Below are 72,089 nucleotides of genomic sequence, written 5' to 3' on the forward strand. Positions count from 1 at the left end.
AATTAGGTAAGCAATATAAAGTGTAGCAGCTAATTAGCTAAGCAGTATAAAGTGTGGTGGCTAATTAGCTACAACTTACTTAAATATAGTAGCTAACTAGCTAAGATGTAGCTAATTAGCTACTGCCAATCTATAATGTAGATTGCCAATGGTTAGTTGTTTATAAGCGGTTTGTAGAAATTGCCAATGGTGTATTATAAATATATAATTTGATGACAAATTAATCAATGAATAATTAAATCCCTTGTTTTGAGTAAAATTTCCACTATGTAATTCTAAAATAGGTCGTTGATTTCTGATTTCATGCTACTGGTTGTTCTCATAATGGCAAATGGTTCACTTGAGAGTAAAAAAACCATTGCCAAAATGTATTCCAGAAAGTATAATCGTCATTATGCACATTGAATAGACACTAAAACTAAAAGTTGCAATAAGTAAAATTGTCAATCAATACACATTTAACAGACACTAAAAATGAAAGTTGCATTTAACAGACTGACCACGATTTTATTAAGAAACAAGAACAAAAAGAAGACTGTATATAAAAAAGAAGACTCGCAAATGATTTTATTAAGAAACAAGAATAGAAAGAAGACATTCAAACGATTTTATTAAACTGTTTTTTTTTTGCAATACAATTACTTTGTCCACTTTACAAGAAAACTGGTATGATCCACTTTACATTAGAACTAACTATGTATAAATCTGAGCAGTTATTGTATTGCGACATCGGGACGTTAATGCACCTGACCAAATGAGAGTACATGTATGCAACTTGCTTTTCTTCTAAAAGCCCATACACATAATCATAATCATCTAGTCTTGCATAAAAAATACCTTCGATGTAGAATGTCCCGACAGATACAAATTTCCCCAAGCATCTACAATATTCTGCGTTGCACATTGTTTACAAACTGTGCACTTCAATATATAGAAATTAGCACCCTCTTAATTTCCTTCTTCTGCATTTACAACGAAATTATCCCCAACTTTTATGATGTCACTGAGAGTATCTCCACGTCCCTGATATGTGAAGTCCGCATTGTTTTCTATTTCTCCATCAGCCGCTTCCTTATCATTCAATGCATGGTACTCCCAAATTTGAATATATGCTTTGTTTAAACAATACCTCCAATTTCCCTACACACAATGGAAACAAAAACAAGTTAATTCTCTAACTGCAATACAATGACCATCCAACCTAGAATAACCTCGAACAACATGGAGAGATCACAATTCGGGAATTCCTTGACACTCCCATGTCTTCTCCATATTTACTTCATCTATCCTCACTTCCCAAAATACACATTTGATATCTCGAACCTGTGAGGAATAAACACTAGTTGCACTCGTTGACATATTAGTTCTTAAAATTTTGACTACATGTGCTGCACAATTCATATGCACACCATCTGCCTTTAGCTGTTCATGGGTAAGTGCCCGCTTTACAACTGCACCTGCTCCATCATGTTCACCTTTACCATGGACAGTCGCAAAAAAAATCCATCTCATCTCCAAACCTGTTATAGAAAGATACCTCCCAACAAAATAAAATGGACATCTAACCTTGAATTGTGATGCAACTCCGTCAAACCAGACCCAATGTTGAGTAAGCTCCAAATGTTGACGTAATAATCATTGTCAATGTACCTTAAAACAAAGTTGGACAAATAAGGTATCATGCTTCTTATCATCAGAAATAAAAAAATGAACTACTTTCTTAACATCACTTGAAACTCGAAAATATGTTATGTGCACAAAAATGGTTACTTGCACTGAACACCAATGCATGGATTGAATTTCATTCTAATGCTTGAAAGTATATACTACTGAGACTACTACATCATTTGGAAAATAAGATATGCAAGTCTTAAAGTTATGGGCCTGCCATGAATAAATGAAGTTGTGTTTAATGAACTTTCTAGAGATACTACAAATAGAGATGCCAAATCCCTTGGTTTAAGCGACTTCCTAACTAGATCCTTTCCTTTACATACCTTTCCTTCGAAAGTGGTGTCCACATACTCAAATAACTTGACAAAGATTAATATTTCACTATTCAACTCTTTGGACAGCACGTAAATCTACTAGGTCCACAATCTTGACATAAACCCATGACACATTTATAACTGTGGAATATAGCCTCTAATTCTCGCGGACACAATACTAAATCTAAAAGACTACTCATGGAAGAGATAACATGCTTTGATGATTTATAGTACTCTTGCAGGCTAGATCGAAAAATTGGGCACTCACAAGTGCAGACTGCATCTTCTAGGGAGGAGCTATGGTAACGTAGTAAATTAATAGAATCCTTGAGAAAACCCATTTGTACATGGTAAATGCAACAACTTGTGTATCAATCCTTTAAGCGTCTCACAAAGTGTAGCTTAAGAGACTCAAATGTTTGTAGTTGAACTTTGATATTTGGATGCATTCGCTTAAACCTAATAAATAAATCTACCTACGTAATAAAAAGGGAGTCCAATGAGTATTCTAATGCTATCTAATGTAGCTAATTAGATATAGTGGTAGCCAATTAGCTGATAATAGCTAGTTAGTTATTGGTAATAGCTATTTAGCTATTACCAGTAGCTAGTTAGTTATGGTCATATTATGATGCTAATTAGCTAACAATTGTAGCTAATTAGCTGATAATAGCTAGTTAGCTATTGCCAATAGCTAATTAGTTATTACCAGTAGCTAATTAGCTATTACAAGTAGCTAATGAGCTATTGCCAATAGCTAATTAGCTATTACCAATAGCTAATAGCTAACTAGCTATGATGATATTCTGATGTAGCTAATTAGTTGATAATAGGTAGTTAGCTATTACCAATAGCTAATTAGCTATGGTCATATTTTGATGCTAATTAGCAACGGTTGTAGCTAATTAGGTGATAATAGCTAGTTAGCTATAACTAGTAGCTAATTAGTTATTACCAATAGCTAATTAGCCATTACAAGTAGCTAATGAGCTATTACCAGTAGCTAGTTAGCTATTTCTAGTAGCTAATTAGCTATGATCATATTCTGATGTAGTTAATTAGCTATTGTGGTAGCTAATTAGCTGATAATAGGTAGTTAGCTATTGGCAATAGCTAGTTAGCTATGGTCATATTGTAGAAAGTAGCGTGCGGAAGCAAGTATTAAGACCGAACAGAAGGAAGGAAACTCAGGTTTAATGGAGAGCTAGAGCTTACACAGTATACACGGGAGAGAGAGAGAGAGAGAGAGAGAGAGAGAGAGAGAGAGAGAAAGCAGACGAACTATATTCAATAACAACCCAATCTCTATTCACCACACTCTATACATATGTGTGTTCCATGAACACTTTTATACAAGTCCTCGAAGGACTGACAGAAGTATTGACCGTACTTCAATGCTCTTTAAGAGCTCCTACACTAACTCCAAAATATATTCCTCACAGAATATCTTTCCTAACGGCCTCCCGGTTTACACACTCGGCCTAACCGATCGGTCCCAACAGATCCGGTCCTCGGCTTCTTCAGTCGATCCGGCCTATGTTGAGCTTGTCTCTCAACACTTCCCCTCAAGCTCAACTCGAGGATCTTCGGGATCCTCGGGCTCACAGCTCCGGTTCCTCCTGGCTTCACGCCTCGCTTGCGCTCCTCGACCTGTTCGACTTCGCGCACTTCGACCCTTCCGGTCGGCTTGTCTGCTCATGTGGCCCTCATCAGCTCTCCTGCTGTTGCGGTGTTGACGCTTCTTCTACTGCCTTTTCTTCCGCTTGGGCCTCGGTTGATTCAGCGTGTCTGAATCAAACATCCAAACCGACTCGGCTACCTCCGATAGGTTTTCGCTCTCGTCTGAGTTGGCTGTCTCCAACTCGTCTTCGGTCTTCTCGCCCTCGATGGCGTCATCTTCCCAATTCGTGGTTGGCTTCGTCTCTCTCCTTCGGCTGCTCCCCTTATGTCCGATTTCGGATTTTTCCGCGGGTCTGCCCTCGGCTTCTTCAGCCAATCCGAAGTCGAACTCGAGAACCGACTCATTGTCCCAGTCTCCGCTCCTTTCCTGCTGCCTTGCTTGGTCGTTCGGGACTGTTCTCCCCCTCAAGTTCGGCACGTCGAGGTGACGCAATCCGAGCGCACCCAAGAATTGCCGCAACTTGTCCAGACCAAGAGGCTTGGTGAAGATGTCGGCAATCTGCCGATCCGTCGGAACGTACTAAAGTTCGACTTCACCGGAAAGGACACACTCATGGACGAAATGGTAGTCCACCTCAATGTGCTTGGTCCGTGCATGGAAAACGGGGTTTTTCGCGAGCTGCATGCTGCTGAGGTTGTCGCAGTAGATCGTCGTCGGATCTGACACCTCCTCTTGCAGGTCCTTAAGTAGCCGCTTCAACCATATGGCTTCGCATGTTGCGACAGCCGCTCCTCGGTACTCAGCTTCGGTGCTCGACAATGCAACTGTCGGCTGCTTCTTACTGCTCCACGCGATTGCGGCACTCCCGAGGGAGAACGCGTATCCGGACGTGGATCGGCGATCAGCGGCATTGCCAGCCCAGTTAGCATCGGTGTAGCCGACTAACCGCGCGGCTTCACCGGTCCGATATAGCAGTCCACGGTCCTTAGTACCGCTTATGTACTGCAGTACGCGTTGCGCACACTGAAGGTGCTCCTCGGTAGGTCACGCCATGAACTGACTGATCACCCCGACCGGATAACTGAGGTCGGGTCGGGTGATGGTCAAGTATATGAGGCTTCCGACAATTTGTCGGAACCTCGTCGGGTCGCATACCTTTCCCGTGTTGGGACGAAGCTTGACGGTTCTGTCCAGAGGAGTCAAGACGGACTTACAGTCGGCCATCCCGAATATGAAGAGCATACCCAGCACGTAATGACATTGGCTGATCAATATGCCTTCGGGCGTACAGATCACTTCGATCCCGAGGAAGTAATGAAGGTCCCCCAGATCCTTCATGTCGAACGATGCCGCAAGCTGGAGCTTCACACGGTCGATTTCACCTAGGTCGACGCCGGTGATGACCAAGTCATCAACATATAGTAAAATACTAACCGGTCCGAGTCGACCTTTCCGAATGAACAGGGAAGAGTCTGATTTTGACGTGACGAAGCCCATCCGACGCAGTTGTTGCGTGATCTTCGCGTTCCAGGCATGCGGGGCTTGCTTCAATCCGTAAAGGGACTTCTTCAGTCGGCATACTGCCGAGGAGTTTGTTCCGGAGTGAAATCTGGGGGGCTATACCATGTACACTTGTTCCTCAAGGTCACCTTGCAGGAACGCATTTTTTACATCCATTTGATATAGGTGCCACCCCTTGGCCGCGGCTATTGCGAGCAAAACACGGACAGTCGTCATTTTCACGACCGGCGCAAATGTCTCATCGTAGTCGATGTCGTGTTTCTGCACGTAGCCCTTTGCCACTAGCCGAGCCTTGTACCAGTTGACCGAGCCATCGGTGTTGTACTTGACCTTGTACACCCACCTACACCCGATCGGTTTTACCCCTTTTGGTGTGTCAACCAGGTCCCATGTCTCGTTCTCCGCCAATGCGTGCATCTCTTCCTCCATCGCGGCACGCCAATTCGCGTCTTTAGCCGCTTCTGCGTAGCTCTCTGGCTCACGCACTTCCGCTACACGGGTCATGTACGCATAATGATGTGCCATGTACTCGTTGTATCTGAACCGCAAGACATCGTTCTTCTGGAGGGTAGATCGGCGTAATCTCACATTAGCCGATGTCGAGGCCTTCTCGGTCGACGCAGACTTTACCTTTAAAGACCCGTCACCGGTTCCCTCGGAGTCGGACTCGCGTCGGTCTGACTCGTTCCTATCCGTGCCAAAATCCGATACCTTCTTCTTCCCTTTCTCTTTGCGCGTAAGCCGTCTCCTTGGCTTCCTGCGCGGGGAATGCACGGCCGAGTCTCCACTACTCGCCGGCTCTTCATCAGACTGGTCGTACCGACTCAGTCGTCCAATCGGTCCACTTAAACGGAGCGAAATCGGACTCTCTTCGCGGGTCTCGATTTCGGGCTCACCCGGAGGCAGCTCGGCCTCGTTGACCTCATCGTCAGAACTCGGCTTGGAGTCAGGGTTCGGAGTCGGGGGCTGGTACCAGGACGCGGACTCGTCAAACACAACGTCGCGGCTAACACGCGCTTGTTTGGTGCGAGGGTTATAGCACTTATAACCCTTCTGCTTGTCCGAGTAACCGACCAAGATGCATTTCTCGGCCTTTGCGTCCAGCTTCCTCCTTTTCTCCTTCGGTACATGCACATACGCAATGCTACCGAACACCCTCAAGTGTCGCAAGTTCGGCTTCGTTCCGAAATACAGCTCGTGCGCTGACACTTTGTCTCCGATCCGGTTCTGGATGTATACCGCGGTCCTCACCGCCTCGGCCCAGTAGAACTTGGGCAATCTCTTCTCCTCCAACATTGCCCGTGCCGCTTCCACAACTAACCGATTCTTCCTCTCGGCCACGCCGTTCTGCTCCGGCGTGTATCTACAACTGAATTCGCGGCGAATTCCCATTTGTTGTAGGTAACCGTTGAATTGACCAGAAAAGTACTCTTTCCCGCCATCCGACCGCAGGCACCTGATCTTTCGTCCCGTGTCCGTTTCCACGAACCCTTTGAGGTCCCGGAAACAGTCGAAGACTTCGCTCTTCCTCTCAATGAGGTAGATCCACGTGTGCCGCGTGTGGTCGTCGATGAAGGAGACGAAATATCGGCTCCCGCCAAGACTAACGTTTTGTGCCGGCCCCCACACATCGGAGTGTATAAGGTCGAGCTTGTTCCGGCTTCGGTTTCGCTCGTTGGGGAAAGGAAGTCGGTGTTGCTTCTCGAGCTGGCAGGCTTCACAAATTTGTGCCTTTCGGCCACTAAATTTGGGCAATCCGAACACTACCTGTTTCGATTGCAGATCTTGAAGCCGTTGGTAGTTGATGTGGCCTATCCGCTTGTGCCACAAGTCAATGTCCAACTGGGTTTTTGTCCCTTCGCGAACATTGCGGTGCCACCGTCAGTGGAGTCGAGGATGAACATCCTCCCGTCTCTGCGCCCTTGCGCAATCACACGGCCTTCTTCCTCAATGAAGCACCCGAGGTGTGTAAACCGAACCTCCATCCCTTGGTCGACGATCTGTCCGACCGAGACCAAGTTCTTCGTGATTGTCGGAACGTGCAGCACGTTCATGAGTTTCCCTTTCTGCCCGACATGGCTAAGGGGAACTTCTCCGACATTCGCGATCGGATGCGAAGTGTCGTCTCCAGTTGCGACTACTCCAGGTTGTATCGGTTTTTCAAGGTACGAGAACCACTCCTTATGGCTCGTCATGTGGTTTGACGTGCTGGAGTTGCTGTCGGCATCACTTCGGTGCCTTCTTCCTTGATCTCGTCGGCCGCCTCCATTGCGCGCCGACTTGCCTCGTCCTCCACGTCCACGGGGCCTATCTCCCTCCGTGTACAACATTCTACTGTCGGCGTGCGTGCTTGTAGACGCACCCGCGTGGTTCTCCTCTACCAGGAGCATTGACTGTAAGTCGAAAAAGGACAGCGTATTCTCCCGGGTACACACAGCCGTTCGGAACACTCCGAACTTCGACGCCAAACCTCCAAGATAGATCTGGACCATCTCGCTCTCCTCGATGTTCACCTCTATGGAGGTGAGGGAGTCGCAGATATCCTTGATCTTCGAGGTATAGTCCGCCACCGACAAGTCGCGTTGTCGTAGGTTGCTCAACTCCTGTCGGAGCTAAAGCTTCCTGGCTGTGGTGCTCGCAGCGAAAATCTTCTTCAGATTTTCCCACGCACCCTTCGGCGTCTTTGCATCCCGAACATAGCTCAATAGCTGTTCGCCCACACACGACACGAAGCAGTACAATACCCTGCTCGCCGATTGCTCCCACGACGGGAAGTCTCTGTGTGTCGATTCGGTTGCCGCGTCATTAGCTCCTTCGACATAACTCCAGTAGCCGTGCCCGAGCAGGTACTAGTGCATCTTGTAAGACCAAGACGCATAGTTGGTTCTGTCGAGCTTCTCTGTTGGAAGCGAGTTCGCCATGCCTCTATCCATCGTTCTTCTTGTTCTTCTTCGTCAAGCTGTGTCGGCTGCAGAGAGGTTCTCAACCCTCGCGCTCTGATACCATGTAGAAAGTAGCGTGCGGAAGCAAGTATTAAGACCGAACAGAAGGAAGGAAACTCAGGTTTAATGGAGAGCTAGAGCTTACACAGTATACGCGGAAGAGAGAGAGAGAGAGAGAGAGAGAGAGAGAGAGAGAAAGCAAACGAACTATATTCAATAACAACCCAATCTCTATTCACCACACTCTATACATATGTGTGTTCCATGAACACTTTTATACAAGTCCTCGAAGGACTGACAGAAGTACTGACCGTACTTCAATGCTCTTTAAGAGCTCCTACACTAACTCCCAAATATATTCCTCACGGAATATCTTTCCTAACGGCCTCCCGGTTTACGCACTCGGCCTAACCGATCAGTCCCAACCGATCCGGTCCTCGGCTTCTTTAGCCGATCTGGCCGATGTTGAGCTTGTCTCTCAACACATATGTTGAGAATAAAACTCAACTTCCCTAGTGTCGGAACACACCCTAGTGTGTGAACACCCCACCACCTACTATAGTAACTAGTGTGTCATAGAATCTTATAGTTCTATGACACATATGTAGTGTAGTTAAGTTTCCACCTCCCTTTAGTTAAGAGGTGGTTGTAGAAAGAGATTATAGAGAGAAGGTGACTATATAAGCACCTTCCCACCTTATTTGTAACTGTTGGTTGTTCTTGTTTCCCTCGTAATATAGTTTTATATAATCTTGAGCTCTCACTCTCTCTCCCTCTCTCTCTCTCTCTCACACACACACACATAGTTCTTCCGCTGCACAGAATCACTATCAATTCTTTACATGGTATCAGAGCACGTGGTAGCTTGATCGAAGCCCATTGCCCATGTGTGTGTTGTGCCCAATCCCACGTTCGGAAAGAATCGGGTGATCACTGTAGCAACAACCTCCACATTTTGTATCAAAGAGAAGAAGAAGAAGAAGTTCGACAATGAACACTCAAATGGGAAGCGCTCTTCCTACCAGGAAGCTCGATAGAAACAACTTTGCATCTTGGGTGTAAAAGATGCACCAATACCTTGTCAGCCAAGGCTATTGGGGCTATATTGAGGGAGCACAAGAAATGCAACCCAACGCCGACACACACCGACTACCCAACCTAGGAGCAGGCTGCGAGTTATGTGCTATACTGCCTTGCATTATGCGTACATGATCACATGCTTGGCTACATTCAAGAGGCAAAAATGCCGAAGGAGGCGTGGGGAATCTAAAGAAAATCTTCGCGGCCAATATCACTTCTCACAAGCTTTAATTCCATCAGGAGTTGAACGGTATTCAACAGAGGGACATGACAATCGGCAACTACATCTTGAAGATCAACGAGTTGTGTGATGCCCTTGGATCGATCAATATTAGCATTGACAAAGATGAAATGGTGTAGATATGTCTTAGAGGCTTGGCACCTAGGTTCGGTGCAATAAGGTCGGCCGTTATCGTGAGAGAGAATCCTCCCTCCTTCAATCTCCAATCAATGTTACTGGTGGAAGAAAATCACGTCTGAACAAAGAGCAATATGCAAGAAGGACACATGATCTATTCAAACTCGGATGGAGGAAGAGGACAAGGTCATGGCAAAAGAGGCCGATTTGGGCAAGGCCGACACAACAACCAAGGGCAGTCCCATGAGCATAACTTCTACTATCGACAAGATGTCACGAACCCATGAGGAGGAGCCTCGGGTAGAAGGGGGAGCAATCATGCCGGACCCAGCCAACAGAACAACTCCATCGAGTGCGGATATTGTGGCAGAGTGTCGAAAAAAGAAAAGTGATACAGCATTCACAAGCCGACAACTCACTAATTACGCCTCAAATTCCGACTACGACGATCGTGGCCGAATGTTCTTGATGCGACATAGAGCGAACTTGATGACAAAATCATGCTCGACCAACACCTCCAATACCAAAGATGTTTGGTTTGTCGATTTAGGTGCGTCAAATCACATGTCGTCTCATGCAGATTGGTTTTGAGAACTCCAAAAACCCAATTGACCCGGCTATGTTGAAATTGGGGATGACACAATACACCCCATTAAGCATGTTGGCAATGTCCCATTCGACGAAGAGGGCAACCAGACCTACATCAAAAATGTATTGTATGTTCCAACAGTAATGAAGAATCTGGTCTCAGTCGGCCAGATCGTGGAACACGGCATGCAAGTTCGGTTTAACGATGGAGGGTGCTTCATTGAAAAGGAAGGCCGAATTATCACTCGCGGTCAAAGAGAAGGCCGAATGTTCATCCTCGACTCTCACGAGATGAAATCGGCAATGTATGCCAATGTTGTAAAGCTGACACAAACAGAACTCCTGGATTTTACCGAAAAGGAGATGACAAGTGTATGTGAAGCCTGTCAATTCCGAACACAATATCGACAACCGTTCCCGAAAGAGAGGTGTTGAGAGTCGAACTCAACTTCCCATAGAGATAGGTTTCACACTAGCTCATGGACACACCAGGCTAGTTTTGTAAATAGTTGAAAGGGCACTTGCCCTAGCCTAGTTGGTATTTAAACCAACCCTTTGTAACCTAGTTGTTGTTGGAAGTAATATACAGTTTCTCTCTCTCTCTCTCTCTCTCTCTCTCTCTCTCTCTCTCTCTCTCTCTCTCTCTCTCTCTCTCTCTCTCTCTCTCTCTCTCTCTCTCTCTCTCTCTCTCTCCGCGTGTCTTACCTGCACACACAGAGTCATATTCCGCTACACTAAATCTCTCTCCATTCTTTACATGGTATCAGAGCGTTTGGTTATTTGATCAAACTCACTCAACTGTGCTATGATCACAACATCAACGATCATCAGAACCAGTTCAACCAATAGAGAAGAAATCGAAATCATGAACACTCAGACGGGAAGCGCTCTTCCTACAGAGAAGCTAGATTGAACAAACTTTGCATCTTGGGAGTACAAGATGCATCAATATCTTGTCGGACAAGGCTATTGGAGCTATATTGAAAGTGCCCATGAAACGCAACCAACGTTGTTTACGTACACGTATTTAACGTATCAATACGTATAATACCTTCTTATTTGTATAGTACGTACCATACGTCAAAGTTGTTCATTCAAATGTCATATACATTCGTCTAATATGGTATTTAACGTACCTTTAAAAAAAATACGTATAGTACGTATTTATAGAAAATGTGAGTAAAACCCTAAAGAAAGCAAAAGAAAAGAACAACTTTAGTAAAATAGAAGGAAGGAAGAAAGACGGACAGAATAGACGAAGAAGAAGAAGAAGAAGAAGAAGAAGAAGAAGAAGAAACAGAAAAAGCAGAAGAAGAAGCACTAGAAGAAGAAGAAGAAGAAACAGAAAAAGCAGAAGAAGAAGCACTAGAAGAAGAAGAAGAAGCAGAAAAAGCAGAAGAAGAAGAAGAAGAAGAAGAAGAAGAAGAAGAAGAAGAAGAAGCACTAGAAGAAGAAGAACAACAAGAAGAACAACAACAACAACAAGAACAACAAGAACAACAAGAACAACAAGAAGAACAAGAAGAAAATAAAATCAGGTTGGTGAATATGTTTCTTTCTTTTATTTTTTATGATTAAGTATACCTCCCATTTTGTTGTATTCCAATGTCAAGTTGTATGATAATACCAAATGACAAGGGAGATTTAATTTTTAGTTGATCTAGTTTACGTATGCTTGTGTCCAGCAATCTATCTATTCCACAATAATGCATCTATACAAGTAACAAATTGGTAGACAATTGTAATTGACGTCATGCAATAAAACTCTCCTCTTTGCAAGTGTTGAGATCAAATATTATAGGAACCATGTGTTGAAACTCAAACATGTATGTATACATGTAGACAATGTGTTCAAAATCTTTCACAATTTGTAGCATTAGCTAATCCTTTGCTTATTGATTTTAGTGGTTGTATCCCATTTGAATTCATTTCAGAAATTGATCATTCTAATTTACTTTCCATGTTACTATAAATGACATTGGATTCCAAAAACATTGAAGATCTCAATTTCGTGTCATGGGAAAAGTGCTTGGTCCTTTTTTAATGATGTCCCATTTTGTATCATTTGCAATGCATATTTATTTTTGTTAACAACTACTCATTTTTTGGAATATCATGGTTTTGGTTGTTTGCTTTTGAATGTGATGGGTATGAATAAATGTGCACTTGCTAGAACCCTTTCAATACAGCCTCCATATACATGGTGTGTCCTTTATCTGTAGGCCCTAATAAACCGCACACTTTTAGGACATGGGCAATGTATATGCATCCGGAAAGATTCCATCAACTTGCATTTTATCGAAAGAATCTAATGCTTTCTCAGTAGTTCTATACTCAACAAACCCTCCAATGAGAGCATTCCTTTAAGACACAAGAAAAGGTGAAAGTGTTTGGTAGTAATAAGTATCCCCTCATCTTGTATCTTTTCAAAGCTTTTCAGTGCATCCTCAACGGGTCCATGCTCAGCATATCATGCAATCAATGTTGTCCATAATACCACATCTCGGTTGGACATTCGGTTGAAAACATTTTGCACTTCCACTATAGATCCACATTTGACATACATATCTAGCAAAGCACTATGAATAAATTAATCTTCATTGAACCCTTTCTGTACATCTTCAAGATGGATCCGGTTGGACATTCGGTTTAAAACATTTTGCACTTCCACTATAGATCCACATTTGTCCATAATACCACATCTCGGTTGGACATTCGGTTGAAAACATTTTGCACTTCCACTATAGATTCACATTTGACATACATATCTAGCAAAGCACTATGAATAAATAGATCTTCATCGAACCCTTTCTGTACATCTTCAAGATGGATTTCTTGACCAAATTCTACTTCCCTTTTGGCTTCCAAACTTGTTGAATTTTTGCTTTTATGCATGTCGTTATTACGTTAAGCATTAAGGCTCTTTAGTTAAGTTATGGTAATTTTTGCTTCCTTTTTAGCTTCCAAAAGAGTTGAATTTTCTGTTTTTATACATGTCCTTAATTGTAACATTTTCTTGTATTTGCTTTCTATGAATAAAAGATACTCTTGAGTATCCTGTAGTTGCTTATTTAAAGTAGTATAATCCTCATCCTCCCTGAAGGTTGATCTATTCAAAGTTTTCAGTTCTTCGATTTGCTTTAATGCATTCATATAATCTTGCTCCTCTTTTTGTGCATTATTTTCCATTTTCAATATCTCAATTTTATTGATTTGTAGAAAATAAAGAAGGAAAATGCCGCCCATTAAGAACAAATATTGGGATACATGTTGCCTCAATGTCGTAAGAAGTCAAACAGGAAATAGGAGTTGGAATTGTAAATTTTGCAATAAACATATGCATGGGTCAGCAACACGAATGATTGCTCATTTAATTGGAAAACCTAGCCATGGAGTAACGAAATGTACCAATGTCCCCAAGGAAATGTTGATTGACCTTACAACTTTGTATGGTAATTGTGGAAGCCAAGCAATTGGCGAAGAAGAAGATATAGTAGCAGAGATCGACTCATTCAACATGCATGAACAAGGTATAGACACAAGCCTACAATAGGTGTCTTGATTACTAATGTTTAAATAATTGTAAATTATTTATCTTGAATTTATTTTTCTTTTAGGTGTTTCTACCTCATGCTCGTCTACCTTTGTTGATGAAAGTCAAAGCATGTCATGTATGGGTGGTGGTAGTCGCCAACCATATCCACCAGCAATTATAGTGAAACAACAACCGTTGCGTAAAGGACATGTGTTACAAATGCAAAGGAAACAACATGCAAACGTTATGGAGGTGAGATGTATCATTGAAGCAAATTTGTCATTTAATCTATTAAAAACACCATGTTGGCGGAACATGTTAGAAGCTTTCTCTACAATTGGAGAGAAACATAATGGAGTCATATATAATTACATGAGGACGAACGGCTTGAAAAATGAGGTTATATCCTTGCAAGCAAAGTTAGAAAGGGTAAAAGGATTATGGCCCAAGTATGGTTGTTCTATATTAACAGATGGATGGGTTGATGTTTCTCATAGGCAACTTGTAAATGTCCTCGTATCATCTTGTTATGGGACAATGTTCCTCAAGTCCATTGATTGTAGTCATGCTAATACAACACCAACAGTTGATAGCTCTTGGTTAGCTGAAAGAATTTCAGAGGCAATTAGAGAAGTTGGTAAGGAAAATATGGTCCAAGTCATTTCAGACAATGCATCTAGTTGTGTCTGCATGGGGTCTTTGCTAGAATCAGAGTTCCCTAATATTGTTTGGACTCCATGTGCAACCCATTCTTTGGATCTACTTTTGGAGGACATTGGTCAGCTGCCTTGGATGAAAAGTATTATGTTGAAAGCAAATAATATCGTACGTTTTTTTTGCAAGAAGAGGAATGCTAGGAAAAAAAATTCTGCTCACAGTAACCTCGCCATCTTGAGACCTTCTAAGACAAGGTTTGGTGTGATGTACCTTGTCATACAACATTTGCTCAAAGTTTGGTATCCTCTTGAGAAAACAGTGGTGAGTGACATGTGGAGGTCTTGGTCAAATTGCAATAAGCCAGATGCCATGAATGTAAAGAACTACATCCTTGATCCTACAACTGAGTCCTCGTTTCAAGTTGTTTTGACCCTAATGGCACCATTGTATAGTGTTTTACGACTTACTGATAGGGAGGGATCCACTATTGGTTTGTTATATGAGTTTATGCGAAGAAGCAAAGATGTTTTAGCAAAAGGAGTGGAAGAAAACATCCCCCACAAATCCAAGTAAATTTCATATTTATTTTAATTTTTTATGGTTTCCTAGCATTAAACCTCCAAATGTTTTCTCATGTTTTAAGATCAGATCATTTTGTAATTACTAATACCCTTTTAGGTACGAAGATGTTTTGAAGTTATTTGACATACGATGGAAATAGTTCAAGAGGCCGATCCACCTTGTAGCTCATTTGCTGCATCCGATGTGGAGAGAGGAGGCTACATTTATTAACCCCGAGTTAATGGATGCATGGATGAGCTATACAGAAAAATTGTACTCGACACTTGAATGTGATATCTTATTTTGTGAATTGCATGAATATCGAAATGGTACAGGGACATTTAGCTATGCATTAGCACGTGAAGAGATATCTATGATGACGCTAGTCACATGGTGGGAAAATTTTGGTGGAAGAACTCCAAAGCTCCAAGCATTAGTTGTCCGCATATTATCCCAAGTAAGTGTCAAGTTTTGAAAAAATGATCAATTTTATAGTTAAGTTCTAAAATACTGCACTTTTGTGTACTACCTTTTATTTCATATTTTGTTTTCTATTAGGATTGCTCTTCTGGGGCAGCAGAAAGGAATTGGAATGCACATGCTCTCGCACATACAAAAAATAGAAACAGACTAAAGGTAGCACAACTTGAACGATTGGTATATGTGCGAGAGAACTTAAGGCTAGTTCGCAAGTTTGAGACTGTGAATGCATCTCGAATGCAGGTATTGTTTTATTCACTTCTTATAATTTACATTCCTCAAATTTCGTTAAGCTTTTATAAACTTGTTTGCAGGTGAATCCAAATGAGATAGATGTCTCTAATACTCCTAATATTCCATCTATTAGCCACGAGAATGATATGGATAGAGAATTCGATGAAACTTATTTTCAAGAAACAATGAGCATGAGAAGAAGGACAAGGAGCATGACAAGATCACATACGACAACATCAAGCGATAGAGTCCCTATTGATCGAATACGGAGGCAGAGGCCAAGAAGAGAGGATGAGCGGTCTTCTTGTAATAGGAGAATAACAAGATCAAGTACATTTGCTTCTTTACCACCAAATGATCAAGATAATGTCAATGGAATAGAAGAAGCAATTCATACAAATTATGATGATCTTACTGACGAAGAACCTATGTTGATGTCATCAACTAACACTGAATCTGATGATGAAGATGGTGATTGTGATGAGGACGAGATCTAATGACTAATATTTCTGATTTCTATACATTATTACTAAGCTCAATAGCCATATGTTACTTTTCTTTGATCTAAGCCCATTTTGATACATTGGAGTCTTGGACATAGTTCAAGTTATGTGTTCTTAGAAGTCAAATATCTGATGTTATGTGTTGTTAAGGTTTTTTTCTAAATTTTGTTCCTACAATGCATTCTATTTCTTTGACAAAATGCAATGTAAGTGTATCTCAAATATTTGATATTATGTGTTCTGAAGGTTTTTTCCAAATCAAAAGATGTGGTCTTTTCTTCAATAGGTATGTTGCACTTCTTGTCAAAGTGTTGTTTTTGTCAAAAGTACGATTTTTTTTGTAGAATTTTAGCTTGTCATGACTCATCATGTGAATTCCCTCAATCATGTGAGGGATATACAGTTTTTGCTTCGTGGCCTTGGCTGTTGTTGTAAATGCCCAACAAGTTTGGGTTTTTTTTTACCTAACAAATATCTATTTGATTTGTTGATTTGTATCCTTTTGATTCTCATATTTGCTCGATTTGCCGATGCAACTACAGCCATGGAATGCTTCGTTACATTGCATATACACGGTTACAATAATACAATATTACAAATATTTTTTAAGAAAGTAAATAAATTTCAAATTCTAGAAGTATTTAACGTATTTAATGTACTATACGTATTTTATGTATTTTATAGGTATTTAACATACTAAAAAACGTATTTAACGTATTTTAAAATTGGGAGGTACTATACCCGTATTAATACGTTAAATACGTATGGTATCAGTACCGTACCTAACGTACCTAACAACCATGAACGCAACCCAACCCAACTTGGGAACAGGCCGTGAGCCGTGTGTTGTACTGCCTTGTATCATGCGTTCATGATCACATGCTCGGCTACATTCGGGAGTCGAAAACACAGAAAGAGGCATGGGGCAATCTCACGAAGATTTTCGTAGCCAGCACGGCTGCACGTAAGCTCCAACTCCGATAGGAGCTAAATAGTATTCAATAGAGGGACATGTCAATCGGCAGATCAAGGAGTTGTGCGATGCCCTCGGGTTGATTAATGTCATCATTGACAATGAAGAAATGGTGCAAATATGCCGCGAAGGCTTGGCACCTTGATTCAGCGCAATAAGGTCGATCGTTCTCTTGAGAGAGAATCCTCCCTCCTTCTTTGATCTCCAGTCGATATTGTTGGTTGAAGAAAATCATGTTCGACAAAGGAACAACTCACATGATGGTCAGATGCTCTATTCGAACCTCAATGGAGGAAGAGGACAAGGTCGAGGAAATAGAGGCCGATTCGGACAAGGCCAACACAACCAAGAGCAACCCCGTGAAAACAACTTCTACTACCGACAAGACGCGTCAAACGTGCGAGGTGGAGCGTCCAAAAGAAGGGGGAGCCATCCTACTAGACTAAGTAACAGCCCGATCGAATGCGAGTATTGCGGAAAACTCGGCCACTACGAAGAGGAGTGCCCAAAGAAGAAGTGAGACTTCGTTTCGACCAGTCGACAACTCACAAATTACGCATTGAATTCTGACTACAATGATCGTAGCGGAATGTTCATGATGAGGTACAAAGCGCACTCAATGGCAACACAAGGTGAAACAAGCACCATGCCCTCAGATAATGTATGGTTCGTTGACTCGGGAGCGTCCAATCATATGACATCTCATGAAGATTGGTTCTGAGAATTATGAAAGACCGAACGGCCCGAATATGTCGAAACAGGCGAGACACAACTCATTCAATACGGCATATCAGGAACGTCCCATTTGGAAACAACGGCAAACAAACCTACCTCAAAAACGTCCTACATGTCCCAACCATCACGAAAAACCTGGTCTCGGTCGGCCAGATTGTCGAACAAGGCATGCAAGTACGATTCAACATTGACGGATGCTTCATTGAAAAAGACGATCGAGTCGTAACTCATGGCCGTCGAGAAGGTCAAATGTTTATCCTTGAGTCGAGCGAGGGGAAGTCCGCTATGTTTGTTAATGGCATAAAAAGTCGAAATTGACTTGAAACTATGGCACAAGTGAATTGGCCACATCAAACCCCAAAATATGCAATCAAAAGGAGTCGTAATCGGACTCCCAAACTTTACCAAGAAGGACATTGTGGGCGTATGCAAGGCATGCCAGTTCGGAAAGCAACGCCGACATCCATTTCCAAAAGTGCGGAATGTGAGCAAAGGGGACCTAGACGTTGTACATTCAGATGTATGGGGTCCGGCAAAGACAGCCACATTCGGTGCAAGCCTTATGCCAAAACGAGACATGGGATCTCGTTCCTCAGTCTCCGCACAAGAAAGCGATTGGATATAGATGAATTTACAAAGTGAAACACAATGCCAACAACTCCGTAAATCGCTTCAAAGCACGACTCGTAGCGAAAGGATACGCACAAACATAGGGAGTGGACTACGAAGAGACATTTGCCCCAGTGGCAAAGATGACAACGGTGCGAACCGTGATCGCACTCGCAACAGTGAAAGGGTGGCACCTCCACCAAATGGACGTCAAGAACGCCTTTCTTCAAGGCGAATTGGAGGCGGAGGTGTACATGGTACAACCACCTGGCTTTGAATCACGTACTCATCCAAAAGCCATGTGCAGACTCAAGAAGCTGATCTACGGTCTTAAGCAAGCACCACGTGCTTGGCATTCGAAGATCACGTAGTATCTTCACCAAATCGGATTTCGAATGTTGAAATCGGACAACTCCCTGTACATCTAAAATGAGAACCCAGTTTTCATCATCCTATACATGGATGATTTGGTGATCGGAGGACTAAATCTAGCCGAAGTCAATACAATGAAATCACTCCTATTTGGCAGATTTGAAATGAAAGATATGCAAGAGCTCCATTACTTTCTTGGCATTGAAGTAATTTGGACACTAGTCGGGATCCTGATCTCTCAACGGCACTACGTTCTCAACTTACTCTACAAGTTCGGAATGACCGAGTGCAAACCTATGTCTACTCCTCTTGACCGTAATCTCAATCTCGATGTCGATTCTGACACAACCGAGTGCAAGCCAACTCAGTATCGCCAACTAATCGGCAACCTCATCTACCTAACCATCACACGATCGAACCTCAGCTATTCTCTCGGCCTACTTAGCCAATTCATGCAAAACCCACGAAATCTCCATCTTGCGCTAAGAGGATACTTCGGTGTGTCAGTGATACGATGGATTATGACATTATGTACAAGTTGAATACACTTATTCGACTTGAAGGGTACACAGACGCGGATTGGGCCGGATAAGGATGATAGACGATCGACATCCGGATATGTCTTCTCCCTCGGTAGCGGAGCGATCTTGTGGAGCAGCAAGAAGCAACCGATAGTCGCACTGTCAAGCACAGAGGCTGAATACAAAGGCACGGCAGTCGTTGCATGCGAAGCCGTATGACTGAAGCGCGTACTAAAGGATCTGTAATAGTATCGACTGAAGGTTGAAAAAGGAGGGAGGGTTCTCCCTTGCAAGATGGTCAATCTAATCGTGCCAAATCATGGTGCCACGCCGCCAAGGCAAATTTGCACCATCTCGTCATCATTGATGATGACATTGATTGACCCGAGGGCATCACATAGCTCCTTAATCTTCAAGGTATAGCTGGTGATTGACATGTCCCTTTGTTGCATGTTATTGAGCTCCTGACGAAGTTGGAGCTTTCGTGCAACCGTGTTGGACGCAAAAATCTTCTTGAGATTGCCCCAAGCTTCTTTCAGCGTTTTCACCTCTCAAATATAGTCGAGCATGTGATCATGGACACATGATGCAAGGCAATACAACACATGGCTTGCGGCCTACTCCCAGGCTGGGTAGTTGGCGTGTGTTGGGTTCGGTTGTGTTTCATGAACTCCCTTGATATAGCTCTTATAACCTTGTCCAACAAGGTATTGATGCATCTTGTACTCCCAAGATGCGAAGTTTGTCCTATCGAGCTTCTCTGTGGGAAGAGCGCTTCCCATGTGAGTGTTCATGATGTCGATTACTTCTCTGTTGCTTGAACCGGTTCTGTTGATCGTCGGTGTGAAGCGCAAGTCAGTTGAATAAACTCGATCAGAAAACCACACACTCTGATACCATGTAAATAAAGAGAGACGTAGGTAGTGTTGTGCAACGGAAGTGAGCTCTGTGTGTGTGTGAGTGCATGTAAGGCAAGACAGCGAGAGAAAGAGGGAGGGGGCTTAGAACAAGAAGCTATACTAGTGAAAAACAAAATTACATCCAACAGTAACTAAGTTACAAAGAGTTGGTTTAAATACCAACTAGTCTAGGGCAAATGCCCTTTCTACTAATTACAAAACTAGCCTAGTATGATGTCCACTGGCTAGCGTAAACACTATCTCTATGGGAAGTTGAGTTCAGTTCTCAACAAAACATTACTTCAACAAACTCACCAAGTGTACAAATTCATCAAAGTTTGAGGACCCATCCAGCTTAGATAAGTCATCGAAGTTTGACAACTCCCCGGAAACTCCTTCCTAGTTTCGGTGTAATTTGCATTCACCTATTTTAAGGTCTAAATTTCAAGATATGTCCAAAAACTCGGTAGATTTAGATTAAAGACCTCATGGATATTGCCGAATTTATTGAAATGGAGTCTCTTGACATGTTAGCATGAGGAACAAAAAATAAACTGAAGTTTCATGTGAATTCGTGAATCATGATATAGTCGATGCTGAATTCGGGATCCTTGGGGGAGACGGTGGGGTATGACCAAAGGACGTGTGTAGGTAGGTAGGCAGATGGACTCTTGTGAGAACTCAGCTTCTTTTTGTCAGTCAAATGCACATCATCATCATTATTCACTCTCTTGATATGTGTATATTCTGCGCTTTCCGAGAAAGCAAAATTTTAAATCTAAATTTGCTTTTTGTTTTTTGGGAACCGGTTTTCTCCAATAAGAAAAACAAAAAACGCATTTGTTTTTTCTTTAAAACTCTTTCTTGTCCTCTTGGTTATCGAGTGGGGACGGAATTAAGAACCTTTTGTTTTTGTTTGCTTATTATTTATTTTAATTTTCCGTTTTGCTTTGAAAACAAAATATCAGCAAAAAGAATTCAAATTAAATAAATGCGTAATGAAACAAGAAAAAGAAAGGAAAAAACTAACCTTTCTCTTCTTTGTGTTTTTGACATTTGAAGTAGAAACAAAAAAACAGAGAAGACGAGACTCAAATTCCCATTTCTTTTGTATTCTATGCTTTTAATGTTTCAATTGAATTTTCTAAATGTAGCTACAGATACATATTGGGAGGAGTCAGAGAGAGACAGAAGAAGGGGCAGAAGAGAGAGAGAGAGAGAGAGAGAGAGAGCGAGAGAGAGAGATGCAATGATTATGTATAAATGAGCAAGCAGCTCACACAGATGGAGATGATCATGGCCATAAGGAACTCCTCTTTTCTGCTGAGTCAGAAAAAGAAAGACCTGAATCAACAGGAACACAGAAAAATTTAGCAGAGAGAGAGAGAGAATGACAGTGAACCCTCTGTAGTCCACTCCAAGCTGAGAAATAATATATATATGCATATATGCATATGCACAGTGTACTACTATAGAGGAACAGGAGAGAAGAGGGACAAAAGGGAAGGAAGATACATGTCAAACATATTACCGAGAAACAGTAGAAGGGGGAGGCAGAAAAAAAAAACAGGCATACATAAAGAAGATGTATATGTGTGAAGAAGGCATATAGGGGAGAGAGAGAGAGAGAGAGAGAAGGAGAAGACATACATACATACATATATGTGTGTGCAAAATTAATGTATGTATGTATGTATGTATATTGTAGAGGGAGAGAGATTTTGGATTATCAGGGAGAAGAAAAGGAGGTAAGGTGGCTATGGCGAAGAGTAGCGTAGAAGAGGAGAGTTTGGTTGTGAGTAGTAGTAGTACTAGTAGTAGTAGTAGGGTTTCTTCCAGCCTCGACCAGAAACCGGCAAATACCAATATCAATAGCAATAGGTGTATAGCGGCGGCGGCGGCGGCGTCATCGTGGAGTGGCGTGGTGAAGAAGGGGTCTTGGACGCCGTGTGAGGATGCCCTACTGCTGGAATTCGTGGAGAGATATGGCGATGCAAACTGGAACAATGCGCACCTCCTGTTCCCGGGCCTCCGCCGCGGCGGCAAAAGCTGCCGGATGCGATACCGCAACCAGCTCCGCCTTGGCCTGCGCAAGGGCCCCTTCACACCTGCCGAGCAATTGCTTGTCACCCGCGGTGTCGCCCTCTACGGCAACCAATGGTCCAAGATCGCAGACATGGTACTACTATGTGTTCTATATATATATATATATATATATATGAATGCTTCCTTCCATGCCTGCTCTTGTATGTATGTATGTATGTATGTATGTATGTATGTACAGCATCAGTCTGCATTCTTCTTCTTTCTTCATTCATGGTCATCGTCATGGAACCCTAATTTACGTTTTTATTATGCCCTCACAATGCCAATGCCAATGCCATTTCTTACTGCCCAGTGCTTGTGCTTCTCCTCAAAAACCCTACTTTGCTTTGTTGCTTCATTGTGGTTTGGGATTGGGATGGAATCATGCATTTTATTTCTTACTTCTTGCAATTGTGGTAGAAAACAAACAAACAAACAACCCCCCCCCCCCCTCTTCCATTCCATTGTAGCTTCCAGGCCGAACCGACAATAGCGTCAAGAACTTCTGGAATGTCCGGCTCAAGCGATTGAAACGCCAACAAGGCATCGAAGACGCGGTGAAACGTGCGAGGTCGTCCGCGGTCACACCCTCGAACCCGACCCATGACCTAAATCCAAGCCTTAGCTTAATACTAAACCCGAATCCAAATCCGAACCCGAACCCAATGTCACCGTCTTCATCATCCGCTTGCTCATCCATCACGGCCGGAGGTAGCAATGGAGATAATAAGAGCACCACTCGAACCAGTTCGACCACACACGTGAACACCTCCGTCGTCTTCACGAATGAAGACCCCCAACCCCTTGCATGGATCCCTACTAGCTCCATGCTTGTGAAACCCCCCCTCCAAGAAGATGTGACATTAGGCCAATGTGAGCATGTGAAATCCCTAGAGGGCTTACGTTCGCCCCCGCCGCCTTTCGGTGCACCACACCAACTCCAATTCTTCTCCCACTTGCATATGCCTCCTCATCAACCCATCCATGTGAATGCAATCCAACAAGAGCTCCCTTCAGTCCAAACACCCCATCGTATCAACTGCCCCCGAGATGAATGCTTACTATCGGCCAATGCATACCACAAGAACACACCCTTAGCGGAGCACGTGCCTTTGTACCAAGTAACCCACATGAACCGCCCCCAAGATGAGAAGCTCCCTTCAGTCCAATTTTCACACCCCATGAACCCCCCCCAACATGATTGCCTACCCTCCATCACACATGTGAATGCACCCGATATTCAGCCTTGTTCGTCTCACATCTTGTGTAGCCCCCCGGACAAAGATCTCTTGGAGGCCTTTGCAACCTCACCCTACAACAACAACCATAACAAATACAATTATAACAACGGCGATGACAATGCCTCGTTCCTCACTGATTGTCTTCAAAGCCTAATGAATTGCTCCGACGGCTCAAGCTCGCCTTCGTGTTCTAAGCTTCTAGAACCTTTGACTTCAAATTCATCGATCTCTCAATGCCTCGAGGTAGAGATGTCACCCTTCTTTAGTGGCACACTTGATAGTCTTGTTGTGTCAAGTTCCTTGATGTGGAGATCTATACCCACTTCCACTCCTTCCAATTTCCACTCCTAGGCCCAAACCTGATTCTATATCTAAATCTAGGCACAATGCTTTATATTATGTTATAGATTATCTTAAATTTTTTTAGATTCGATCTCTATGTCAAATAAAAGGGAACCTTTTATTTGACTCTAGATCGAGCACAGAACCTTGTTTTGTATAAGAAATGAAAACATGTAATGAAATGACATTCAAGATTGAGAATGATATTTTATTTGTAATGCAAGTTAATCTACATGTTTGTTTGTTTATTGAAATTCACAAATGGATGCCGTCGTAAACCTATATGCCTTTGGTTTGAGAAACCATGCTAGATTTCGATTTGCAAAATCCATGTGCCCAAAACTTCTTGATTAATTGTATTAAAGAGCTATTTCCTTTTTTACTTCATCATGCTTGCTATGGTTCTGGTCTTTGTGATATTTCCAAGGGAACACTCATGCATTCACTTGGTGTAGAACACTCGGCCCAAGGCATATTGGTATTTACACATTTCACAATAATAACCATTGCACAACCACAATAATAACCAGATAGAAAATTAACTCTTCACATTTTGGTATTTAACTTCTTTATATTTGATTGTTTTACACTTTGAAATATCTCTACGAAATAATGAGGATTATGATAATGCATATTTGATTTTGAAGTAGCTTAGATTTCTACAACCTCCTCTTTAGTATTTCTATTGTATTGGTTCCACTTGGTGTATAGCACAAAATAACTTGTTGGGTGTTTTATAACTTTTTTTAAAATGATTTCCATTGTATTGGTTCCACCTAGTGTGTTATTGTTGAATAAGTAGATTGAGAGACATTTTTGTTGATATCAGTATAGAACTAGGAAAGTCACAAATAGCATGTGAATTAGCTTTTTAAGTGTTTGGTGTGGAGATGTTTGAAGTGCAAGGTGATCTATATGTTGATTCTACGAACAAGACGATTGGATCGCAAGCCTTGCCCACAAACTATAAAATTAAACACAGATTAATTAGTTAAAATCTTGATACAAACAAAAATTCATTGGGAAAAGGGCACAGGCGAAGGAAAAGATAAGAATGTGTAGCATATATAAATATGTTGAAACTCATTCTTTGGTGATGATGTATTAGCCTTTGGACTAGGCAGAAGATATATATTATAATTTATGAGTTTATGATGAATTATGGTCACTATTTTTATAGCTTCCTTCATGTTATTCTTTATATTTGTGGATAAGTTTCTATTAACTATTAAGAAATTGTTAAGTACCTAACTCTTTCTTTTAGTTAATGACAACGACAGATTGCACATGATAGATTACCTTGATAGCAACAACAAGGATGTTTAGAGTTTTAACATTGTCTCGCCAATGCACAAGGCAAATCTATTGTTTAAAGAAGCCTAGCTTAGCATGTTTATTATTTTAGCCTAAATTTAGAGAACATTTTTAATTTTTTGGTTAATAAAGCTCTTGCTTCAATAACAATAGTGCATTCTTTCAGGAAATTGTTAGATCATCACCAATGTCGCGTATGGTCTATGTGAATGGCTGGAAATGTCAACACATATCCTAGCACGAATGCAATCCATGATGAGAGAACAATGACGCACAATCTAAACATATGGTCATAATGTAGACAAACCAACATTAGTCCATAGCAATGACGGTGGCGTCTAATCACAACAAAATCAATAACCAACAATTACGGCAATGATAACACCTCAACAAGAACTCTTACTATAGATTCTAGACACTCTTTGCAAGGTCATGAACTCATTTCAAAACTCAATTGCTCACATCCTTGTAGTTCAATATTCAAGCATTATCAACAAAAGGAAATGTGTGTACAACTAGGGAAATGGGAGAGAACTAGGAAATAGTACGACTATCATCTCACAAAAATTGTAGAAATAAAGAAAAAACAAAAAAAAAGATTCAATTAGCTAGAATGCCAAAGAGATGTGACTACAACGCTCATATACTATTGTCCAATGAATTCTATAGAAATTCCTAGGCGATGCAAATATAATCATGTATGTCTTGAAAGGGTAACATGCATCTGAAAAGAAATGTGCACTAAGGGGTGTATTCATATGGTGGTAAAGACTATCCCAGTTTCCTCCAAAATGATTGCTTTATAGTCATGGCAATTGCTCTTGTTGGAGGTAATTTATTGATGGGAGCTAAAAGTGAAGTGTCGTTCGGCATTCCATAAAAAAGTGATGTATCATAAAATTCCTCATTTGGTCATAATTATAAACCTATTGGCCTTGTGGGGTGATTTCTCTTTCCAAAAGTTAGAGCTAATAGTCATTATGTTACTACATCACATCGGTATTTGATCAAATTGACGATCATATTTCCATTAAAAATATCTATTCCCCGAAGAGTCAAGGGAGATGTTCCCTTTTATTGAGAGGTCCAATCTAGTTCGCCTAGCTTTAAGATGAATCAGGTGAGTTGATGAAGTTAGTTCCCTTAAAGAGATGATCAATTAAGTTAATTAAGTTGATGGTGTGTCCAGTCTCTACATTTGGCACAAATTTACGTGGTTGAGTAAGGCTCAACCAGCACTTGATATAAATTTCTCCAACAAAATTATTAAATTCAAGTGACATCTCTTTTATATGCTCATCTTGACATATGGTTAAAATCTCCTTCACGTGAGAAATGTTTCAGTTAAATCCATGTGTATGCACAAAAGTCAACCCATGATGAACTCTAATCAATTATAAAACAATATTGTAGTAGGTATGAAGAAAGTTGAAGCATATGAAGGTCAACTTAATATATAATATTAGTTCAAAAGTGTGTGTGGAAAGTGTCTCCATCGCTCATCAACTTGCCAAACATATGAAACTTCTCCCGGACTCTAGTATTACCTTTTTGACAATAGGTGGTTGCTTCACCTTGTGAAACCTAAATATCATTTTGCTTAAGATTTACCTATTAAAACAAATTAACATCTTGTAAATATTGATGCTTGAAAATGGAATCCAAACAATATTTATCTTTATTTACATGAATTCTCTTTTATTTACCATTAGAAGGCTTTCATAAATAAGCAGATGTGATCCCACAATTGGAGGGATTAAAGTTATTCATCAAACTGTCATGGACAATCTCCCTTCAATGTCTTTACATTTGATGCAACATAATGGTTTTATCTTGTTATGATAAGAATGTCATACAAAGATTTCCTTGGAGGAGCACAAAAAGTGTATTATTACAAATCATTGGACACTAAAGAACCCAATCTTTTATTGTGCACAAAGGTCACATATATATGGTCTCATGAGGGTATTTTCTCCCATGCTTATATACATATGTGCAATGTTGTGACAAAATTGACAAGCAAACATAACTTTGCATTTACCATTTGGAAAATATGGCATAAATTGATGATGTAGAGTTATGCATGACACCAAATCTTAAATTTTTACGGGAATCGCCAATCCAACCCAAGCTAATGTTGGAATTTGGACTTTTACATGTTCATAAGCTTATAAAATTGATTAGAACGCTAATAACCATCAATGCACTATATGATATTCTTATACGTTTTCTTTAGCGATAACATTTCTTGTTATGCTTAATATTAATTTCATGTGGAAAAGGAAAATGTAAAACATTTCAATTTGATAAGTAATTTATAAGGGTACACCCATGTTATGAAAGTATTTAGGCCATATTCACAATTCAATATATGAGGACCAAAAACCATGTGACAATTAACAATGTTCACCGTGACTTAGAAGCGTAAATTTGAAGCATGTATATTTCACATTTTTTTCCTGTATGGGGCATATTCCACTCAAAGGTCATATTCTCTTCATGAAAATGTTTGTGAGGAAGGCCAAATTTGAGGAGGGTTGGAAGACGCAAACAATATTTTTTCATCATCTCATGTGAAGAACCCTTTGTACCAATATTAGTCTAACAAATTCTAGTTACCTGAGTAGAAGGCGCCCGTGGCCTAATGGATAAGGCACTTGACTTCTAATCAAGGGATTGTGGGTTCGAGTCCCACCGGGCGTGTGTGTTGAGTTAAAGTTTCTGTCTTTTATCATTCGTTGGAAATGATTTATATAGCTAGCATTAGTAATTTTCTAACTATAGATCCAAAATAACATCTCACTAAAGTCATCATGTATTTATATTTATACTACATTAGGACACTTCAATATCTCAAATCCCTTGTATTATTGTACTCATTTGGCTATGTTATAGAATATGTATGGACATAGCGAAATCGAGAGAGAGAATTTTTGTTCTAAATGGGTAGTTAAGGCCTTTCCCCCCATTTTGCATGGGTTTGATACTAGTCTCTATCGACACTATGCTCTAACATCGATAATGGACATAAACCCCTGGCAATCAACTTTTGATCCATACAATTATTTAGGTTTTTAGGCCATCCCTTTGTCTCTTGTAACAATTGGTGGTTATTTTGATACCCAATTCTTTTGATGTTTCTAATCTATATCATGTAATTATCTTGTTGACTTTTGTCTCACTTTGAGGTTTTTATTCATAATATGATGATTAGTAAAAGCATTGCGCCTCTAAGACCATAAATATCATTAACATGAGTTATATAGAGAGAGATGTCATCAAAGACATGGACTAGTCCTTCAAGTGAATGTAAACTAACAAACTTCGATGACAAAAAAAGTGAGCTCAAGATTCACTAAATCTAATAACTTTGATTCCACAATAGAAATGTGATCACCATTTAACTTAATTTTGGAAGTGTTAACAAAACTTTTGTAGGACCAAATTTTGAACTTTTAAGTTTTAACGTTGGTAGAATATATATATATATATATACTCTCTCTCTCTCTCTCTCTCTATATATATATATATATATATGGTGTATGTAATATGTGTATCCTATGTATTAGAACATACCTTGAGCAACCAAATACTAGAGCACCAATCAATTAAGACATGATTATGTATGAAAAGAATGGCTAGAAAGAGGAAGGTCCTACATGCAATATTGGTCCACATAATATTTAGAAAACTACACATAACAAAAAATGGATATATCACCTTAAGAGTTGTATAATGACCACTTCAAAACTAGAACTTTTCACTCAAATCAATTTGCTTCACATTACCAAATTTAAGCCATATTTAGTGTCATACGCTTAGACACCTAGTCTAAAGGAAGTAAGACGATAATCATAAGAGAGTGCCATAATTTAAAGAGGAATAAATACAAATTTTGATTTTTGTGAATGCATCAAAATTCGCATTTGGAAAGAGGAGTCGACATCAACTTTCAAACTTACCATTTAAAACCCTCAATATGAGAAAACCACTATGATCATATGCTAGTCCAAACCAATATTGCAATCAATTGTATGCGTAGCCCTCACATGAATCGTTATTCACAAAATGGCATTTTCGGGAACAAGAACATAGTAGCATAGAAATGTTTTAAAAAAACCCATATCAACCATTCGAATAAGAACTTTATGTTATTTCAACCTATACTATCCTACCTAGTACTCCCTCAGTACTACATACACATTATTCTTTCTGCAAGGTTTCCTTCGAAGGACCAACAATCATGATAAAAGTTAGCCACACGATTCACATCTTCACCCAAACTAGGAAATCCTAAAATCTGATTTCCCCAACACATCAATCCAATCATCATGAATACATGTTTAAAGACTTCATCGTTCTAGAAACATGAAATCATCAAAAGGATTTGTGTGAAAACTTACATGATCACATTATCAGGTATTTTTTACATAGATCTTAGAACAAATGCTTTCTGAAAAAGAATCTCAACAACTTGATGTTTCCAATGGGGGGCATTGTGATAAAGGTATCACATCTTCAATCATTTCCTAAACTCAATGGTTGTTCTGACTAACCTACATTCCCACAAATTATAGTAACCTCAAATCAATCAAAACATTGAAAAACTCCACTTAACATTATTACTATATTTCAATAATTCTAGAGAATCTTATGCAAAATTTAGTATTTGAGATCTCAGAATTATAACATCAACTTGCAATATTAAGTTCCCGTGTCAATACAGTAATTAAAAATCAATATTTATAAGCATTCATGTACAGGAGATTTGAGCATTAGTGTTCTTGAAAAACAAGAAACCCACATAGTAAATTATAAACCTGGAGAAAATCTCTTGGAGATCATAAACAAGAGAAATCCTTCGAAACTTCACTTCGAGCAACCAATTTGGGTGATACAAATCCTCACCAATTGTAACACTCAATAATGAAGTCCATAGCTAACCTCTTCAAGGACATTTTAAACAAACCGTCCAAAAGAAAATAATAATGTTATTACATTGTACCATTGCAAACTCTTATATATAGGTCTACTCAATGATCCCTCTGGCATTTTGTCGCATCCTTGTGCACATAGCTAAAATATATATTCCTATGGCTTACTTCAGTGTAAAACCTTCATTCATGGTTTCATTCCACAAACATGGTAAAACTATCACACAAAAATAATTGTTAGCCATCCACTGGGTTCCCTTGCTTTACAGCACCTAGCCCCTCTTTGTTTTCCCCACATACAACAAGAACTTGAATATGGTTATACAAAGAAGAAGAAGCTTGATCTGGTCTCTTGCAAGCAAAGAACAGAACCACCACCATGGTGGGACAGGCTGTGGCGTGCAAAAGAATTGCATCATTCTTTTATCAAGCCTGCCTATCTCCACATCCCCACCACGGCAAAAATAAAAGATTATTCCATGTAGAAAACCATTCTCTTCACAATTCCGAGAAATATCACAACCAATGAACAACCATTTTCCGTGTTGGTTCCAATCATATACGCTTTTTGATGATTATGGACATAACATATTCTCCCTGTTCCCCACCAAAACAATAAACCTTTCCATTCCATGATATATAACAACTTCGTACAAACTATGGCACTAAATACACAACATTAGGACCTCACTTGCTTGAAAACCATGCTGAGTAATTCATCTGAGACTTGCTCCGGAAGCCAATCATGGCCTTCTTCCTTGACCTTCAAGTTGTTCTCACCTTGGAAATGTTCGTGCCGAGAAGCTTTAAAACGCCCATTATTATTATCCACACCAAATCCTGTACTACATAACTGACCTTGGCCAACACCACCTAAACTCAAATTTTGGTTATGATTGATGTTTCGTATAGGGGCATTACGAGGAACTTGCCCATAATCTTGAAACACTTGCCAATTTGGCTCTTGATCTTGCTTCATACCACTAAATTTAGACCCGAATTTATGCATTATTACCTCATTTGACAGAGATCCATCAAGCCCAGAAGCTAAGGGGGGAGAAACCGCTAGTGGTATACAAGCAGTAGTTTCGTTGAAAACTCCACCCACCCATGAACCTGTTTCAGCAGTTGATATTAACCCGGATTGTGCTCTGATACCAGTTGTGGGTATTGTAGGCAACCCGCTTTTAATCCCTTGTTGGTGCTGAATGGCTTGAATAAGCAAAGAATTATTTGAACTAGTAGTAATATTATTAGTCCCAGACAGTTGTCCTATTGCACCAAAATTGGTTTGATTAGCTAGAACTTGTTGATTAGCTAATACTTGGTGTTGCTGTTGATTAGCTAATACTTGTTGTTGCTGTTGATTAGCTAATACTTGCTGGTGTTGATTAGTTAGTACTTGCTGTTGTTGATTAGATAGTGCTTGTTGAGTAGTTGGTACTTGTTGATTAGCTACCACTTGGTGTTGTTGATTAGCTACTACTTGTTGGGTTCCTTTGTCGTATGTTCCGAGATTTGTAGGCTGAACCGGAATTACATCAGAAATTCCAGGCTGAAAAGCTCCTTGGTTGGTTATTAAAGGTTGGCTGTTATATGTGGGTAAAACTGGAGACCTTGACATCAAACCTCCATTATTTGCATTCTGAAGGGCAGTAAGTTGCAACAGGATGGATGGGTCTACCTTTATATTGTTGGGTGACCCTAATCTACCTAAAACTCCCGCCTGTAGTGTTGATACCAAGCCTTGAGGAGACAATGGGCCCGACCCTGTAATTGCTCTTAGCTCATTTAAGCTCGCTAGATTGGCCGCACTAACTGACGCAAAGTTTGTGTCTGTTGTGCCAGTGGGAAAAGGAGAGTTTAAACCACCAGGAGGATGTCCTGCCCCACCACTGATCCTTTTCAGATACAACCGGTATTTCTGTCGAACATAAATCGAAAGAAGTTAAAAGTGTATAAAAAATGCAGAATCCCCACAATAAGGGAAAACCAACAAAATATTACTTGTCTAAGAAAACAGTGAGAGTATTGCCTAAATATTACAATTACAAATACAGAATGTACAAATGTTATGTTAAGGTGGTACAACCTTGGTTGCAGTTCAACTGTTAAACAATAGGAATCATAAAAAGTGTTCATATTTGTTTGTGATATCATTACAGGAGTTAACTAGCACTTTCTCAAAAAGAGTTACTTTATGAATTCAGTTCACACCTGTAAATGGCTCGCAACGTTTTCCCTTGTTAAACCTTGAACATTCATTAGTTCAAGTATTCGTTTTGGTACAGCTTCTGAATAATGAAGAAAAGATCAATTGTTTACGTATGAAAGCATATAACTACTTCGAATATACTTGTTTTACAACTGTTTACAGGAACAAAAAAATGCTACTTACTATCAATCCCTAGTTGGTTCACAGCACCAACAAACTGTTGGTGAAGATCGACCGACCACACAACCCTTGGCTTCTTTGTTGTTGATGGGTCATCATTATCGATATCGAGATCTTCATCTTCTTCTTTAACATCCTTCCGTTTCTTACTCTGCTTCCATGACACATCAGGACCCTCGTTTGCCGAGGAATTGTAATCTCCATCATCAGATACTTGCTTAACCCTATCATCTTCATTCATGCAAGATGGTCCTGTATTCCTCCACTTCTTCCGCACAACATGTTGCCAAATGTTTCTAAGCTCTTCCATTCTAACTGGCTTCAGTAAGTAATCACATGCACCATGTTTGATTCCTTTCATTACAGCACTGGTCTCTCCATTTGCTGACATCACTATATATCATAATTTCAATAAGGACATCATTACATCTCATTTCACAATGCAAGGGTGCCAATACATATCATTTCATGTGAAAAGGACATCACTACCTGCCACTGCACACAATGAGGGTACTACTATATGCCATTTGACATGGTGAGGAAACATTAACATGTCATTTTACATTATGAGGACGTTAATAACAGGCCAAATCACTTTAGGAGTACATCAAGCATCTCAAAATTAACCACTAAGCACCAGTTCACATTAGGGCGCCACTAGTGACCAAGTCACATTGTCAGGATGTCAGAAACATGCCATTTCACATTATGAGGGACATGACTACAAGCCACTTTCACACAATGACGATAGCATTACATACATGTCATTTCACATTATGAGTAAACCGTGTATCTTGAAATTTGACAACAGGAAACTAAGAAAAGGATGGATATGGACGGGATTAACTTTTAAAAAAAACTAGTCCTTTACATCAAAAGGGAACTCACTTATAACTGGCAAATCCATCTCCAATCCCACAAGCTCAAGGAGTTTAAAACCATCCATGTCCGGCATGCACACATCACTGATAATCACATCAAAACTGTCCCTATTCTCTCTGAGCATAGCAAGTGCTTCTGTCGCTTTTCCATAAGCTGTTACTGCAAAAACTCAATATCCTTACAGTTTAGATTTTTAGAAGACCAAACGTGCTTCTCAAACAACCATCAATAAAGAAATCCATACATTAAAAATAGTGCGTATGAAGCTCATATATGCACCAGCCTTTCTTTCTCATCATTTCCTATAAATATAGAGTAACTTTTGCATAATTCCTTAAGTCAAAAAATGATAACCTCTTATACATATTATATATATGTCATATCCAGTAGACATGTGCTAGAAATGATTTTCTCCTTCTTTTCTAATTTGCATACACACATATGCACACTTTATCTCTCTCTTTGCTTCACAATATCAATTCACCACCAAAAAAGGATATAAATCCAAGATAAATGAATGGATGGATGGCATAATGTTATCCCTTTCTCCTTGTAATGGCTATATCAATTCACTACAAAAAAAACGAATCTAAACTAAACGAATGAACAAAATGATGTCCTCTCTCTCCTTGTCATACCAGATATCAAGTTATATTAATCTAATTAAATGAATAGAATGAAAATACCCATGGGACTTAAGAATCTAAGCTAAATGAATGAATGAATATATCCATAAGCTATATGAGATCTACACTAAATGAATTATGAATACATTCGTTGAGATATGGGAATCTAAGATAAATGAACGATGAATATACCCATGAGCTATGATAATCTAATATAAAAAAGGATGGCATACACCTATGTGCTATGTGATTCTAATGGTAAATGAATGAAGGAAAGAATGAAATACAGCCATAAGTAAAACCCACCTTGATATTGGCATCGTCGAAGCATTCTATCCAAGATGAGGAGGCAAATGGGGTCATCATCAACAATGAGGACACGCAAACCGATGGGGAAATTGTCCGTATTGGGACTGTTGTCTGCCATTGATGAAATGTCTGCCCTGGGAGATGGGCGGTGGGCACTTGTAGAAGGAGAAAGCGAAGGTGAGACAGAGTGTGTTGATGTTGCAGTAGTGGTAATAGTAGTCATGGCTTCTTTCTTCTTCTTTGTTCTAAGGTTTTGTTACAATTTACAAAGGTAAAGGAAAAAACCCTTTGTTTTAGCCATGGTTTCTTCATTCACTGTTTTTTGTTGTAATTTTTACAGAAAAAAGAAAAGGGGGAAAGGCAAAACCCCGCTTGTTTATTTGGATCTGGTTTCATTCCTTTTTAAGTAACCTCGAATGAGGTCTGTGAAGGCGCGAGAAAAGCACTCCTTGAGCTCTGACTCGCCATACACAGATCTACCATAAATCACAAAAGGATCTATCTAGATGAGTCCGATGAAGACGACGAAGGGAAGGGAGGAGAAAGAGAAGGAGGAGAGAAAAAGTGCAGAGAGAGAAAGAAACAGAAGTGAAGTGGAGCCTTAGAGAGGTGTAAGGAAAAGGGCAAAAATGTAAGCTATGGAAGCTCGAATGAAAAGGAACAAAAAGAAAGAAGGAAATTCAGAGGTTTTGTTTTGGTTGAGAGAGAGAGAGAGAGAGAGAGAAAGAGCACAAACCCACCCCCACCTTCTATCTATAAGGAGAAAGAAAGAGACACGACACTCTCTGTCTCTCTCGCTCCTCCTCTCTCAACCCCACATGGCTTCTTTCTACACATCCTTCATGTACATATGCATGGATGGAATTGATGTGTGGATGATCATGTATCTATCCATATATCTATGGATGTACATATGTGTGTATGTATATGTATCTATAATATGCATATGGATGGATTTATCTATGGGTTTATGCATGAATTTGTATATGTATGTATGGATCGACGGATGGATGGACACATGGATTAATCTATGGGTGTATGTATGTATGTGTCTCGAATTATATCCTCCATTGTTGCTTGTGTCTCTATATCTTTTTGTATCTAGGTTGTGTGTGTGTGTGTGTGTGTGTGTGTGTGTGTGTGTGTGTGTGTGTGTGTGTGTGTGTGTGTGTCGCAAGCTCACGAAACCCATGTTCATATCCTATGTGCTTCTCGCCATACAACACTTTTTTCATAGTAGGTTATCCCATGCCTATCGACCTTATTGTTCCCTACACATGAATTGCAAAGGTTCTTTTGGCTTTTTGGCCTTTTGTAGGACTTCAAACCCTTTTGTCATCTTTTTTGCATTCGCCAAGCATTGGGCTCTATGGACACTCCCAACCTATTCATAACCAGAACAATTTTGGGCAATCAACTTTCAATCCAGATCATTTAGGCTTTCTCTCAAGCAATCCCTTTATGCTTGTTGTGCCTCCCCTAACATTGTTGGGCATTTTTCTTGCTTCTTGTTTTAATGTTTCTTATCCGAAATGTTGTAACAATATTTATGGGGTGTGTGTGCGCGCGCTTGTGTTTAGATTAGATCTTTCTTACTTGAATGTATGTGTGTGTGTGTGCGTGCGCGCGCGCGTGTGTGCATGTTTATTTCCATGTTGTTTTGTGGTTTCCTTTGATATCAATGTATATGTTTTGCACACTTAATTATGATTCATGGCATTTTGGTTCCAAGGATTGACAAGAGGGGGTGTCAAATTACAAACTCTCCATCCAATCAACCACTCTTGAAATGTAGTGTGTCCTTTGGCCATGATCTTCATGTGAGTGGTGCATACATAACCGTGATTTATAGATAGAGCTTTAGCATTTTCCACTCATGGTGCAATTATGCTAAGGATTATGCATATATTTATAACACACTCAAACACATAATAGTGTGATTGTTTAAGTGTGTGCATCATTAAGGTAAATGGCATATGATAGACATGTTGCGATCTCAACACATTGCAAAACATGTATCTAATATGTTTAGGCACATACTCATTCTTTCCTCATCTAGACGTGACTAAGAATTTCATGCTACTTAGTTGCCCTATGTCATCTCCTACAACAAAAGTCAACAATCAATTACCTCCATGGTAAATGATAAGGAAGAAATTGTGTGCTTAAAGTTGGACACTCATGAAGTATGAAAGAATTGTGTGATATATACCATTTAAGGGTATGGACTTTATACACAAATTAGTGCACATATGCTTGGAATCAAATGAAAGAAAAAGCTCCATGGAGAGGCCTTGTTCCGTTGAGGAGGAAATAAATAGCACTAGCCTTTGTTGTGTATAATATGCTTTGAGAGGTTAAAAACACGTACTATAAATGTCTCACACTACCGAAGGGGTGGCCCTATGGTTGCAAAGGTCCTTTCTTAAAGGATAAGCGCTTCAAGACATTACTTGCAAGCCGAAGTGAGGCAATAAACAGAGGGAAATTGAATGATAAATGCATGACACTTTGTCCAATACATGATTATTAAGACAAAAGAAAAAGACATTGATTTGCTTTTGAGTCTTTGAGTTTCATAGAGTGGAAGAACTCTAGCACAACAAAAGATTCTGTATGTGAACGATGTCATAATCGAGCCTCCCCATTACAATAAGTTGAATCAAGTTGTTCATAGGTATGTACATTTAGGTAAACATTGTCTACAATTATAAAAATTGACGGGAAAGCCATGCATGTATATGTTGCACACCATTGTTACTTTAATCTAAGACTTCCAATACTTTAGGTCTCTCTCTCACATGCGTAGAGGCACAATGATATATGCATATACATGCATATATAGCTCTTTTTGAGCATCGAAAGGCCTTTTTTATCATTTTATTCTTTGCTTTCATTGTCCATGTCTTCCTTTACTAATGGTTGTAATGGAACTCTCCATCATGTGGTCCTCACCCACCACCTTCATTAGATCCATAAATACTTTATTGATGGATAAGTGAGAAAAAGAAACAAGGGGTTGATTTCAAGAAGGAGTAACCTGCATATCAAATGAGAAACGATCAACAAAGGAATGTGTGCTTTTTCAATAATTACATATGCATTATTCATAATGAATCGAATTTCCAATTGACTACAGTTGTGTGAGTAATCTTCATGTGAGGACTTGCATCTCACGCATTGTACAACATATTGATACTTCCCAATGATCAATAACATAAGACGCCAAAATTGCTCTATAATCATTGACTTGAAAAGGTTTTCGTATTTCTTTTTAGATGTGTAAATCATGGATAGGTAAATATTGGGTCATGCGATCGACACTTTTTCAACATCAAACTTCAAGGCCCCAGTTTTGTGCTTATGCTCTCATTTATGTTAGTCCTATTTGGATAAAAGTTATGCCCATTAATTATATATTATGAGATGCCATCTCACAACAAAATTGTAATTACACAAAAATGTTAGGGTTTTGGGTGTGCATTGTACACACGCAAGACTAAAGAAATTAAAGATAAGACATATCCCTATGGTAGGATCCCACATGAAAGAAATGCCATATTTTTTTTCAAAAGTACAACAAAGTATACAAAGTGGTCTTATTAGACTCTACCAAGTGCTCTTTGGAATAGTCTAGAGACTCACATAAGTGCACTTGGAGGGATAGTGGGTCTAGGCTCTAGAAAGTGGGTTACTTTTCAACTGAAATGCATACATCATCTATCGGAATTATGAAAAGAATTATGTCATCGACACCACACACTCGAGGAAAACTAAAGTAGCCGAACATTTATCTTTCTCCCAATATCTCCAAAGGAAACATTGACTTCTTCTCAAAAAATAAGTAGCAAATATAAGTGTGTGTGATAATGGCCGAAACTTCTTTATAGATTTCATGCAATATTATTAATGGTTACGGCTATTAAAAATTGTCAAGAGTTCATGTATTTTGCCTCCATAATAGGTTGCCTTGATTGTTACACACAAGAAAATTCTTCCTTACATATTTCTCTATTTCTGCATACAACCCAAGAGTTGGCGATGTAAACTTTCCTCTATTTCATTTAAATTGGTTGTAAGTAGATGGAAAATGTTTTGTCATATGTGGGAATACCTTACATTTTCAAGAGTTCAATTAATTGTTTTCTGCAACATTTCATGATTTAAAGTTATGATTAACAACACATTTTAATTTAGGTCAGTATGGCTTAACTTATAGATCAATATGTTTAGAGGTTCCAAATGTTGAGGTTGTGACTAAAAAAATAATACGTGACATGATGTAAGAGAAATATTATAAGGGTGATTCATTACCAACTTGGATAATTCTGTTGGGTTAAAAAGAAGACCTTTGGGGATGATAAATAAAACATTATAAGGTTGATCATTACCGACTTGGATAATTCCGATGGGTAAAAAAGAAAACCTCTAGGGATGATAAATAAAACATTATAAGGTTGATCATTACCGACTTGGATAATTCCGATGGGTAAAAAAGAAAACCTCTAGGGATGATAAATAAAACATTATAAGGTTGATCATTACCGACTTGGATAATTCCGATGGGTAAAAAAGAAAACCTCTAGGGATGATAAATAAAACATTGCAATCATCACATTGTTCCTAGTAGTGCACAATGATAGGGCATATGTGTATGTAAGGCTGAAAGTATGAAAAGATCGAGACCTCTTTATATAAGCAACGATAACTTAATGGTTGTCAACTAAATCTTCGGCCGAATTAAAACATTTTTGCATAGGTCTTTGGTGTCATAATGCACCACGAGCCGAGCCTTAGGACTACCACTTTGGTAGGGTTCACGCACAAATCATAGAAAAATTCACTTGAAAACCAAAATGCTTTTAATACATTAAAAGTGTTTATGTAGATAAGTTCGAAAGGTAGTCAAATAAATTTATTTCCAATCTATGGTTTGTCGTCATTATATCTAGACATTTCATGCTTGACATGTAGATTTTTATTTGAATTATATAAGATTTTGACTTAAAACCCTATCAAAAACAAGAATTATTCTTCCGAACTTTACTATGATGTTTCGAAGTGTCTTTCTCATATACAAAAGCAACATTTCCTATAATGGTTCCCTCGTATTTTGTTGGAACTCTCTACATCTATATATTTTCATGCATCGTTCAAATGAGAGAAATGCATATATGTATAACAATCAAGAAAAAGTGAAATATAGATCTATATTCATCCAAGTTTTCAAATGTAAGTCAAGTTCCAAAAACCTAACACTTTTGAGGACATTAAAGAAGTGCATCGTGTATTGGATCAACAAAGGGTGCATGTATATCTCATCAAGCTGAAGAACCCACCTAGTTATGATATGATTCTTATCTTTTGTTAATTTATTACAGCACTTGGATTTGATAGCCGAGGAAGACTTTGTGAAAGTTCTAAAATTGGAAGCTACATTACCTTAGGATGACATTTTGTTGCGATAGATGTGATTGTGGAAATAAGCCTGAAAGAACACAACTTATGAGATCCCAATGTCATGGAGAGTTTATTTCTTCATGCTCATGCAAGTACAATGGGGCAAAAATTCATTGTTTTCTTCTTTCAACAAAACCAATTCTTGTTACCCATGAACATGTGAGGGACACTATTTACTACACATATCTTGTAGACTAGTTAGTTGTTCCCTAGGATTATGCGGGGAGTGTCACTTCATTCACATGTTCTCTTTATTAGAGATTCCAAATGAGGATGTAAGTAAAACAAACTCTTTTGTATCGTTTCTCCTTTCATACAAGAGTCTCTACGAGCATGTGAGGGCATTGTTGTCAATCACAAAGCATAGTAATGTCATCGTGGAACCCATTTAAGGATTGATATTTTGTTGAGTTATAGTAGGGGGAATTTTCACACATGAAGCATCACTTCATTCACATTGTCTTCTTTATTGGAGATTCCAAATGAGGATGTAAGGAAAACAAATTCATTTATATCGTTTCTCCTTTCATACAAGAGTCTCTATGAGCATGTGAGGGCATTGTCGTCAATCTCAAAGCATAATAGTGACATTGTAGGAACAAATTTAAGGGTTGATATGTTCTTGAGTTATAGTGGAGGAAATTTTCACACATGAAGCATGCCCTTACTTTCATAGTTAACTCATTGTTACCGCTTAGGAATATCACAGTAATAGGGTAGGATTGGATATGAATGTCGCTCATCCACACCTCAACTTGTTCATCCTCAACATGTCCTCTCACTTGACCCTCACGTATCCTCTATCTAATGACACTCATTTTTTTGTCTAATCTCCTCCATATCTTCTCATGCTCTTGTATGTCTATACATATGCACAATCACTTGTATGCTTCTCTAACACTCATAATAGGTTGATCTACTTTTGGAGCCAACATGCAACCATATTTGTGAGCCCATTATGAGATGATGTTTAGTTCGTTTTTGTGATCCCTGGGTCAATTCTCAACAAGCAACAACGAGCCCCTCGAGGTAAATGTTCATCGTCATATGCATTCATGGGCCAATGTTTCATTTACCTTTTCAAGCTATTTCTAAATCGATGTTTTGTATGCCATTTTAGCTAGTTGATAGTTTGCCTACATTCATTTTTGTGAGCCCTCTTCAAGACAATACTTTGTCAACCACATTTTTGTGATGTTTCTATAGATTGATGTTCCATTCATCTTTATGAGTCCTCTCTTAGTTGATGCTACCGCTATTTGATTTATCCCATCTTTTTTATCTAGTCAAACATTTTTCTTATTTCAATGAGCTCTATCTATGACATACAAGGCCATTGTTTTGCTTCTTATATGATATTTCTCCACGACCTTTCTCATCTATTTGTATTGTACATAAAATAAAAAAATAACTAGAACTAATATAACATAAGTTTTTACTTGTATAATGCGAGGATTACAAAATCTAGAAAACTATCATAAGGCTATTTGGGCACACTTTCATAAAGAAGTGCGTTTAAATGTGCAATCTCCACAACAAAAGATATGTCTCATCTTATTGATCATATTAGATTTGATTTCTTATATATTGTGAAATGCACATAAGAGATCAAAACCAGCCCACTTAGCTTCTTACTTCTTGCTCAATTTATAGTTGATACAAATGTACCCATTTGGGTTGGCTTAGCTACATGCATGCTAAAAGGGTGGCACAAAGGAACACATGCACACCACATTTCCCCCCTAAGAGAAACAAGGAGGTTTACTATTAGAGTTATGATCTAACGTAAGCATATGATAAGGATATAAGATAGATAGATAGAAAGGAGAGAGAGAAAGATGGGTGCCGATCCACCCGACCACCCCACTTTGAGATCCTTACGCGACCATGCTCTATATTTCTCACTTTGTCCAGTTTCATGATACAATATCATTTTAGAGTTGACAATCTTCACACTAGCGTCTTTGCTAGATGTTTTGATCACATCCTTCGGATCCTGATGGTTCGCTTGGCCATCGTCATCCCTTGTCCTACTTTGCTCAAACTCTTTGTTGTATGCATTAGCTTTTGTCTCTATGCTTTGCTTGACCTCTTCCTCCCACACATCAACTTCAACCCTTGCGTCTTCATCGTCATTGTCCTTCTCTTGGGTCTTACATCGGTTAATGCCCAAGTCTCCAGAACGAGTTTGGAGAGATCCATATGTATTTGTCGGCCACTCCCGAACATTGTTATTTGCAGCAGCTTAGACCTTCGCTTCCCTGCCATCATCTTCTGTCTCTTGGGTCTCACGTTGGCTTTGAACCACAACTGCCCAAGTCTCTAGAACATGTGCGAAGGAATCTGTTTGTCTTTGGTCAATTGGCTTCGACACCTTTGTCTTGATGTCATCTTTCACATCAGATTTGAACTCCCCCTTGTTGCCACCTTCCGTCTCTTGGGTCTTATGTTTGTTCTCGGACGCAACTGCCCAAGTCTCTGGAACCAGTGTGGGGAAAGTCTTGTCACTGCCATCATTCACCATTGACTCGTCCATATCTATCTTCGCCTTGATGTTGTGCACACCATCTTGGTCCTTCCCCTTAATACCACCTTCCATCTCTTGGGTCTCATGTTAGCTCTCTACAACTACCCAAGTCTCCAGAACTTGTGTGAAGGAATCCTCGATGCGGCCATCTGCCTTTAATTCTTCCATAGCCACCTTTGACTCGATGTCATTTTTCGTGGCTATCTTTTCAATCTCATGGACCTTGTACCCATTGACTCTCTTGATTGAGCAACCTTCGATTATGCTTCTCTCTTCGTCACATGTATTCGTTTCGACCTTCGTCTCCTCGCCAACACCTTCCATCTCTTGGGTCTCAGATTGGTTCTTGGACGCAATTGCCCAAGTCTCTAGAACAAGTGTGGAGAAAATCTGGCCATGGTCGTTGTCAACGCTTGTTGTCTTGTTTATAGTCATCTCCTTGATGTCGTCTTTAGCGGATAGATCCTCAATTATGCTAGCCTCACACTCTTTATCTCCCTTAATGCAAGCTTCGATTAAGGCTTGCTCCTTCATCATCCGTTGTTTCAAACACGATGCGTGTCCTGAAACATTTGTCCCACACTAACAATCAATCCAATCACGACACTCCAGAGGAACCAGAGGAGGAGGTGGAGCAGACACCAACACCGTAATAAAAAACCAAGACATCGACACTGCCAGAAGAGGAAGTTATTCCGAGGCCAACACCACCGACAAAAGAAGTTATACCGGTGCAAACAACGTCGGTTACGATAGAACGTGCTGATGAGGAAGACACAATGCCATACCCATATTCCAGATACAATGATGAGCCGGACACTGAGGTACACATTTGGGCCTTCCTGATGATGTGGCAAGCAAGTCACGTTTCCCAACAACTTTTGGAGCTAGAAGCAAAAAAATCGAAAATTGCTGAGTTTGGGTTGTCATTGGACGGGCATGCCATGGGGTGGTACTCACAACACAACCTCGGGGATTTTTCCACATTTTGAGACGTGTGGGAAGACTTCGTGCGGTTGTTCCATTGGCAAGTCGCCCAAAGAGAATTAATCGGATGATTTTATGCCACCTATCAGGAGGCGAACAAAACTGTGCCACATTTCATTATAAGATTTTAGAATCTTCATAGATAGTTGACACAGGCACCCCCAATAGATGAAGTAAAGGAAATATTTCTGACGACTCTACAGGAGCCACTCCGAACTACACTGACGGTTTTGGATTTCAAAATGAGCACCATCGATCAAGTAATCAATAGAGTGCTCGACATGGATCAGGCCTAGAACTGCAATAATATGTTGATGGGGGCATTGCAAAAAGCATTGCCCAAGGAGGAGGACCTGTGGTTCCGACAAGTAGTACAATGCACAACTTGCCTGAACCCGAGCCATTCAAGCCTCGAATGCACGATGTGAACACACCGTGTCCTGTGCCACTCAAGGGCACATACAATAGATCGGTGTGAGTACAATCTGCTCAATCACCAAGCAGCACGTATATGCCACATCGAGCCCGTGAGGATCGGTGGCTAGAGGAAGAGAGGTTCCGTCGAGAGGACCAATATGGCCCGGATGGAAGATTCTGGTATGATGACATCTGAAGGAGAGACGAGTGTCCATGAGACCGGTACGATTGAGATTACTCTCCAGAATATGATCAAAGGAGAGAAATAGAGAGAAGGTACCTTGACCGACAGGGGTACTATTACCAATACTGTAATAATCACGCCCGTCGTAGAAACCACAATCGGAGGAATGAGTACCGGGACCAAGAGCAGGATTACCAACATGGCCTAGACACTAGAAAGGCATTGCCAGAGGGTGGAGTAGTGCAACTAGAACAAAGGAGGATAGATGAAATAGCACAAACAGTTTTCGGAATGCAACCGGCAGGGATAGGCAAAGGCGAATCAAGTGGACTAAGAAAACGATATTGTTACTTTTGCAGGCAGGAAGGGCACTATAGCAGTCAGTGCAAGGTCAAGGCCAAGGAGAAACAACCGGCAATGAATATGATCATTGACTTTAGTACGAAAGACCACAACTTCTGACTGTAGTCGTTAATGAACGTTATGAAGTACTGTCCACCTCGATGCGATGGAGCATCTACATAGCACACATCGGTGTGCACTAGTTCCAGTGCAGCTTCTCTTCTCCTTGGTGGTCTTGTGTGGAATGTAACTCTGTTTTGCTTTCTGACCAGGCAGTCGACACACTTCTCCAAGTGTACTCCTTTGACTTCTAGGAGGAGTTTCTGGTCGTCTAGTATATGCATCCCCTTTTCACTCATGTGGCCTAGTCTCTTATGCCATAACTCTCCACTTGAGTCGGCTGCCATGTTTGCTTCCGACTTGCACAGTTTGGCTTGCATCATATACAATATGCCCTATTTTTGTGCTCGAGCCACTATGAGGTTTCCTTTGCAGAACTTCCACTTGCCATTTCGAAAGCTACCACTATAGCTTTCGTCGTCCATCCTTCCAGTTGATATCAAATTTAGCCTGATATCGGACACGTGTCAGACATTCTTCAGGATCAACTGACAACCGGTCGACTTTTTCAGGCATACATTTCGGACGCCGACTATCTTGTGATGAGAATCGATTAGGCCACAACCAGTTTCTCTTTCTAATATTTGGGTGCAAAGAATCGAGATAGATAGTGCTTAGATAGACAAGAAAACAAGACCACAGAAAACGAGAGAACATAGGGACACTAGATGTTTTGCCATGAAAAACCCGAAAGGGAAAAAACCACAGGGGTCCACAAACCTGAAGAAACGAATCACTATATGTAGAGGGAGGAATACACGGAGACTTGGAGGCAAAAACCTTGAGTCGTCTTTGTCGAATGACAACTATAGAGTTTCTCTCACACTAACTCTCACACTCTCTCTATCACTCTCAGTTACTGAGGCAACTACGCATTGTGTAACTATACAACAACAAATCAACTACCCTAATGATACACAATCATAAAGTTTTCGCTAGTTGTATTTATACTTATACAACTTTCTGGCTATTTACAGATATAGCCCACATGGGGCACATTTAGATTATTTACAAATATAGTCCCTCAAATCAGTTATATAATCGATTTTCGATTTCGGCCTTGGCCAAATTACTCATCGACTCCATCCGATTCGACTCTCACTCTCCCATCCGGAGGGACATGTTTCCCAACATTTCCACTCACCATTATCTCCCATCTTTACATAGTCATGGTCCCCGGCTGTGTAAGTCGAGAAACACGCTCTCGACAGAGTTATATGGAAGGATGCATCTGAGTGGATTACCCAGGTACACTCTTCATTTGCAAGATTTGTGCTTGCCTACTCACAAATGACAAGATCTCCTCTTCACTTGTGGCTATGGCTGATGTGCCCTTCTCCTAAGAAATCTTTCTAGGTTCGACATCCTTTGAGGCACCTTTGTCCTTCTTAAGGTGTTGACAATCTTTCTAGAAGTGTCCAGGCTTTCCACAATTGAAACATTTGAGCTTACCTTTGGATTTGGATTTGACATGGGATTTGTCCCTCCTTTGTGGACTTCTCTATCTGTTCCTTCCTTTGCCGGAATGTTGAGTCAGGTTTGACTCTGACTGGGACAAGACACCCTTATCATTCCTTCTCGTCTCCTCGTTCAAGATACTTGTCTTTACCACTTGCAAATATAAGTTTTCTTCTGGGCATGAGGTGCTGAGAGTCACCACCAGGTTCTTTCAGCTGTCCAACAATGTGCACATCAGCAACATGGCCTACATAGCATCATCATAGGGAAATGTGGCTACTGCAAGTTGGTTCACATACCCCATGAATGTGTTGATGTGCTTGCCTATGCTTTCTCCATCTCTGTATTTCAGCCGTACTATCTTCCTCATCAAAGATGTCTTGTCCAGGGCATTCTTCCTCTCGTACAACCCTGACAACTTCTGCCACATCTCGTAGGCATTTGTGTTGTTCGCCACATGCTGAAGGACACTAACATCTACGCAGTGTTTGATGGTGGCTATTGCCTTCCTATTGAGGAGTTTCCATTTAGAATCTAATACCCTTGTGGGTATTTGTTCTCTATCGTTGAGATCATATAGATATTTGACGATGAGAAGATCCTCCATTTTGATCTTCTAGTCTGCGTAGTTGTGTGAGTTCAGGACCATCATTCTTAGAAAACCACTCACACCTCCTTCCATCTTTCACTTTGTCGCTCTGATACCACTTTGATGGGATCAAATCATAGATCTATGAGAAAGTTGTATAGAAAGGCACCACATGGAAACAGAAAACAGCAAATGACAGAGAAATTACACAGAGTACACAGGTGTTACGTGGAAACCCCAAATGGGGAAAACCACGGGAACTGAGATTCCACTATATAGAAGTATACACGAAAGAGTAAGTTACAACACTCTTTTGCATAGAGTGTATTAGCCAAACAAGGCTCTTACCATCTAGACTCAACAAATGACAGAGAAATTACACAGAGTACACAAGTGTTGTTACCGGCCGGCAAGGAGTCCAAAATACGGAGTGAAGGAATTAATTAAGTATGGTTGTAAATAAGCATAGTGTGGACGGACGGACTGGAAACGGTATGCCGTTCCAGATCCGGACGGATCCCGAATGGGTGCGATAGGCACCGTTTTGTACTACGGGCCGGAAACCTATTTAAAGGCCCGGACCCCATTGTAATCGAGCGGATAATTAAGAGAGAATATGGTGTTTATACTTCTGTGTTGATTTCCGTTCTGTACTTACTATTATATCTTACGCGTGTAATTAACAAAAGCGATCTAATCGTGTAACCTACTTAAGTCGGTGTAATCGTTGAGTCATAATCCTATGCCGTAATCACCCTTTGGTGAAGTGTCTCCGTGACACCTTGTGTTAGGCCTTGTCCGGTCAGAGAATAACACAGTTTTGGCGACCACGATTCCTGCTTTCTCGCAGCGAACGACGGCTTAATGGATGACGAGACCAACGCACGACCTGGTTACAGACCGAGCTCGACGCCTCGCCGAACGGCAAAGACGGCGTGAGACTTTCCAGCAAGCAGCGCACGAAATTCGCTCGGATCGTTCGTTCTCCAACGAGATCCGGAGAGTCGCGGAGGAATCTCTTCGGTTACAGCAAACTCGCGACCAGGACGACGGAAGCAGTCTAAGTAGTCTCTGGGAAACCGAACGCCTCCTCGAGGCGCTGGCAAGCGGAGAAAACGAGGCAGAAGCCTTTTCAGCCTACGAATCGGATTCCGAAGGGGGATACAACGTGCACACGAACTACCGGAGCAGCAACGATACCCCCGGCGGCCCGGAGGACGACGGGTCGGATACCGTGCCGACTCCTGAACCGGAACCGCTCGACCAGGGCTATCCGGAACCGCAAACGGAAGCCGTCAACCCACCAACACCGGAAGTGGAAGAAGCAAAGCCACCGACACCAACGAAAGAGCCGGCGAAAGAATCGGAAGAGGAACCGGAAAAAACACCGGCAAAACAACCGGAAGTGGAACCGGAGAGAAAACCGGAAAGATATCAACAAACGCCACTAAACCGCGGCCTAATACTGGACGACGACATGCCGTTCCAATACTCAAAGTATCGCGATGATCCGGACGCGGAAGCGCATGTTCATGCCTTCGAGCAGACATGGGAAGCAAATCACACGTCCCAGCGAATGACACCGGAGGAAGAAGAACGCTCGAAGATAGCGGAATTCGGGGTCACATTGGAAGGACCAGCGACACGATGGCGGCGGACGCAGGACCCGGCGACCATCACAACCTTTGCAGAATTAAAAGCAAAATTCTTGCATTTTTTCCACAAGGAGGTCGACCAGACGACAATGGTGGGCCTGTTTTATACGATCCGACAAGAGGCAGGGGAAAGCATTCCCCAATCGTCATCCGTTTCCAACGAATGCATAGCCAGCTCGCCCGTGCACCCCCGGAGGAGGAATTACGGACGATATTTTTAAACGCACTCCGGGAACCGTTACGCACGGTGTGTACGGTAATCGACTTTCGAGGAAGCACCATTGACCAGGTCATTGACCGGGTCAGAGAAATGGAAAAGTCAAGCTCATGGCTTACACTGGGAGCACTGCAACGGGCGTTACCCACCGATGAAGATCTCCGGTTCCGGCAGGCAATTCAATGCACAATCTGCTTGAATGCCGGACACTCGGCAGTGGAGTGCACCATGCGAACTCAGTGTGTGATTTGTCAATCCAAGAGTCATACAACGGACCGGTGCGAGTATAACCTGTTAAACCGACAAGCACCACCCGTCCGACGGATCGAGCCAAGAAGCAGCCGAGACGAGGATGACGATCGTTGGCAAAGAATGAACCGGTACCGACCGGCACAGGATGTCCGGTACGGAGACAGACAAGAGAATGATGGCCGGTACGGGGATCGGCATGATAACTACGACCGGTATGAGCGATCGGACCGTTATCGGGAGTCCAACAGACGACATGAGCAATACGACAGAGACCATTCCCCTGGTTACCGAAGGCACCAGGAGGACTACGGCCGATTTTACGATCCACCACGACCGGACTACCGAAATAAAAATAAGAATAATAAGAAACGTAATTTCAAGAAAGGTGGTCACACTAGGGACCCGGAACATGGAACCCCAAGGAGCCAACCGGCACAGAACGCACCACTCACTACGGGATCGACTCCGGATACCAGCAATGCTGAATCCAGCAATACCCGTAAAGAGTACTGCTATTACTGCAGGCAGGAAGGCCACTACAGTAACCAGTGCCCGGCAAAGAGCTACGATAAACGACCAGCAGTTAATATGGTGGTTCCGGAAGTGGCGGATATACAGCAAGTAACCACACGGTCGAAAGGCATGGCCAAAGAGTGGGAAACACAAGAGGCCATACGAAAACAGGCGACGGAATGGGTGAACGAAGCCAATGAAAGGAACGTCGCGGACGTGGAACGGCAAAAGGCGAATACCATAGGGAGTGCCGGCGGTAGCCACCCAGAAAACGAGACATGGCAAGCACTGCAAGAATGTCAGATCACGTTGCCATTAGGAAGACTCTTGCAGCTCGTGCCGCGATTTACGGAAGGACTAAAAACGGGCATGACAGACGGTATAGCCCCACCGGCACCAGTCCTCTTCTCGAATCCGGAGGAGGGACCGACGGTGGTGGACACTAGTAGTCCGGTGATTACAGCTATTGTCAAAGGGCACGAACTTCCCGGCACAGTAATCGATGGAGGTTCCGGGGTGAACGTAATAAGCCTCCGCACGTGTAATGCCTTGGGTATACATGAATGGGAGCCATGTCCGTTCTGGCTATGGATGGCGGATACGAGCTCTGTACGGCCGACGGGCTTAATACGGAAATTGGAAGTCACCATAGGAGGTCGCACATTTCACATCTCGGCTGTAGTGCTGCAGCTACAGGCGCAAGGCGCGTACCCTCTGTTGCTGGGCAGACCATGGTTGAAAACAGCACACATCAAGCAAAATTGGCGGAAAAATATGATTACCTTCCGACGCGGAAAAGCCAAGGTCCGGGTACCGACACAACCATGGACGAGCAACGGTAAGGAATGCACACCGCTCTATGCGGAATGCGTGAACATGCTTGAAGGGTTGGCAGACGACGAAGAAGCCCAGTACTTGGAGGAACACCCGAAGATCGTACCACTCTTTGAGATTGACATAGCTGAAGCCGTAGCGCCATACTTGCCGCAGCGGGACGAAACCGAAGCCGAACCAGACAAAGATTCGATTCAGGAATTACGGCAAGCACAGGAAGCGTTGGAACGGGAAATGGCCGTTTCCCAACGGGTAAAAACATCCCAGCTCGACGAAGTGAACCTAGGAAGCAAGGACGAATCAAAGCCGGTACACATCGTGAAAGAAATGAAGCCGGAAGATAAAGCGGCGATGATCAAACTTCTCACGGAGTTTCGCGACGTATTCGCCTGGTCATACGAAGACATGCGAGGGCTGGACCCTCAATTATATCAGCATCAGATCCACTTAGGCAAGGACGCGAAACCAGTGGCGCAAAGACGTTACCGAATGAACCCCAACTACGCCGCCAAAGTGAAGGAGGAAATCGACAAACTCCTAAGAGTGGGCTTCATCCGGCCGGTAAAGAAAGCGACGTGGCTGAGCCCCATCATCGTTGTTCCAAAGAAGAACGGTAAAATCCGCGTGTGTGTAGATTACAGGAAACTAAATGCAGCCACAATTACGGATGCATTCCCTCTTCCGTTCACGGATGGAGTACTGGATGCCGTCGCCGGCCATGAAGTTTATAGTTTTTTAGACGGGTTCAGCGGATACAATCAAATCCGGATGCACCCTGACGACCAGGAGAAGACAGCGTTCGTCACCGAATGGGGGGTGTTTGTGGCCGAAGTAATGATGTTCGGCCTAAAAACGGCACCAGCAACTTTCCAGCGAATCATCATGGAGATCTTCGGCGAATACATTCCTGCCTTCATGCAGGTTTTCCTGGATGATTTTGCAGTCTATAGCCGGGGAAAAGACCATTTGCAGCACCTACGGTTATGCCTTGAAAAGTGTAGGTTATACCGGCTAAGCTTAAACCCAGCAAAATGCATCTTTGGAGTTTCAAGTGGAATCTTACTGTGACACATTGTAAGTAAGGAGGGCATTGCTGTAGACCCGGACAAAGTAAACGCGATACTAGGGGCACCGGCGCCGAAAACGGCCAAAGCACTAAGCCGATTCTTAGGACAGATCCGATGGCACAGCCGGATGCTCCGTCACTTGGCTGACTTGGCTACACCATTACACACCGCGGTACATCGGACACCGTTCCAATGGACGGATACGGAGGATAAGGCATACAATGCCCTGAAGGTACTTTTGTCGCAAGCACCCGTCGTGCAGCCTCCGGATTGGAGCAAGGAATTTCATGTGTTCGTGGACGCTTTCGACATCGCTATCGGCAGCGCCTTAATGCAACTTACGGAGCCCAAATGGTACCGGCCGGTATATTACGCCAGCCGGAAGCTGTCCCAAGCGGAGAAGAACTATTCGACTACGGAACGGGAGGCCCTGGGCATGATCTACAGTGTCACAAAGTTTCGTCATTACCTATTGGGAAGGAAGTTCTCCTTTCATGTGGATCACTCGGCGCTCCTGTACTTAGTGTCCAAGGCGTCCCTGACCGGTAAGTTGGCCCGTTGGACCTTGCTGTTGCAGGAGTTCGAATTCGAGATCTTCCACCGGCCCGGTATCCAGCATGTCGTAGCAGACTACCTGAGCCGGTTAGAGTCCGGAGAATCAGGCGTCGGAGTAGCGGATGAATTCCCGGACGCAGAGTTATTCCGTATCACCCCGGAAACGGCAGCAGACGACACGGTGGTATCAGAAGATAGGTGGCTGACAAACATGCACCAGTTCCTAAGCACGGGCCTGCCACCGGAGGAAATGAACCGGGACGAGAGGAAACAACTAGCGGTGCAGAGCCGCAATTTCTGTCTGTTACGGGACACTCTCTACCACAAAGGAGCAGATGGAATATGGCGACGGGCAGTCCGTAGTGACGAGAAAGAAGTAATCTTACGGGAAGCACACTGTGGGGTTGCCGGAGGACACTATGCCGGGGAAGCGACGGCAAGGAAAGTATGGCAGAGCGGCTTATGGTGGCCCACGACGTTAAAAGACGCCGTCAAGTATGCTAAGGAATGTGACCTATGCCAACGAATGGGCCAGCCTACGGAGCAAGCACGGATGCCACACCAACCAGTACTTCCACTAGAGCCATTCCAGAAGTGGGGGTTGGATTTTGTCGGACCGTTCAAGCCACCGACAATGAGAACGGGTAATCGTTATGTCATCGTGGCAACAGATTATTGCACTAAATGGGTGGAGGCTAAGGCCTTGAGAGACAATACCGCGTCATCCACAACAAAATTCCTGTACGAGAACATTTGGTGCCGATATGGATGTCCGATTGAATTAATCAGCGACCAAGGAGGGCACTTCCTCGGCCAGGTAGTTGAAAGCTTAACAACGTTCTATGCCGTGGTCCATAAATGAAGCACACCGTACTACCCACAAGTGAACGGGTTAGCAGAGTCCACCAACAAAACGCTGCAGAACATTCTCCGCAAAATCGTCAAGGAAAACCGGACGGACTGGGACACAAAGCTCCATAGCGCGCTATGGGCGTACCGGACGGCATACAAAACAAGTATCCGGACAACGCCGTTCCGGTTAGCGTTCGGCTTAGAGGCGGTCATGCCGGTGGAATTTCAGGTACCAAGCTTACGGATCCAACTACGGGAACGGCTGAATGAAAAGGAGTCGGAAGAAAGGCGGCTAGCAGCACTATGCGAACTGGAGGAGCAACGGCTGGCCAGCATCCTACACATGGAACTGGAGCAACGACGACGGAAAGCGTTCGTTGACCGTCACCGGAAAGGTAATGAAAAGATGTTCGAAATCGGAAAGCCGGTGCTAGTATTCCAAACGAGGATGGGCAAGATGCCGGGTAAACTCCGGTTTAGATGGATAGGCCCGTATTGGCTGAGACGTGAATACAACGGGTCCTATCAGTTAGGGACACTTGCCGGTGAAGTGCTAGGCAAGTGGGTCAACGGATTTAGACTAAAGCCCTATAAAGGACCGATGCCAAGTAACCCGTTTATGCAGCCCACCGGCACTATACCGGGAACGGTACGGATGGAAGAAAAAGACGACGGGGAACCCGTAGAAGAGGCGAAGGAAGACACAGCAACCCGTAAGGAAAAAGGTAAGGGTCCGAAGGGACCTACGGATGTGTAAGATCACATACAGTCATTTTAAAAAAAAAAAAAAAAAAAAAAAAAAAATCATTAAAAATCGAGGTATGAACGGACGTGAAAGCAAGGAGCGAAAAGGTACGTAGTGGGCATTTAAGAGCCGCCACATTGCTTAATACTAAATTGGTACACGACCTGCGCATGCTCGAAAAAGGCGCCAAGACGCACAGAGAAAAAGAAGAACGCATGGAGACCTTTTTTTTTCGCGAGCCAAGAAGCACAGAAGCACCAAGGCAGTGGAAGCTTAGCAAACGCGAACCTGCACTCAGAGAACCCCCACGTTCGGAACGCTCTCTCTCTCGCTCTCACTCTCATCACCACTCTACCTCGCCATCTTTCCTCGACCTCGAAGCAGACATGGAACCACAAACGCTGTCGGAAGCGGCCAGGAAATGGCTCAGGCAACACGAACTGGATGGGTTCTTGACCATCATGGAGGCACCACCGCACAGAGAAGCCGACCGGGTCATCAAGGAGCTCGACACAGAAGTCATCACCGAAGAAGCGATCCGTGCGCTAACAGGCCTTCCGGAGGGAGGTATTTTTCAGATTGATAACCCAACCTCGGAGCAACTCATCCGATATTTCGGTGAGTACTCTGTAGCCGGCAAAGGCTATCGAACGCAGGGCGGCGAAGATCCGCTATTCAGGGAGATAGCTCGAGTGCTCCATGAGTACGGCCACGTGTACCCCCGACCCCCTGTCATGCCAAAAAATCGGGCAGGGATGATCATAGCCACCTATGAAGGGATCAAGGTGGACTGGCCGGTGTTGATTGCAGACGGTTTGTGCGCGGCAATCGACATGGTACGAGGGAAGGACGGCAAGGAGGGCCGGAAGCTGTGGCATGCCGTAGCTCAGTGGATAACATTGCTCGTGCCGCCGGTCGAGACCGTTCAGCCAAAGAAGCGGCCAAGATTATCGGAAGGAAGCACCTCGAAGCCCGCGTCCAAACGACAGCAGCTGCTGGCGTCGAAGGCGACGAAAGGGAAGAAACGGCTCCCGGAACCGGAGGAGGTGTCACCGGTCCTACCCGTTAAGATAACCATACGGCGACCGGGACAGAAGGAACCGGAACCCTTGACGGCACAGATACATGCCGCTACCCAGGAAGAGGAAACGGAGGAGCCAGTAGAGCACCTCCAACGACGGTCAAGAAGTAGGACCGCCGGGACAGCGGGGGAGCGTTCGGAACCGCAAAAGGAAGAAACGCCCCCAACTCAACCTGAGCAAACCACAAGGGAGGAACCGGAACCGGTGCGTATAGAACCGGCCTTGTCGACTTCTATAGAAGAAGTCATTCCAATGGCTCCGGAGACGGCGAGAACCGGAACTCAACAGCCGGCGAGCCTAGCCAGCACACACGGCGGCCAAGGAGTAGAACCAGAACGGCAGATACAGGCACTCAGGCCAGACAATTCCACAGTGAACGAGCCGACCCGACCAGTACAGCAGCAAGGCACCAGTAGCATGTGGCTACAGTGGGTAGGCGAGCAGATCGCCGGAGCGGTCGAGTACATAGAGGCGGAGGAGAGAGCGCACCACGAACGGTTGCTCGTCACAACCGTAGATCTAGAGACGGCCCGGTCCAGAATCTGGAGCCTTGAACAAGACTTGGACAGGGTCACAAGGGAAATGGCTCAATTGGCTTTGACAACACAAGTCCAAGCACCGGTGACTCTGGGCAATGTACAGAATAAAGCGTCAGATCAACCTGTACATAGCAATCAGACCCCGGCAACGGAAACCGTTCCGGAGAGAAATGCGGCACAAGCCCAAGAGCTTGCGGACTTAAAGGATGAGCTAGCTGCCCAAGAAGCGCTGAGGAGCCGCGAAAGAGAGTTGAAGACGGCAGCGGAGGCAGAACTCAAAAAGACTGCTGAAAATCTACGCCGGGCCGAGGAGAGCTTACGAAAAGGCCACCAAGCGTACGACCGGCTCAAGGAGGAAAAGGAGAAAATGCTGCAAGAGAAGGACAGGCTCCGGAGAAACGCCGAAACAGAAATAGAGCGCCTGAAAGAGGAACTCCGGCAGCTAAAGGACCGGGAGGACCGTAACCATCGCCAGATCAACGGCAAGCTCAAACAAAAAACGGAGGAATTTGAGCAATTGCACCGGGAGTATAAACGGTTGCAAACGGAGCACAAGGAACGGACGGATGAGCTCCGGCAAGCAGTTGATCGGACCGCAACGGCATACGCTAATGAACAAGCGGAAACCAGAAGACGGTTGGAAGAGGCGGAGAAGGTTCGGACAGAGCTCCTCAGGCAACAGCAGGCGGAAAAAGAAAGAGCGGCGGAGGTACTGCAGAGGCTGCAGACAACATATCAAGGGCAGCTGATGCGCTACAGAGAGCAGGCGGAGGATACGGCTAATCTCATCAAGCAGTTGAAGGAGGAACGACAAGTTGTGGAAAGTAGAGCGCAAATGGGAGCAAGTCGTATCCAGGATATCATGCGGGCCTGGTTGAACCAGACCAAGAGCTTGATTGACAACGGGTCCGTCAAATGGTGGACCAAGTGGGCCACGAACGCGACGGAACTCCAATTGCTCCGGGCCGACGTAGAGAACCGGCGGAAGGAGGGAGATGATTGCTATATGCTGACTTCCGAAGACTTCACCGGCATAAGAGATGAGCTGGCCGAAGACTTTCAAGCCTTGGCAGAGGACCAACTAGGGCAAGTCCGGCAACTTGTAGCTCAGCTGGACGACGACAGGCTGGAGGCGCAGATCCAGTTTGAAAGCTACGAGAGGTCCTGGATCCGGGAAGAGAAAGCACGAGAACCGGTTACAGTCAACCTCAGTGATGAGGAACCGTTACTGGAAGGAGACCGGACCGGAAGCAGTCAAACGGAGATGCCGGAGTCAGAGAAACAAACGGAGCAGCCGCCTATAGAGCAGCCGGAGCAGCCTCAGTCCCAACCGCAACCACAGCAGCAGCAGCAAGCACAGCCGCAGCAACCACAACCGGAAGAACAAGTGGAAACTCTGGAACAAAGTATTTTGGACAATTTGGGTGAACAATGAAGGGGCCGAGAAGGGTTCGACGTACAAGGTACTGTCCCACGGGCGTGCCATGTGTTACCGACCGGCAAGGAGTCCAAAATACGGAGTGAAGGAATTAATTAAGTATGGTTGTAAATAAGCATAGTGTGGACGGACGGACTGGAAACGGTATGCCGTTCCAGATCCGGATGGATCCCGAATGGGTGCGATAGGCACCGTTTTGTACTACGGGCCGGAAACCTATTTAAAGGCCCGGACCCCATTGTAATCGAGCGGATAATTAAGAGAGCATATGGTGTTTATACTTCTATGTTGATTTCCGTTCTGTACTTACTGTTATATCTTACGCGTGTAATTAACAAAAGCGATCTAATCGTGTAACCTACTTAAGTCGGTGTAATCGTTGAGTCATAATCCTATGCCGTAATCACCCTTTGGTGAAGTGTCTCCGTGACACCTTGTGTTAGGCCTTGTCCGGTCAGAGAATAACAAGTGTTACATGGAAACCCTAAATGAGGAAAACCATGAGAACTGAGATTCCACTATATCAGAACTATACACAAAAGAGTAAGTTACAACACTCTTCTGCACAGAGTGTATTAGCCAAACAAGGCTCTTACCATCTAGACTCAGCTGTGGCGCCGCTCACGCTCTCTCTCACTCTGTGTCTCAGCACTTTTTGTTCAACTCTAACTTCAATTTTACAGTACTTTGTTATGTTCTATTCAAGGTGTATTTATACTTATACATAATATGGGCTATTAACAAATATAGTCACTATTATCATTAATAATAATAATAATACTCTTTGTTAAATAGTTGACTAATCGACTAGTCATTTCGATTAGCCGACTCCTATGTCAACAATCCAGTTGGCCTGACTAGTCCTCGACTTGGATCATCTACTATCGACTTTCCCAGTTGACTCTCCATGTCGACACTCTCTAAGTCGACTCTCTATGTCATCGACTGTCGGCCCTCAACTCGACCAATCGACTACTCCTTGACTTCGATTGTCGGCTAGAACAATTGGCTCCTTCCACAGGAGGGACATATTCCTAATAGAATACACGTTTTGTTGTCTACTCTCTCTGTCTCTCTCTCACTCACTATGTATCCATTATCTACATTTACCTAACGGTCAAGTTCCGAACAATCGATTGTGTACTCGGTGTTTTTCGCACATGCTTCTGCACACGTATTCTTTTTCAATATGCTCAACAAACTCCAAATTAGTCGAATTACCTTTTTCTACACATTGGCTTTCCGATCTTGTGCGTGGTCTACTTTCTGCAGGATGGTTTGTACTAGGTCGATTGGGCGACATCCATTCTCTTTGTTCTCTATTTGTAATAGATGTAATCGAGTGTGCCAAAACATTGTGTTGTCACTTCCGACCGACACAGGTTCGAACGTCTTAATCACTAAGTCATTCTATCAAATGGATTGTGATTGGAGATGGAATACCGTCGGCTTGGCTTAACGCATTCTTAAACGTGATAAAACAAAACACAGATATTAATTTATCATACTTAATTAATATGATTCTGGAATACTAATCTAATCGACTGATAGTTATATATATATAATCTGCATGATAGAGATACTGAACAACAATACACAACACATCATATATTCTAACTACAAAAATTAAATTACTTATAACCAAAATACACCAATGTTGTTACAATGCTCTCAGTCCCTTTTTATAGGTGACTTGAGAGACTCTTCCAAGATAATACATTTGTCATTTGGCAAGAACCTACAGTTGCACTAACTTATCTGTTTTCCTACTAGGCTAAAATACTATTTCGGCTATTTCCTTACACATTAGCCCTTTACGACTCCGACTAGCTTATTGACCCCTATACTTTGGCTAGCCAGCCGGCTTGGCTGGTGCCAGTGGCACAGTCCGACCAAGCAATGGGCCAGAGTGTGTAATCACAGGGATCAGTGAGGTTCTCATCCAATTATTGAATGGTAATCTGCACCGATTCCGGCATGTACCCGAGCTGAAGAGGAGTCTGGTCTCCATCGGCATGCTAGCCGAAGCTGGGTACCGAACGACTCTTAGTGCGAAAATATGAAAATCAAGAGCGGATGCAAGCATAACAACTTGTATCCACTAATGGCGATCAATTTGGAGGGCACAAGGAATGTAGCTGAATCGCCATTTTCAAACTTATGGCATGGCTGACTTGGCCATATGTCTCAAGATGGACTGAACCGCCTAATGGAGATTGGCTACATCCCGGAACTCCAGTCGAAAACAAACATTTGCAAGAATTGTCGTTACAAGAAATAGACCACAAGTTCACACTCTCTCCACTACGAGACGATATGATAGCCCCTGGAATTGGTCCACATAGATATATGTGGACTTCATCACATTCGTAGATAACTGTACACGGAAGGTCTAGGCCTACTCAATTAGGTCGAAACACGAAGCACTCGAGGTCTTCTCTCAATGGTTAGCCGAAGTAGAGAACTGATCAAAGCACCAAGTGAAGACACTCCGGTCCAACAATGGAAGTGAATACACCTCTCTAGCCTTCAAACAATACGTGTTCGAAAAAGGGATCTGGTATCAAAAGACCGTTCCCTATACTCCCATGCAGAATAGCATGGTAGAATGGATCAACTGAATGATCAAAGAGAGAGTGACGACAATGCTCCAACAATTCAGACTAAAGTTGGAAATTTGGGCCGAAGCATTGTAGACGACAGTACCTGATAAATCTGTTGCCGTTAAGAGCAATCCGGCTCGAAGTGCCACAGGCACTATGGTCTGGCAAAGAACCGACCTATATTCAAATGCCAAACCTACACCTTCATCCCCAGGAATAAAAGGAATGAGTTGGGACCCCATGCACTTAAGTGTATATTTCTCGGTTATGGAATCGACGGGGATTTTGGTTATTGGCTATGGGATCTAGAGAACCAAAAGTTGATCTGGAGTATTGACGTAGTCTTCAATGAAGACTCGATTCTTTCTAAATGGAACCAACCGAAAAGGGTCGCCAAAAAGGTCTCCTTCAACATCGATAGAGATGCCGTAGAAGGATCGACCCACTGGGTGGAATCAGAGATTCGACAAACAATCGAAATCGATCGAGCCAGCGACCCCCCCTGCCAAATTCGAATCGGTAAGAGGTCCACTAGTCGAAATCGATTCGACTAGAAGATTGACAAGAGCCAAAAAGGACAAAGTTGAATCGATCAACTTGCCAAAACAGGCTAAGGTGCCAAAAGGCCGAGCCGAGCCGGTCAAGGCGCCTATCTCTCTGTCAATCAATCCTGAAGAAAGGGAGTATGATTCGACACCGCTGAAATCCCATTGTAGGGGCAAGTCATCCAAAAGGATTCCCGAATATGGTCCAAGTAATGCCGATCAGCTAACAACGCCGATCGAAGAATCTAAACCGACCAAATCGGCACCTAGGAGATCCGGACGAGTCCGAAGGCCGACCGAGTTTTACCAATTTGGCATTAACTACAACAACTACACGGATGTAGGCAAACCTAGCTCCTTTGAGGAAGCTATGGTTGTACCCAACGCTGAGACATGGCTACAAGCCTTGAGATCCTAAACGGTCCTCATCCATACGAACAAAACATGGGAGTTGGTTGAACTACCACCTGGAAGGAAGTTGCTGCCCTCCAAATGGGTCTTCAACTACAAATATGTATCCGATTCGGAGAAGCCCAAATATAAAGCTCGACTCATCACCAAGGGATTCAAACAAGAACAAGGGGTCAACTACAATGAGATCTTCTAGCCGGTAGTCAAGATGACAACCCTTCGGTTCCTACTCAAAGTTGTGGCGACAGAATACCTAGAGCTCGAGCAATTGAATGTAAATACGACATTCCTACACAGAGCCTTGGAAGAAGACATCTATATGTCTCAATTGGCAAGCTTCACGAGGATAGGAGAGGAAGGTCACCTTGTATGCTAATGATGTCTACCGGAATAGTAACCGATGGACAGAAGCGCAGGAATATTAGAATATAGTAAAAGCGTAAGAAACACATGTAACGGTTCATGCAGAAAGTGTGAATGGCTAAAAGACCCTTGGTATATAAAGGTCAAAAATCCTCTGTAAGAGGTAGCGTGTAATTTTGGATGCATAGAGCGTTATTCTAATAGAATACTATCTTCTCTGATTTCTGTGCATAAGTGTGGTTTTATCTATTGTGTTCTTTGTTCTGAGTGGCAGACTGTAATCGTAAAGGTGTAGGCATAAGAAGTGCGGATACTAAGCGCACTTCCTAAGGAGTTCGGTTGTAGCCGTTGTCGTAGTGTAATTCACACACTATGTGAAAAATTACATTTTGGTCTCTCCGGATAGGGCATGGAGTACCTGGTGAGAACCGGAAGAAGGAACCGGTAAGGAGACCTGGCAAGAGCCGGATGAAGAAGGCCGGTGAGAGTCGGTGAGAAATGGACAAAGAGATCGGTAAGGAGGTCCCGGTAAGAACCGGACAAAGAAAACTAGCAAGCACCGGATGAAGCAGAACCGGAAAGAGCCGGTGAGAGTCTCTCATCGGATGAAGAGTCATATTTGTAAATAGAAGAAAGCATAAAATTATATATTACATGCATAGGGCAAGAATCGAACCTTGCACCTCCATGTTAATAATGTTAAGCCTTATCATTATACTAGCGTATTATGAATTTTAAAGTTATACTAAACTTTATCCCATGTAAAATTTCTAGACATGCATGGTACAAAAAGTTATTCATGCATAGACACTCGAGTTGAAAGAAAAGATGAGATAGAAAGCTAATCATGCACATGTAGTGTGCATGAAAACTAAAGATAGGAAAAGCATGATGCTTGCATGTGATAAACTTAGACTCTTCCAACACTATATAAGGAAGAGAGAAAGATGTATAAAGGTTGTTGATTATTTTACAAGGATTTTTATCAATCTAATATATTCGTGGGATTCACGATTTTTTTTCCATCTATTTCTCTCTTACATTCTAAGTATCAATTAATACACTATACTCGTGGGATTCACGAGGTTCATATCTTCTTTCAAATATTTCTCTTTCTTGCAATCGATTCATAAGGAGCCTTATCTCATATTCTTCTTTCTCCTAGTCCAAAATCTCAGCGGTTCCCACCCGACTCACACAACGATCCGGAGCCGAAAGGCACGACACAAGTGGTGAACCCGACGTGAACACGGGTGGCAAGGAGATGGAAAATCAACCAGAGGCTAACAACATGATGATGATGTTCGAGCGGATGCTTCAGGAACAACGTGCAATGTCGGAGATAGCAGCGGCAGTAGAGCGGCTCGTGCAACGGATCAGGCAATTCAACGGAAAGGACGTATCACGCTATCTTTAGGACTACAAGGCGGAAATGCTACGGTGCGGGATTTCGGAAGGACTGCAAGTGGCATCCTTCAACCGGGTGGCTACCGACGGGCTTCAAGCAAGTATCCACGGGCTACGACAACAAAATCCGACGTGGGAAGCGTTTGAAGAGGCGCTAAAGACCACGTTCGCTATCGAGGACTCCTCCAAGGCAACGCGGAGAGGATTCGAGGATTGGGTAGAAACGCCGGACAAGGGGATGAAGGTCCTCGATGTGTTTTCTGCATTCGAAAGTCGGTTCGGGAGGTTGTCTGCGAGAGATCAAGCTATCCTCGCACCGGACAAAGTTATCATGTTCTTACGAGCCGTAGACGTCCGGGACCCGAAGGATCTTGGAGTGCTTCTAGAGGACATGAATACCGAGAGTGGCCTCACCGAAACATGGGAAAGCGTGTGGGATATCGTCGCGTGATACACAAAGAGGGGGCAATGGCTTGCCAACGAAGAAAAGAGGGTTTCAGAACCGATTCCGAAACCGAGATCCGGATCGGAAGACCATCAACCGCGGGCTCCGGAAGCTACAACTGGGAAGGGAATCGACGCAACTACGGTGGAGCAGTTGCTGAAGGAGATGGAGAATCTAAAAATCGCGATGGTGAAGAAGTCGGATGACCGTCCCACAAGTTCCAAGTATATGGACCGTCGATGCATATGGTGCGATAGCACCGAACATGATCGGAGGGATTGCGACAAGCACAAGGAAGCGCTACGACAGGATCTTATCTACTACGAGGGAAATCGGATTCATTCGATGGACTCTCGGAAGCCGCTCCGACCGAACTTCCGAAAAGGCGGCATGAAGAAGGTCCTAGAGGAGGAAATAGCGGCGAAGAGTAGTTACGTGACAACCGTGGGAATACGTGTCGGGGAGTCATCGGGAGCAAAGGTGTCTTTTTGGCCGGAAGTGCTAGAAAACACCGAGAAAACCGACTCTAACGAGATCCGAAGCACCGCGGAAGGCATCCGGGAAGCTACGGGATGGGAGTGCCCCGTCGATAAGAATAGCATGTTTGCTTTATGCCAATTGCATGAAGTATATGTATATGAGAAGCAACGACGCATGGATGAGGTGGCCGGTCCATCGAAGACACTGGAAAGTTGGAACTCCGGAGGTAAGGGAAAAGAAAAGATGATTCGGGCATTCAAGCTCGCCTCAGACATCGAACAACAAACGGACTTGAAAAAGGTGTTCGAGGAGAGAATCCTCGATAGCCGGGTAGATTTTTCGCTTTGAGAATTACTCAGAATAGTGAAGAAGGAGTTCCACAATCTTCTTGTGGATCTCGTGAAGAGAAAAAGGCAAAGTACGGAGGAGAACACTCCAAGGGTGAATGCAAATACCGTTCTAATGAATGACACCGAATTGGAGGAAGAAATACCAAATTCTCACTACACAAAGCCACACTGGGCACGCGCAACTACGGAGACTCCGGTCCGAATCGGTAACATCAAAGAACCCGTGCTAGCATTGATTGATCACGGATCGGAGATCAACTTGATGTCCAAGGAATTCTACCAGAAGGGTAAGTGGCCTATTAACACGAATCATGGGTGGAAGATCCGGGCGGCCACTAAAGCAACGGAAGATCTATTTGCGGCTTGTCCGGGTGTGACGGTGAAGATCGGGAATGTCGAGATCGACCAAAATTTCTTCGTACAAGATGAGGTCTCACACTCCGTGATCCTCGGGCAACCTTTTATCACGGCATCACGGATGGAGACGAAGGTGCTCGATAGTGGTGCGGCTTTTGCGCGAATTCGGAGCCAAAACGAAGGGAAATCCGTCCAATTCCTAACTGTGCCGGCAAATCATGAAAGGAACAAGAGAGAGCTCTTGTCCCAAACAAGAATGGATTTTTAGAGCGGACTGTTGCGGAGTGGGGAAGTGATAGTCTTAGAAGCCTTGATACCCCACACAGGAAGAAACCTCTCGATGCAAAACAAGTACGAATTGGTCCGGATGGGGCATCCACGTACACGGCCGTAACCAGAGGAATGAAGAAAGAATACCGAAAAGTGGAGGATAAGTTACGGTCGGCATCAATAATAAAAGAAGACGAAGAAATCGTGGGAATAGTCGAAGAAATGTTCTATGGGAGCACACTACAACGGCTTGAAGAGCTCGCGGAAGATACAAGCCAAGGAAACCGGGTAATTCTGGTGGAGTCGGTCGAGATGTACGAGATCATTGTGAAAATGGGGCCGGATGCGCTCCGCAAAGAAGCAATGGTAAGTACGAAATAGAAGACCATGGAGAAGAAAGTGAAACCGGCCGCGGGACCGTTACCCGCAGATAGCGAACAAAAGAGGAAAGAAGTCTCGGGGGATCCGACACTTCGGAAGTCCATGGATATCAGACATGCCTTCACGGATGAGACCCAGAAGAAACTTCGGATTGGTGGAGGTGGGTTCCTATTAAAGAATGAAGAAGAACGATTCCATGGGATGCTAGAGCAACATGGGAGAGCATTTGCATTTACATCGAAAGAAATAGGATGTGTTGACCCGAAGATAGTGGAGCCGATGGTGATCTTCACGATTGACCATGTGCCGTGGAACCTGAAGCCGATTCCGGTGCCACGGGCGCATATTTCGAAAATCATCGACTTGCTCAAGGAGAAGGTGGCGATGGGGATTCTAGAGCCATCAAATGCTCCGTACTCAAATTGATGGTTTACGGTTCTGAAGAAGAATGGGTCACTCCGATTTATTCAAGATTTGCAACCGGTGAACAAGGTCACGATCCGGAACTCCGGAGTCGGTCTGATAGTGGACGAATTTGCGGAAACATTTGCCGGTCGCGCGATATACTCCATCAGAGACCTATACTCCGAATATGACCAATTCCAACTAGCTATGAAGAGCCGAGACATCACTACCATGTGGACACCGATAGGATTAGTCCGGATGTGTACGCTACCACAAGGCGCGACGAACTCAGTCGCACATATGATGAATGCGATGAACAAGGTGCTCCAGGATTGCATACCGGAGATAATGATGCCATTCCTAGATGACATTCCGATAAAAGGGTGTGCGGTGGAAGAAAAAGATGAAGCTATGGATGAATGGGGATGCCGAAGGTTTGTAGTCAATCATATCCGTGATTGTGAGAAAGTGTTACGGAAGTTAGAAGATGTGCATCTAACACTTTCCGGAGAGAAATCGGCATTCAGACAAGAAGAAATATTGGTAGTCGGACATCTATGTGGGCCCTACGGCCGAAGACCGTCACCAACCAAGATCGATGCGATTCAAGCTATGAAAGAAGTATGCGAGTCACAATCCGAAGTTCCAAGGTTTCTTGGAGCATGTGCATTCTACCACATATGGATTCCGCACTATGCACATATAGCGGACCCACTCTATCACTTGTTGTAGAAGGGTAAGAAGTTTGAATGGAAACCGGAGCATACCAAAGCCGTGAAGAAGCTCAAGAAATCACTACGGAGGGCAGAAGCACTAAAGAAGCCGAGCTATGACCAACTGATCATAGTAACGGTTGACACAAGTCCAACCGGAATTGGATGGGTCATCAATCAAGCCGATCCGGAAGGTTCGCGATATCCGATCCGATTCGGAGCAAAGGTTCTCAACGAAAGGCAATCCGGATATGCACAAGTTCAAAGAGAATTATGGGGAGTCGTGTCGGCAATCAAATCGGATTGAGATTATTTGATCGGAGCCGAAGTAGTGATCGAAACGGATTGTCTTCCGATACTCGGGATGATGCGGTGTTGCACGATACCGGATGTGGCTATGCTAAGATGGATTGCATATGTTAAGTCACTTAATCCGGAGGTAAGACACATCTCCGGAAAAGACAACGCTGTAGCGGATATGCTATCAAGGGCGCGGTTCGGAGATGACATAACCGAATCCGATAATGAAGATGTTTTCGAAGACTACTTTGCTTCGGAGCACATATGCCGGGTGGACGCAATCCAAGAATTCTGGGAAGAAGAATACGAGGGAGAAAGCTTGTTGATCAGGAAAATGCTACGAGAAATCGAGGAATCATCGGACAATAAAGAGAAGAGAGCCGAGATCCAAAGTAAGAAACGGCAAGTCCGAAAGTTCTTCTTGAAAAATGGATTTTTATGGAGGGAGCCGAAAAGACCGGGTGGCATACCACTTCGAGTAGTCGGGACAAAAGAGCAATGAAACCAGGTAATGCTAGAATTTCACGAATCTGATTGGGCTGGACATCGGGGAACATGGGCAACATTTGGGAAGATCAAGCAAAGATATTGGTGGAAGAATATGTACAAAGATGTCGCGGAGTTCACGAAAAGCTGCGAGAAGTGTCAAATCTACTCCGGAGTTCGACACCGAGATGAGTTACATCCGACATTCTCACCGACAATCAACTTCAAATGGATGGTCGACATTGTAGCCATGCCAACCGGGATCGGACAAAAGAAGTACTTGGTGTTAGCTCGGGAAGATCTCACAAATCAAGTAGAAGGTCGGGCGCTACGAAGAAAAACGTGTTTTGCGGTATGTCAATTTCTTTTGGAAGAAGTGTTTTGCAGGTACGGGTGCGTAGGACAAGTGATTGCGGATCGGGGAGAACTTGACTCTGATAAAGCTAGGGGATTCTTCGCCAAACATGGAGTTCAGTTAACACTAACAACGGCATACAATCCGGAAGCCAACGGGAAGGTCGAGCGAGGACATAGTCTGATCGTCAAAGCACTTGCCAAAGCATGTGACGGAAGGGTGAAGGATTGGCCGCAGTTGCTTCCGTATGCACTATGGGCGGATCGGACGATGCATAGCTCCGTAACCGGTTACATGCCGTCAGAACTCATGACCGGACAAGCACCGGTAATGCCGACGGAAACCGCAATCGCGACATGGACAATGCTACCATGGAAGGAAGAGATGAGCTGGGAAGAATTACTAGCGGTTCGGATACAACAATTGGGGGGAAGACTGGAAGACATAGCGGAAGCAATATGCCGACAACAAGAAGCGCGATTCCGGAATAAAAGCCGGTTCGACACAAAGCACCGACTACGACCGCGGAAGATTGAAGAAGGAGATTGGGTGATTGTCTATGACAATAGTTTGGATCATCAACATACAACGATGCGGAAGTTCGCGAAAAGGTGGTTCGGGCCATATGAGGTTCAGAAAGTTTTCGACAACGGAACTTACCGACTATGCGAGTTGGATGGAACAATGCTACGAGTGCCTATAGCCGGGAAACGGGTGAAGATTTTCAAGAAGCGGACTGATGAAGAACCCTATGTGATCCTAGACAAGACCGACCAGAAGGAGCAATCAGACGAAGATCGCGGTGATGCGGAAAGCGAAGAAAGTGGATTAGAACTCATAGTTGACTTAAGGGGAGAATCGGAGGAAGCTTCGGATGAAGGTGAATAGCAAGCATCGGGGACTTCGGCACATACCGGAGGATGTGCGGGTTAGGAGGGGGTGAGTGTCGTAGTGTAATTCGCACACTATGTGAAAAATTACATTTTGGTCTCTCTGGATAGGACATGGAGTACTCGGTGAGAACCAGAAGAAGGAACTGGTAAGGACCGAAACCGGTAAGGAGACCCGACAAGAGCCGGATGAAGAAGGCTGGTGAGAGTCGGTGAGAAACGGACAAAGAGATCAGTAAGGAGGTCCCGGTAAGAACCAGACAAAGAAAACTAGCAAGCACCGGATGAAGCAGAACCGGAAAGAGCTGGATGAAGAAGGCCGGTGAGAGTCTCTCACCAGATGAAGAGACATATTTGTAAATAGAAGAAAGCATAAAATTATATATTACATGCATGGGGCAAGAATCGAACCTTGCACCTCCATGTTAATAATGTTAAGCCTTATCATTATACTAGCGTATTATGAATTTTAAAGTTATACTAAACTTTATCCCATGTAAAATTTCTAGACATGCATGGTACAAAAAGTTATTCATGCATAGACACTCGAGTTAAAAGAAAAGATGAGATAGAAAGCTAATCATGCACATGTAGTGTGCATGAAAACTAAAGATAGGAAAAGCATGATGCTTGCATGTGATAAACTTAGACTCTTCCAACACTATATAAGGAAGAGAGAAAGATGTATAGAGATTGTTGATTAATTTACAAGGGTTTTTATCAATCTAATATATTCGTGGGATTCACGATTTTTTTTCCATCTATTTCTCTCTTACATTCTAAGTATCAATTAATACACTATACTCGTGGGATTCACGAGGTTCATATCTTCTTTCAAATATTTCTCTTTCTTGCAATCGATTCATAAGGAGCCTTATCTCATATTCTTCTTTCTCCCTGTGCAAAACCTCGGCGGTTCCCACCTGACTCACACAACGATCCGGAGCCGAAAGGCATGACACCGTCTCCCTTACACGCTACTAGGATACGGGGAAGTATCCCATTACGTATTACAGTGCGATGGTACCATTCCTTGTAGCGCAGTCACCTTGAGGTCTAGGTCGAAGGACTGACCATAGACAATGTTCCTAATTGGTAACACGTTTGGCACGCCTGGTGATCTGTGTCTTCTCGCAGACGAACAACAACGAATGGATGTTTAGCCGTAGACGTCCCAGAGAACCAACACGGCATGACCGACCAGTCACAAGGTCCATCACATGCCAGGAAGAGGAATGAGCAAGGCAAAAACCTCACCTCAGTGATATTTGTCAGGACCATAAAATCGCCTTCTCGCTCACCAAATACCCCGACGAGACGTAGGAAGTTCCGTCACCACACAAGTACAGTCGTATTCCCCTACCTGCCGTAGCATCCAGCATGGCCTTCTCCTATCCCCGCTTCAACGGCGAAACAGACGCCGCAACCCACATTCGCCTATTCTTGAATGTCTAGATTGCGAATGACATTGTGTAGAGACGTCCAGAAGAGGTAGCGCACCAGTCCAAAATGACAGAGTTTGGATTAACGCTGGATGGTAGAGCTGCATTTTGGCATTCGCAGATGGATCTGCCAGCAATCACGACCTTCGACCAGCTGTAGTTGGCCTTTCTACGGTTTTTTCATCGAAGGGCGCCGCAACGCGTAATCCTCGGGCAATTCTATACAATCAAACAGTTGCCAGCCGAGACTGTCGCGGATTTCAGTTTACGTTGTTGGGTGGTTTTTCACACACGATATGAAAACTAGTAAAACAATTATTTAAGCTTAGCTTAATGTATTCATATAGATAAATGTCGTGTGTTTTTTTCACACACGATATGAAAACTAGTAAAACAATTATTTAAGATTATCTTAATGTATTCATATAGATAGATGTCTTTAAGAGCTTCATTGCGTATTTTACTACGCATGAAACGGATAAACAAGTATCAAGTTATGTGAGTGTGAAGTTTGAAGAAGAAGAAAGAAAAGACAAAATTGTGAGATATCTCACATAGATAGGACAACATTGGAACCCAAGATATATAAGGGAAACCAAAACATATTCATTCTATAAATGTGTGGAGCACAAAATGTTCAAGGTGACTTGTGCTACACTGTCTGGTGTGCACGGCTATGTTAATGCGCGTATGCCCGAATGCACGACCGTGTTAACGCTTCGGGCGTACGCGCGTATGCATGACCGTGTTAACGCTTTGGGTGTATGCGCGTATGCACGACCGTGTTAACGCTTTGGGTGTACGCACGTGTGCATGGCTGCGTGGACATTTTCGGATGTACGTGCGTGTGCAAGTTTCGGGTGTACGTGCGTGTGCACGGCCGTGTAAATGTTTCAGGCGTACACACGTGTGCATGGCCGCGTGGATGTTTTCGGATGTACGTGTGTGTGCAAGTTTCGGGCGTACGCGTGCACAGATGCGCGGATGCGTACATGGCACGGTCGGGACTTTTGCGCGCGGACGTGTGGACGTTTTAGACGGATGCGTGTGTGCGGACGAGCGCGCGTATGCATACACGGCGTGGTCGGGACGTGCGCATGCGTGGATGCGTACACTGCGCGATCAGGACTTTTGCGCGAGGACGCGTCTATGGTTTGGTTGCGACGCACGTATGAATTGCGCACGGGCTAAACTTTATAGATGATTGGGTCATTTGGCCAAATTATACAGACGGTCGCATGCAACTAAAAGCCAAGGCTATGCAACTAAAAGTCAAAGTCATGCAACTAAAAATGGAAGCATGCAACTAAAAATAGAGGCCATGCAACTAAAAGTGGACATGCAAAGTAACATTGGGAAGGAGGATCAACAAAGAGCTAAATATATGTTCCATTTTTTTCCCTCTACTTTTTTTTTCGCTCTTCCTTCTTCTTCTTCTCTCTCCCATTTCCTTGGGGAACAAATTATCTCTCAGATTGATATCAAACTCTTAGCTTGGCTTGCTCAATCTTTCCTGTCAAAAATTATCTCTCATATTCATATTGGACCACTCCTTACAGGGTTGTTGGCTCCTTTCTTTAAAAAAATTTATCTCTCATTTTCATCTCCAACCCATTGTAACAAGATTCTTGAATTATAAAAGAATCTATTTTTCTTGCTACCTATCAGAATGAGATGCAACAAAGGGATGTCAATGATGTCAAACAAATTTCTAGCTTCAAACGTGTGGTGGAACCAGGGATCTGCGAGTGCGTCATGGAGATTCAAAACGAGCATGCAACTTGGGCGGAATTCGAAAAGGTGCTTCTCGCTGAATACATGCTTGAAGACGCATCACGGATGACTCAACATATGCTAATGTCTTGGATTGAGAAGAAAGGGAAGAATATGTGTGCATTTGGAGTTTATGCCGAATTCGACCAAAAGTATAACCGACTTCCGAGTGTTGATCAACGAGTTCTCGATGGAGATAAAGTTCTACTATTCCTGAAGGCAGTTGATGCGAAAGATCGACGTGAATTGGGTAACTTTTTGGAGGATGAAACACAAGCAAATGGGTTGGTAGCGGACTGGGCGGAGGTGAAGAAGGCTTATAGCTGTCTTGAAAAGCGTCGACAATGGCAAGAGGAAACTGATATGGAGAATCCACAATCGTGGAGGAGGAAGGCACCTGTGACGATCGAGTCTAACAAGCCGATCAACAATTTCGACAAGAAAGCGATGGAGGAATCTATAATCGAAGAGCTCTCCAAGAAGTTTGAAGCGGTATCGCTGGCCAACTTAGGTCGATGTGGGCCGAAGGGAAAAGAAGCGTATAGATGTGTGTGGTGCGACATCTTCGAGCACTCGCGAAGGGAGTGCACTAACTTGCAAGACGCGATTTGCAAGAATGTTGTCTATTTGGATGGCAACATGATCCACTCGAGCGAGACCCGAAAGCCACTACAAGTGAACTTCGGAAGAGGCGGGCTGAAAAAGATCGTGGAAGAGGAAGATGCAAGGCATGTGGAAGCCATGCACTATGCTGCATCGGCGAGAATATGAGTCGGAAGAGAGAATCTAAAGATGATCAAGCCAGGAGTTGGGGTTTTGGCCAACGGTATTCGAGTGTGAAAAGAAAGGAAAAATAGATTTGGAGGATCTAAAACATGCTGATCAAAATGTGCGACGAGTTACCAGATGGTCGGATCTAGTCGACGATAACACAAGCTTTGCGGAGGTTGTGTGTGACAACTATGAAGCTCTTGTTGAAGAGAAGAGGAAAAGAACCGGTGAAGAAGATGGCACATCAAAGCGTCACAATACGAGGAATGTAGGGAAAGAAGGTCAAGCCCAACCTACGCCACGAAAAGAGATAGGAGAAACAAGCATGAAGCCTGGTGGATCGAGCCAACCTTCTCGGATGGAAGTTGATGAATCTATGAAGAAAGGAAAGGAACGAGCGGTGCCGACTTACAAGCTAAGGTCGGACATAGAACAAACAACCGACTTGTGGAAGGTCCTTGAGGAGAAGGTTTTAGACAGTCATGTCGACCTTACTTTGAGAGAGCTACTTGGGATCGCTAAGAAGGAGTTCCATGATACTATCGTGGACTTCATTAAGCAGAAGCGGCAACAATTGGATGAAGAAGAGGTGAAAACAAGTGCCATAACCATGGCAAGATCCGAAGAGGAGGAGGAAGAAGAAGTGATGGCGGACAACCATTACTCTCGGCCTCATTGGGCAAGAGCGACAACGGAGACACCGGTGAAGATCGGAGAGAAGAAGGAGACCGTGGTAGCCTTGGTTGACCATGGTTCGGAGATCAACCTCATGTCGACTGAATTCTACAAGAAAGGAAGATGGCCAATCAACACAAACCACGGATGGAAGATACGAGCAGCAACGAAGGCCACGAAGACCTGTATGGAGCTTGCTCCAATGTTAAAGTCACGATTGGAGATGTGGAGATGGATCAACACTTCTTCATGCAAGACTCGGCTTCACATCCCATCATCCTAGGACAACCATATATCACATCGTCTCGGATCGAGACTAAGGTGTTCAATAATGGAGCAGCCTTCGCGCGAGTCAAGAGTCTTGACAATAAAAAATCTGTTCAATTCCTTACGGTGCGGGCTAATCACGAAAGGAACCGAGATAGCCTTGGAGGCGAATCCTCGGATTTTTAGAACAGACTATTGAAGCGTGGGGCACAAATAGTCCGAGCAATCATAAGTCCCCACAAGGAAGCAAAATAAGTGGATC

The 72,089-nt window shown here is 43.0% G+C and overlaps 2 protein-coding genes, 1 non-coding gene and 1 pseudogene across 3 annotated transcripts; 3 read left to right on the forward strand and 1 right to left on the reverse strand.

Annotated features, from left to right (window-relative positions):
• Positions 1 to 13,990: 13,990 nt before the first annotated feature.
• On the forward strand, positions 13,991 to 16,062 carry LOC147867334 (uncharacterized; annotated as a pseudogene).
• Positions 16,063 to 21,862: 5,800 nt separating this feature from the next.
• On the forward strand, positions 21,863 to 24,051 carry LOC147867335 (uncharacterized). Its single transcript, XM_087339596.1, has 2 exons — positions 21,863 to 22,356; positions 22,733 to 24,051. The coding sequence occupies exons 1-2, from the start codon at positions 21,937 to 21,939 to the stop codon at positions 23,852 to 23,854; spliced, it is 1,542 nt and encodes a 513-aa protein (XP_087195722.1). The 5' UTR covers positions 21,863 to 21,936; the 3' UTR covers positions 23,855 to 24,051.
• Positions 24,052 to 27,789: 3,738 nt separating this feature from the next.
• On the forward strand, positions 27,790 to 27,862 carry TRNAR-UCU (transfer RNA arginine (anticodon UCU)). The gene has a single exon. It is a non-coding gene; the product is annotated as a tRNA-Arg (tRNA).
• Positions 27,863 to 29,836: 1,974 nt separating this feature from the next.
• LOC147867337 (two-component response regulator ORR24-like) lies at positions 29,837 to 34,859 on the reverse strand. The gene is made up of 5 exons (XM_087315125.1): positions 34,303 to 34,859; positions 33,377 to 33,529; positions 32,492 to 32,881; positions 32,311 to 32,387; positions 29,837 to 32,017 (listed from the first exon to the last, which is right to left on the reverse strand). Exons 1-5 carry the CDS (start codon positions 34,526 to 34,528, stop codon positions 30,773 to 30,775), a joined length of 2,091 nt encoding a protein of 696 aa, XP_087171251.1. The 5' UTR covers positions 34,529 to 34,859; the 3' UTR covers positions 29,837 to 30,772.
• Between the last annotated feature and the right edge of the window lie 37,230 nt (positions 34,860 to 72,089).

The sequence above is a fragment of the Azolla caroliniana genome, unplaced genomic scaffold, assembly GCF_043228905.1.
Source record: "Azolla caroliniana isolate FFs.n. ecotype wild unplaced genomic scaffold, voAzoCaro1.0.p SCAF_2, whole genome shotgun sequence".
Classification (NCBI taxonomy): Eukaryota; Viridiplantae; Streptophyta; class Polypodiopsida; order Salviniales; family Salviniaceae; genus Azolla; species Azolla caroliniana.

Excerpts from the sequence above, each read along its gene's own strand:
- LOC147867335 (XM_087339596.1), top strand. The coding sequence starts at position 21,937 with ATGGCGAAGAGTAGCGTAGAAGAGGAGAGTTTGGTTGTGAGTAGTAGT. Across the intron at positions 22,357-22,732 it reads GGTCCAAGATCGCAGACATG|CTTCCAGGCCGAACCGACAA; the intron begins GTACTACTATGT and ends ATTCCATTGTAG.
- LOC147867337 (XM_087315125.1), bottom strand. The coding sequence starts at position 34,528 with ATGACTACTATTACCACTACTGCAACATCAACACACTCTGTCTCACCT. Across the intron at positions 33,530-34,302 it reads TCGACGATGCCAATATCAAG|TAACAGCTTATGGAAAAGCG; the intron begins GTGGGTTTTACT and ends GAGTTTTTGCAG. Across the intron at positions 32,388-32,491 it reads GAACCAACTAGGGATTGATA|AAGCTGTACCAAAACGAATA; the intron begins GTAAGTAGCATT and ends TTCATTATTCAG.